The sequence below is a fragment of the Arachis hypogaea genome, chromosome 13, assembly GCF_003086295.3.
Source record: "Arachis hypogaea cultivar Tifrunner chromosome 13, arahy.Tifrunner.gnm2.J5K5, whole genome shotgun sequence".
NCBI classification, from domain to species: domain Eukaryota; kingdom Viridiplantae; phylum Streptophyta; class Magnoliopsida; order Fabales; family Fabaceae; genus Arachis; species Arachis hypogaea.
The window spans coordinates 46,979,578-47,030,464 of record NC_092048.1 but is presented as its reverse complement, the minus strand read 5'-3'; the positions used below and the strand labels follow the sequence as shown (position 1 = coordinate 47,030,464).

The 50,887-nt window shown below is 32.1% G+C and overlaps 1 protein-coding gene across 1 annotated transcript; it reads right to left on the bottom strand.

Annotated features, from left to right (window-relative positions):
• Positions 1 to 28,926: 28,926 nt before the first annotated feature.
• On the bottom strand, positions 28,927 to 40,534 carry LOC112735909 (uncharacterized). Its single transcript, XM_025785340.3, has 13 exons — positions 40,161 to 40,534; positions 37,290 to 37,464; positions 37,037 to 37,120; positions 36,547 to 36,788; positions 36,203 to 36,446; positions 35,994 to 36,073; positions 32,816 to 32,900; positions 31,360 to 31,491; positions 31,154 to 31,267; positions 30,099 to 30,152; positions 29,742 to 29,826; positions 29,281 to 29,334; positions 28,927 to 29,174 (listed from the first exon to the last, which is right to left on the bottom strand). Exons 1-13 carry the CDS (start codon positions 40,391 to 40,393, stop codon positions 29,146 to 29,148), a joined length of 1,611 nt encoding a protein of 536 aa, XP_025641125.1. The 5' UTR covers positions 40,394 to 40,534; the 3' UTR covers positions 28,927 to 29,145.
• Between the last annotated feature and the right edge of the window lie 10,353 nt (positions 40,535 to 50,887).

The following is a 50,887-nucleotide window of genomic DNA, read 5'->3' as shown; positions in this document are numbered from 1 at the left end:
ATAACATTTCTTCTTTTTCATCATTCTTCAAGAGCCAACAATTTTAACATTCATAAACAACAATTTCAAAAGACACATGCACTGTTCAAGCATTCATTCAGAAAACAAAAAGTATTGTCACCACATCAAAATAATTAAACTAGTTTCAAGGATGAATTTGAAACCCTGTACTTCTTGTTCTTTTTGTTTTTAGAACATTTTTCATTTAAGAGAGGTGATGGATTCATAGGACATTTATAACTTTAAGGCATAGACACTTAAATACTAATGATCATGTAATCAGACACAAACATAAACATAAAGCATAGTAAATGAAAAACAGGAAAATAAGAACAAGGAGATTAAGGAACGGGTCCACCTTAGTGAGGGTGGCATCTTCCTCTTCTTGAAGAACCAATGGTGCTCTTGAGCTCCTCTATGTCTCTTCCTTGTCTTTGTTGCTCCTTCCTCATAGCTCTTTGATCTTCTCTAATTTCATGGAGAATGATGGCGTGCTCTTGGTGTTCCACCCTTAGTTGTCCCATGTTGGAGCTTAATTATCCTAGGAAAGTGTTGATTTGCTCCCAATAGTTTTGTGGCACGCCAGTTCAACATGCATCATGGGCGTCCCACTTGAGAGATGGGCATGGCACGCCAAGCCAAGCTGATGAGCTGGGCGTGGCGCGCCAGTCACACGCCGCGCACACGCCACTCACATGCCTCAATTTAATGATTTTTCTCTTTAGTTTTCAATTGTACTTTTCTTTTCCTTGTGTAATTTTCATTTCCAATAATAGGAGTAGTATAAATATCCTTTGAAGAGTACTGAAAAGGGGTTGGTTGTTAGCTTGGGATTTTTACTTCACTTATTTTATCTTCTTCCATCTCTTGTACTTTTCTCTAAGCTATGAGTAGCTAAACTCCCTCTCATTGGGGGAGGGAGCTTTGTTGTACTTGATGAATTAAATGATAGTAAATTTCTTCTTCTCTTCATCTCTCTTTGATTTGCTAGAAGGAATTTCATTCTTCATGCTTAGTGTTCAATCATCTTGGAAAAGAGGTTGAATGCAATTTGGGTTTCACGGGAGCCTTGAAAAAGGAAACATGAAACCATGCTTGAAATCCCTTCTCACATTGAGTAGATCTGGGTCTTGGGATTGGATATGGTGACAAGAAATCTACCCAAATACTTGGATCTATGAGGATGTGTAGTAAAATCAGGGACCAAGCTTATCTCTCTTTATGAGCAACTAGACCAAGGAATTGGCTGATTATCAAGATTTAAGAGATTGAATCACCAAGGAATTGAGGTTCAATCAATCATGATTGCCAAGAGGTCAATGAGTTGCATGATTGAAGAAGAGATGATCTGAATCTAATCCAAAGAGAGCAACATCTCACAACTCCAATGAATCTTCCCTATTCTTTATAGCTTTCTTTAATTTCTACTATCAATCCATTCCCCATTTTCAATCCAGTCATTTATATTTCTGCAATTTACTGTTATGTTCTTTATGATTCTGCACTTTATTGCTTCCCTTTATCTTTAAGTCATTTACAATTCTGCCATTTAGAATTTTGAACTTAACAACTATTCTTAATTAGCTTGACTAAATCACCTAGTAACTAAAGTCATTCAATCAATCAATCTCTATGGGATTCGACCTCACTCCTTGTGAGTTATTACTTGACGATAATTGGTATACTTGCCAAGAGGAGTTTATTGTAGTAATGCAGTAAATCTTAGTTAACAAGTTTATGGCGCCGTTGCCGGGGATTGAATTTGAATTGACAATGATTAAGTTGATGGGTACTTAGATTAAGCATTTTCTTTACTTTGTTAATTCCTTTAATTTCAGTTCCTTATTTTCGTTATTTTTTTTAGCACTTGCATCCTCAATTATTCATTGTATATATATCCATTCTAACAAGAAGCACACTAACTATTTGATGCTTTGCATCAACCAAACTTGACTTACCCACTCTTGTTCCAAGAGGGTGTTCATCTTTGTTTTAGATTGTGTTTTATGTTGTGTATGACAGAGAAGAAAGGAGCTGTAACCTCCTATGATTCTGAACCTAAAAGGACGTTTCTAAGATTGAAAAGAGAGGTAGTGGCAAGAGGCAAAATGGTAGATGGTGAAGAAGAAGAAGAAGAGAATCCAACCCAAAATATGGAGTGTGAAGCATACAATCATCAAGATGAAGTAGTAGGCAACCATGCTCCTCCACAAGAAAGGAGAGCAATAGGCTCCTTCATCAATTCCAACCCTGGGAATTGTGGGAGCAGCATCTTGAAACCCACCATACATGCCAACAACTTTGAGCTCAAACCATAGCTAATCACTCTTGTTCAGAACAGCTGCTCATTCGGAGGAAATGCTCAAGAAGATCCAAATCAACATCTAACCACTTTTTTGAGAATCTGTGACACAGTGAAGGCTAATGGTGTTCACCCAGACACCTATAGACTGCTTTTGTTCCCCTTTTTTCTTAGGGACAAAGCATCTAAGTGGCTGAAATCTTTTCCAAAGGAGAGTTTGACAACTTGGGAAGAGGTGGTGAATAAGTTCTTGGCAAAATTCTACCCTCCCCAAAGAGTTATCAAGTTGAGAAGTGAGGTACAAACATTCATACAACAAGATGGAGAGACTCTCTACGAAGCTTGGGAGAGATATAAAGAGCTAACAAGAAAATGCCCTCCGAACATGTTCAATGAGTGGATGCAGCTGCACATTTTCTATGAAGGATTGTCTCAAGAGGCAAAGAAGGCTTTAGATCACTCTTCAGGAGGCTCCCTCAATACCAAGAAGACAATTGAAGAGGCCATAGATATCATAGAAACTGTGGCTAACAATGAGTATTTCTATGCCTCTGACCCAAGGAGGGGAGTAATGGAGCTAAACTAGATGGATGCTCTACTGGCTCAAAACAAGGTGATCACAGCTCAATTGGCAGCTCTAACCAAGCAAATGGAGAAGAATCAAGTCTCAGCAATCAACACTCAAGCATTAGTGCAAGAAGGAGCTAGTTCGAAAGCTGAATATGAATGAAAGCAGGCCAACTATGTGAATAATCCACCCAGACAACCATATGATCCCAATGCCAAAACCTACAACCCAGGTTGGAAGAACCACCCAAATTTTGGGTGGGAAAACCAACAAAACCAATCCCATGATCACAAGCCATACCACTCTAACCAATATAACAACCCCAGCCATCAATTACACAATCATAGACCCTACCACAACTCACAGAATGCCCCCTTCCAATCCAATCAACAAACACACAGCAACTATTCTCACAATGTATCATCTTTAACCCCACAACCATGTGAGGACAGTGACAAATTTGCAAGATTGGAAGCTATGATGGCACAGATGGCAGGAGATATTGCTACTGCTGCAGAGAGACAAGCACACACTGACAAAAAGATAGATGCATACCAAGAAGAGGTCAGATCCTATATAAAGAACCAAGGGGCAGTAATCACAAAATCGGAAGCACAATTCGGATACATATCCAAGCAGATGCCCATGTCTACAAATGCATTCCCAAGTGATGCCATGACTAACCCAAGAGGGGAATGCAAGGCCATCACATTAAGAAGTGGGAAGGTGGTAAATGAGGCATCTTCAAGCCACAACTTGCAAGAAGAAGAAGCTGCCAATGACTCAGAAATCAAGGAGGAAGAAGAGATACATACCCCAGCCCCACCAAAGCAAGTCTTGAAGCCCTATGTACCAAAGGCACCCTACCCACAAAGGCTGAAAAAAGATGGGAAGGACAGCCAGTTTTCTAAGTTCTTGGAGGTCTTTAAGAAGCTTCAAATTAATATATCTTTTGCTGAAACACTAGAGCAAATGCCACTCTATGCCAAGTTTCTAAAAGAGCTCATGACTAAGAAAAGAAACTGGGGAGAAAAGAAAACTGTAGTGCTCACGAAGGAATATAGTGCCATCATACAAAAGAAGCTTCCTCAGCTCAAAAGATGAAGGATCCTGGGAGCTTCCAAATCCCATGCATTATAGGGGATATTAGCATTGAGAAAGCATTGTGTGACCTAGGAGCTAGCATCAACCTTATGCCCTTGGCCATGATGAAAAGAATGAGAATTGAAGAAGCCAAACCAACAAGGATGGCACATCAACTAGCTGACAGGACATTCAAGTTTTCCCATGGAGTAGTAGAAAAAATCCACTCAATTAAGTATAAAATGTACCACAAAATAGTGGTGCATCAGTTATACTGTCGTTCTACCCAAATTCATAAGATGAAGAACGAAAGCAATCCTTGAAACTAAATCAATACATTAATTAAAATAAAAAAAATAATAATCTCAATCTATAGAAATAAACAGAGCTCCTAACCTTAACTAAGGAGGTTTATTGGCTCATGACTTACAGAGAAAACAAGGGTTTCGAAAAGTGAAACGTGCGGAAGTCAGAAGATCCCCCTGAAGGGTGCATCTTTTTCCTTCTATATCTAACCTAATTTGATTTAAAAATAAAATAAAATATTAAATTCTAAACCTAAAAAATTTTGTTTGTAAATAAAAATTACAAAAATAAAAGATAAGATAATAACTAAGAGTTAAATCCACTAAAGATGCTCCTTTGATGAGGTTTAAATTCGGATCCTTGGCACTAAACGCCAGGTGTGGCGTTTAGCGCCTTCAAGGGCAAAAGCTCCATTTCACATTCTGAGTTGCTGGCGCTAAATGCCAGCTGGGCATTTAGCGCCCATGATGGACAGCTCAAATTTTTCTCTTTCTTGCACAAAACTCTGCCAAACTGACCCGAATTTCACCTGAAATAATTAAAATACTAAAACAATTCAAAGTGGCATCCAAAGAGGATTTTTACACCAAAATACAATTAAACTTAATAAATTCTAACTTAAAATAAGCGAAAAATAGGTATAAGATGCTCATGCATCAAGCAACAATGACTCCGATCAAGTGTATGTAGGTAATGGGTCAGGTATTTCTATTTAAAAATTTAGTTCTTCAATTTCGCATGATCCATACGCTAATATTACTTTTCAATTACAAAATTTACTCCATGTACCCCAAATTTTTCAAAATCCGCTTAGCGTTGCCAGGTTTGCAGCTGATAATGGTATCTTTTTTTAAGTCTAGCCTGATTTTTGCTTTATTCGTGATCAGGCTACCAGGGAGTTTCTCCTACATGGCATAGCTAGGAATGGGAAAAATTCCTTTCACAATCTCAGAGTTCCTAGGCATGCTTTTGAGAAATCTGCTTTGTCTTACAACTCTACCTATTCTCATAAACTTTTTAGTAATAATCATCCTTCTATTTCAATACAATGTAATTCAGATAGGATTAGAAATCAAGAAATCATTCCCCCTAATTTTTATGTTTTTAACAGTTCCTGTAATCAGAATAGTAATAATACAATCTTGTGGCATAAAAGACTTGGCCACTATGCAATGAAAATAGTTCATATAGTAATGAATTAGTGTTCTATTCCTATCTCTAATTCTGGATCATCTTTACAATATATGTGTGAAATTTTTCCATTGGCTAAAATGCATAGACTTCACTTTAATGAAACTCAAACTACATATCATCAACCATTAGAATGTGTTTTTGCCAATCTTTGGGGACCTGTCCCGGTTAATTCCAAAAATGGATTTAGATACTATGCTTGCTTTGTTGATAGTTTTTCTAAATTTACAGTTATCTTCTTGCTTGAAAATAAATCTCAATCTTTACTAGCTTTTCAAAACTATAAAAAGCTTATGGAAAAACAGACAGGACACCAGATTAAGGCTTTACAAACTGATAAAGGAGGTGGATTTATATCTACAACATTTGTTGATTTTCTTAACACTCAGGGCATTCACCATAGACAGTCGTGTCCCTACACACATCACCAACAAGGAAGTGTGGAAAGAAAACACAGACATATCACAGAAATGGGACTGTCCTTTCTTGTTTTTGCATTTGTTCCCTTCCAAATTTGGGAAGATGCATTTGTTACCTTTGTCTATATCATAAATATATTGCCTACACAAGTTTTAGACAATAAAAGTCCTTATGAAATTCTATTCCATCATAAACCAGACTTTGCCTTCTTTAAAGTTTTTGGATGTGCTTGCTTTCCTTATTTAAGACCCTATAATAGACATAAATTTGATTATAAGTCTAATTTATGCCTCTTTATTGGATATAATTCTACCCTCAAAGGCTAAAAATGTATGAATAAGAATGGTAAGATATATCTTGCAAGACATGTAACTTTTATTGAGAATTTGTTTTCTTATCAATCTATGTTTTGTGATTCCTCAGATGATATTATGGACTCTCTTTCTCTTGAAGTTCTGATTAATCCTTGAACACAACTTTTTCTTTTCTTTTCTTTGGTACTTTGCACCTTGAGCCTAACCGCGACTCTTAGTGTTTTGTCCTCAAGCTTAACTTGGCACAGAAAACACCACAAGCACTTAACTAGGGAACTATTTGATTTTCTCTTTGGTTCAAGGCATTAGAAGATACCTTGTTCCAATTTATTTTAGAAATACAAAATCAGACATTTCATTGTTCATTAAACATAATCAGTCTCATGTAATCTATTTATTAGTATATGTGGATGACATTATTGTAACGGAAAATAATTCAAAGGAAATTGAACTATTGATATCTTAATTGAACAGAGTTTTTCCGCTGAAAGATCTTGGCAGGTTTAACTACTTCTTAGGCTTAGAGGCAACTTATCTCCCTCATGGTGACATGATGCTATCTCAGGTCAGATACATAAGGGAGTTGCTTCTAAAGGATGGAGTGCATAATTCTAAACCATTACCTACACCAATAGCTACAGATGTCAAACTCTTCTCCAATAATTCAGAACTGTTTGAAAATCCAACACAATATCGGTCTATAGTGGGTGCACTGCAGTATCTAACTATGATAAAACTTGATATCACATTTGCTATTAATCGTATATCCCAATTTGTGCACGGTCCAACTTTGCTTCATTGAAAAAGTGTAAAAAGGATCCTCAGATACTTGCAAAGTACGTTGGATCATGGGATTGTGTTCACAAAAGCTGCTGATTTTTGAATTCTCTCTTTTGCAGATGCAGATTGGGGAGGGGATTTGGAGGATAGAAAGTCTATCTTTGGATTTTGTGTATATCTTGGGAACAACCTCATATCTTGGAAGAGCAACAAACAAACTAAAGTGAATAGAAGTAGCACGGAGGCAGAATACAGGGCTATGTGTGCAGCTCAAACAGAAATTATGTCCTTACAGCAGCTTCTACAAGAACTTCGGATACCTCAAATTGTGGTGCCTACTATCTACTGTGATAATCAGAGTGACTGTCTTCTTGCGGCAAATTCTATACTTCTTAGCAAATGTAAGCATTTGGAGCTGGATCTGCATTTTCTAAGGAACCTGGTTAACCAAAAAGCTCTTTATATTATGCATATTCCCTCTTCTGATCAAATTACAGATTGCTTAACAAAATCAATGTCACAACACCTATTTGATAGGTATAAGCACAAACTGAGAGTATTTCAGAACCCATACCTCAGTTGAGGGGGAGGGGTATTAAGGATAGAGAGTAATAGTGTACAATAGCAGTGTGCAAAACTGCATTGCTGTCTTTCTTGATAAGTCTTGAGCTTTAATATATATATATATATATATATATATATATATATATATAGCAAACTTGGCTTAGTAAAGATGTGTAATTCTAAAATGAAATGATGCTTGATTACTCTCATTACAAGTCTTTGTCTCTATTTTAATTTTTCCTTTCTATTCAAACCTATCACTGCTCTTTCTCATAGAGCTTAGCTTAATGTACTTTCTTACCTTCTCTAAATATTTTACATACAACTTCAACCTTGAAGAGTTGTCTCTATCATACCAAAACTAAATGAGTTCGCATAGAATTTTTTTTTACTGTTAAGATGTGTGGTAATGAAAAATATGTTCAGAGTAAAATTCAATTTGTTTATAATGCTATAGCAACTTGATGAGTGGATATTTTATACATTTTTTGGCATCATTTTCATATAGTTTTTAGTAGTTTTTATTTAGTTTTATTAAGTTTTTATAGGTTTTAGTGTTAAATTCACATTTTTGGATTCTACTATGAGTTTTTGTGCTTTTGGACAATTTCAGGTATTTTCTGGATGAAATTGAGGAGCTGGAGCACAAGTTTGATTCAGAGACAGAGAAAGCACTGCAGATGCTGTCCGCACTCGAAAGAGCTTTTCTGGAGCAACAGAAGTCTAAATGGAGAGCTCTTAACGGCTATGGAAAGGTGACTTCCAGAGCTTTTCAGAAATATATAATAGTTTATACTTTTCTTCGGATTAGAAGGCCCAAAACTGGTGTCCAACGCTAGCTACCTGCCCCCTTCCAGGCGACCAGCGCCCAAAGAGCAGAGACCAATGTCCAAACACCCAGAGAGGATCCCCTAGCTGGCGTTCCACACCCAAGAGACCTCATAGCACATGGATCTCATCAAAGCTCAGCCCAAATACTCACCAAGTGGGCCCCAAAAGTAGATTTTAGCACTAAATAGACTGTTTTACCCTTACTAGTCATCTGTATAGTATTTAAAGTATATTTTACATAATCATTCGAAGAACACACTAGAGAGGACGCATACCTGACAACCCTATTTTCATTTTACATTGTATTTTACCTTCAGTATGAGTTTCTAAACCTCCTAAGTTGAGGGGAGGAGCCCTGCTGAGTCCTATGAATTAATAAAAGTATTACTGTTTCTCTTCGTTCTGTGTTTGATTAATTCTAAGATGTATACTCGATCTTCATCGTGGTGAATAGGATGATCAGACAATCAGCTCTGTTCATCACATTAAGACGAACGTGCCTGACAAACACCCGCGTCTACTTGGGCTCAGAGTGCGTCTTTCATCGGACAATGATGAGCCAACAGCTATGTTTATACATCTCTCAGACGGCTAATCCATGACTTCGTTGGAGACTTCTCGAGACATCAGTTCAGCCGATTTCTGGGGAGATTAGGATCTCTGTGGTAGAGGCTAGAACCCAAGGTGCAGCATTTTCTGATCCGAAAGATCCGACATTGTTTGTGGCGTTTTGAGTAGGATCATTAAGAAGAATGAACTAAATGAGATTCACCCTCAATCAGAATGGATCCGCACTAAACCTGGGGTTCAGATCTGGAGGAGTATTGGCAGCTACTCAAACCAGTGTCAATCACATACAGCCTGCCATTGAAGAAATCACTCACAAGCAAAGAGAGCAGTAATACCGGAGTTAATTCAGAAAGGCAAAGCAACTCTAATCCTCAACTCTATCCCTATCACTGATTTCCATTTAATTTACAAAGTATCTTTATTAGTTATATGTCTTCAAAGTTTCATAATCCTAACACAACTCCGTATCCAACAACCTTCTGATCTGCCTGACTAAGACCTGCAAGATAACCATAGCTTGCTTCAAACTACAATCCTCGTGGGATCGACCTTGACTCGCTCAGGTATTACTTGGACGACCCAGTGCACTTGCTGGTACTGCTGTACGAAAGTGTGGGGATTGTATGCACCAAGCTTTTGGCGCCGTTGCCGAGGATTGTTCGAGTTTGGACAAACTGACGGATTGTCTTGTTCCCTAGATCAGATAATTTTTATTTTATTGAGTCTTTTATTTTTATTTTTTCCTCTTCAATTTTCGAAAATTATTAAAAACTTTTTCAAAAATATTTTTCTTTTCTTTGTTTAATTTTTGTTCTTGGTATCGAGTTATGCATGTTCTTGTTTTCTGTTTTTCAGTTACAAAACTTTTAAAATCTTTTTCATACAGTTTATTTTCAAGCATCCTTAACTTTCAGTTTGAGAGTCCTTGTTTGTGTTCTTGATTAAATCTTTTATTTTTTTCTTCTCTATTATTTTTTTCAAAAAAAAAATCAAAAAGCTTTTCAAAAATATTTTTTATTTACTTTGTTTAATCTTTGTTCTTTGTTTGAGTCTTATGTTCTTGTTCTTGTTGAGTTTTTCGTTTTCTTCAAGCCTTTCTTTCAAAAAATTTTCAAAAATAGTTTCTTTGTTTAAATCTTGTGTCAAGTCCTTAAGTTTGGTGTTTTCTTGTTATTTTTCTTTCAATTTTCGAAAATATATGTTTGGTTTTCTAAAAATTTTAAGTTTGGTGTTCTTTCTATGTTGTTGTGTTCTTTGAGTCTTTGAGTTTTTTTCTTTGTGTTCTTGTGAGTCTTCAAAGTGTTCTTGAGTCTTTTTTGTGTTTTGATCTTAAAATTTTTTAAGTTTGGTGTTCCTTTGTATTTCCCTCCAAATTTTTGAAAATAAGCAGCATTAGATCTAAAAATTTTAAGTTTTGTGTCTTTTGTGTGTTTTTCTCTTTCATCATTAAATCAAAAATAAAAAATATCTTTTCTAACTTAATTTTTAACATAATTTTCGAAATTTTTAATTAAAAATTCATATTTCAATTTCAAATTTTTATCTTATCATATCTTAGTTGTCAAGTTTTCAAAAATAAAATATTTTCAAAAATAAAAATCTTATCTTTTTCAAAAATCTTATCTTATCTTTTTCAAATTTCAATTTTCAAAATTAAATCTTTTTCAAAATTAAATTTCTTATCTTATCTTTTTCTAATTTTAAATTTTAATTTCAAAACTTTTCTTATCTTATCTCTTATTTTATTTTAAATTAAAATCTTTTCTTAATTAATATCTTATCTTCTCTCTCTTATATTTCAAAACTACCTAACTAACTCTCATCTCTTCTTAATTTTCGAAAACTTCTCTCCTTCTCTCTCATCTATTTCAAAACTACCTAACTAACTCTTATCTATTCTTAATTTTTGAAAATTCCACTTCTCTTCTCTCTCTTCTTTTTTTTTTCAAAACTACCTAACTAACTCTTCTCTCACTTAATTTTCAAAAACTTCTCCTTCTTCTCTCTCTTCTATTTTCAAAAATTCAACATTTAAATTTTAAATTCTTTTTAAATTAATTAACTTAATTTTTGAAAACTAATTAATAAATAAATAAAATAAAAACAAAAATATTTTAATTCTTATTTACTTTTTCTATTTATACTTCTTCTCTTCTCATCTCTACTCATATCATTCTTCTTTTTCTCCCTCTGTATTCTTCCTTCTCTCTTTTATTTCTCTCTTCTTTCTTCACATCTCACTGGAAGCTCTTTCGTCCAAGTGGTACAAAAAGCTTTCTTCTTTTCTTTCTTCTCCTTTCTTGTTTATGACCGGGAATAGGGATAAAGAACCCCTCTTGACTCCTGATCCTGAACCTGAGAAGACTCTGAGAAGGCGTTTACAATAAGCTAAAGCACAACACTCCGGAAGAGACCTTTCAGAAAGTTTTGAACGAGAAACATAGGATATGGCCGAACCTCAAGAGGAGCCTAGAAAGGTCCTTGGTGACTTTACCATGCCTACCTCTGAATTTTATGGCAGAAGTATCTCTGTACCTGCCATTGGAGCTAACAATTTTGAGCTTAAGCCTCAGTTAGTATCTCTTCTACAGCAGAACTGTAAATTCCATGGACTTCCATTGGAAGATTCACATCAGTTCTTAGCTGAATTCTTATAGATCTGTGATACTGTAAAGACTAATGAAGTAGATCCTAAAGTCTATAAGCTTATGCTCTTTCCCTTTTCTGTAAGAGACAAAGCTAAGATATGGTTGGATGCCCAACCAAGGGAGAGTCTTGACTCTTGGAAAAAGCTGATTAATGCTTTTTTGGCTAAGTTCTTTTCCCCTCAAAGGATGAACAAGATTAGAGTGGAAGTTCAAACTTTCAGACAAAGAGAAGGTGAATCCCTCTATGAAGCTTGGAAAAGATATAAGCAACTGATCAGGAGATGCCCTCCTGACATGCTCTCAGAATGGTCCATCATAGGCGTGTTCTATGATGGCTTGTCTGAGATGTCCAAAATCTCATTGGACAGCTTTGTAGGTGGATCACTCCACTTGAAGAAAATACCTGCAGAAGTAAAAGAACTCATTGAAATGGTTGCAAGCAACCAATTCATGTATACTTCTGAAAGAAATCCTATAAACCATGGGACCTTTCAGAAGAAAGGAGTTCATGAAGTTGATACTCTGAATGCTATATTGGCTCAGAACAGGATCTTGACCCAATAGGTCAACCTGATTTCCCAGCATCTGACTGGAATACAAACTGCAGCTAGCAGTGCTCAGGAAGTTTCTCCTGACATAGAAGCTTATGATCCTGATCAACCAACCATGGAGGAGGTAAATTACATGGGAGAACCCTATGGAAATACCTACAACCCTTTAGAGAGGAACCATCCAAATCTTTCATGGAAAGATCAACAGAAACCTCAGCAAGGTTTCAATAACAATCAAGGTGGTAGGAACCAGAATAGGTTCAATAACAGACCACCATTTCCATCTTCTCAAGGGAACATGAAAACCTCTAAGCAGAGCCTTTCTGACTTAGTTACTCTGGTTTCCAGCCTCTCTAAGACCACTCATAGTTTCATTAATGAAACAAGGTCCTCCATCAGAAACTTGGAGGTGCAAGTTGGTCAACTGAGCAGGAGGATCCCTGAGATTCCTCATAAAACTCTTTCCAGTAATACTGAGGTAAATTCTAGAGAAGAGTACAAGGCCATAACCATGGAGGTGAAGGCCAAATTGGAGGAGAATGGGAAGGCATTGAACGCCAGTGAAGAAGCCGTCACTGGCCGTTCAATGCCCATCCTGGCAGTAGAGCTGGCGGTGAACGCAAGCTAGGGAGCACTGGCTGGGCGTTCAATGCCCAAACACCCAGGCTTTCTGGCGTTGAACACTAGTGAGGAACCCCTCACTGGGCGTTCAACGCCCAACCAAGTAGGCTTCCTGGCGTTAAACGCCAATGAGGAACCCCTCAATGGGCGTTCAATGCCCAGAATGCTAGAGGGACTGGCGTTTAACGCTAGTCAGGGTGGATACCAAGGGCGTTCAGCGCCCAAAGAGCTCACAGAGCTGGTGTTGAACGCCAGTCAAAGCACACCCTTTGAGTGCTAAAATCCCACTCAAGAACCCTCTAGCCGAGAACCAAAGGAAATCATAAAGACCATAAAGGTTCCTTTGCATACACTTCTGTAGTGCATGAGTTCTGATGACTACTCGTCCTTGGATGAGGATGAAGACACTAGGGAAGAGCAAGTTGCTCGGTACCTAGGAGCTTTTATGAAGCTGAATGCAAAGTTATTTGGTATAAGGCCATTGGAGGAAGAACCTCAACTGCTTACCAAAGAACTCCATGCTTTGGATCAGCAGAGCCTACCTTAGAAGCTTCCAGATCCTAAACGCTTTATGATTCCTTGCACCATAGGCACCATGACCTTTGAAAAGGCTCTGTGGTGACCTAAGGTCAAGCATTAACCTCATGCCACTCTCCTAGGTATCTTTGAAAAGAGTAGTAATACCGGAGTTAATTCAGAAAGGCAAAGCAACTCCAATCCTCAACTTTATCCCTATCACTGATTTCTATTTAATTTACAGAGTATCTTTATTAGTTATATGTCTCATAGTTTCATAATCCTAACACAACTCCGTATCCAAGAACCTTCTGATCTACCTGACAAAGACCTACAAGATAACCATAGCTTGCTTCAAACCACAATCCTTGTGGGATCGACCCTGACTCGCTCAGGTATTACTTGGACGACCAAGTGCACTTGCTGGTACTGCTGTAGGAAAGTGTGGGGATTGTACGCACCACAACTCCAAACTCAACTTCCAAAAACAAATTAAAAAATGCTAAAATTTTCTAAAGTCTTCAAAAGCATAAATTAGGAATACACTATAAGAAAAATATTGAGTACCGTCGGAATTATTGTTGGACTAATGAAAATAATCTGGCGGTAATAATATTACCAGTAGATATACCGTCGCACAAAATCTGACGATATAATCCTCATTGCGAATCATTTATCGTCGAATTTTCCAATTCGTCAATAATGACCATCGAATTCTGCGATGAATTCTTTGCCTGAAAACTATTTGATTACCGGTGAGAATATTGGCGCCACACTATTTTGTTTCTGGCTTAATTACCGTCGTATTTTTTTGGTAAATCTGATGCTAGCTTTAATTTTTGTTTTTTTTAAAACATAATTAGTAGTCAAATTATATTTTTTATTTTTTCAAATTTATTTTTTACCCAATTAGTGGTCGAATTCTCAATAATAGAAACCAAATAACGATTTTATTAAATGTCAAGTGTATGAATCAAATCAAAAGTCAAATAAGTAAAATACAATCAAATAGTCTAGAATAAAATTCTAATCACTATGGATCCTAAAAGTCGTCATTGTCATCCCCTGGTCTTGCTGAGGCGGCAAACTAGCACGCATTTGCTTCTGGTCCACCGCCATCTGTTGCTCAATCCGCTGAAGTCGCCCCAACTCCTACCTAAGCTCCATCTAGAGAGAATCTGTGTCTGATATGCGTGCGAGGATCTCGTTATATCTCTCCTTAGACTGCTACAGTTACTGAGCCTGTTGGTGAAGGCTCTTGGTGAGATTCAGCACCTGTTTCCTCAAATCGAGGACACTGTCCTCGGGATCAACAACATGGCTAGTGGCAGAGGTAGATGAAGCCCTCAGTGTAGAGGTGTGAAGGTTCTCGGTGAAGAACGATCCTAGCTCGTAGGCACAATTCTTGTACGGCTCAGATGCAGTCTCGCGCCAAACCGTGTCAAGATCGACAACTGCATCAGCAGTGTTGCTGGCGTTTCTCTAGTAGCCTAGGATTGCTGGGTTGCAGCTTCAGTCTCTGCGTGTAGGACTCCTACGTAACACATGATAGAAGGCGGATGACAGTTAATTGAAAACTTTACGTCAAATGATGCTTACTCACATAATGATCCGCAGACCGCTAATCAGCAAATCTTTCTTTGTTCTCCTTAGAAGTGTGAGTATAATTGAAGGTCTTCGCCATCGTTGCATCATGATCTAACGACTTAGAATACACATGTTGAAATAATATGTTAAATCTGGTAATAATGACATTAAATGTCAAAGAAAAATGAACTTAATAACAACATGAAACAAGTTACATACCAGCACGGCCTTTGTCTTCATGAAAGTCGCTGAACTCCCGGTATACTTCAATGACCACCCTATTATCCCTGTTTGTAAGATGGCGATGCCTGAACCCTATCATCAAATACATAATTAAATAAAATAGAAGATATAAACTAACTAAGGTTTGAATATGTTGAGTTTTTACCGCCTACTTCTGACACTACCGCTCTCTGGTCTCAGCATGGATCTTTTTTAGCTCAACCATTGGTGATCGTACATCAGCTTGATGATATTGATATACTCCTGTATACATGCATTGTTATTTGGAGCAAACCTATCAATGGAAAACTTAAAATTATTAGTTTACTAAAAATTATTTGAAGTAATCTACAAACTTCAATTATATTTAGATATTTTAAAATTTTGGCATAGTTTCATCTATAACTAAAAGACACCAAAAACTTTATCCATCAACAGTTCACTTAAATAATTCATAAACAAACTAATATGGCATTATATGACTTAAGCAGCAACATCCATCAACAATTAGAAATTCTCAAACACTGTTCAAACCTACTAACCTAAAACGACCATATCTTAACAACATAAATCCACTAAAATTAGAAAATTAAATGTAACTCAATTAAACTAACCAACTAAAATGAAAAACTTAAGATTAGTAACCACATATATTGAGTAAGAATGTCAAAATACTTTGCATATAAAAGACTTAAAATAGTACTCATGTCATCAAACCATCAGGCTAAATCATCATTCATACAATGGGAGGTGGTGGAGGAGCATCTAGTTGGGATCTGTGAGAGGATTCTGGCATTGCGGTATCTATTGCTGGAGGAGGCATCATCGTCGAAATAGTGGGATGCTGAGCGGATGGAGATAGTGGAGGAGTCGACTCTGGTGAAGTAGCCAGACGACTTCCTGATGGCGGGAGTGACGCAACAGAAAGAGCCACATAGTTGGAAATAAAGACCATAATGAATGGCTGATCCTATGCACCCATTGCCTGTAACATCCTAGGAGGGGTAGTTGCAGTACAGGGTGATATCGATGACTGAGAAGTCTTGGGAGTACCAGTAGACACTCTCCCTCTACCATGACTACAAGGTCGATTTGTGACACCTCTATCTGTCGTCATGTCTGCAAAGAACATACTAGTAAACACATATATTACAACAATATAATATCAAAAATATATCACAGCCTACAACTCAGATCAAAAACACCTAAAAAGTGACTAGTTAACAAATTTTAGACTAAGTCATGCTTTTAAATAAATCAAGCTCAAATATGAGCAAAAAATGTCTAACAAATCACAACACTACAAGAAAAAATAATATTTGTAACTAAAAAAATTGTTACAAAAAATCTAAATTTTGAAACGAAAGGTATTTGTAACAAAAAAAAGGATGTTGCAGTATGTCCCATTACAAAAAGTTTTTGTAACAAAAAAAATAAAACTGTTACAATACAAAGTAATATTTTGTAACAATTTTTTTTAATACAAAAACTAAAATTTGTTACAATAGTGATAACACTATTTGACCTTTAAAATGTTTTTCGTAACAAGTTAAATTTTTGTGTCATAATATTTTGTTACAAAATACTACTTACTTTTGTAACATTTTTTACTCTTAGTTACAAAAATAAAAAGTTCATTTTAAAATATTTAATTAAATAATTGATATATCAATTAATTTTCTAAACACGCTAACTTAACATTTATATAATATATAATCATATAGATAATTAGAATATCTTACATATCATTAAGATTCTTTTACAATAAAATAAGTTCTACAAATTCAACTAAACATAACTTTTTCCTAACATAAAATTGTATCATATCGGATTTATAATTCTTGACTCTTCTAGCATATTTCAGTCAAGTTGGTATCAATTTTGTACCCCTGCAAATATGAACAATGAAAACCAAAATTAAAAAATAACACATAACACTATCTTCATCATATTAAAAATTAAGTTAGAACTTACGAGGTAAAATTAACTAATTCTTTAAGAATCTATTCTTAAAGTTTAAACCTAGCCAATCAAGAATGTAATTTTCAAGAATTAACAATCCAATATATAAACTCGGGCTAATTAATCATAATTCAATTCATTAAATTTACATAAGTATCAATTGTCAAACAATCACTATAAAACACAATTTTCACCAAAATCCTCATAACAAATATACTTGATTTTTTTTTTATACTTTTACACTCATAAAGTTCCATAATGAGGTATATGTCAAAATACAATATAAGAACATTACAATAATTATCCTAATGAAAATCCAAACCTGAAAAGAGAAAGTTCTAAAGCAGCGCACCATCTAAATTTAACAAAGCAGTAAAGCACCCGTATAAGTTTATGTTATTGCAGAAGCAATAGTGATGCGAAGAGTTTGGAAATAGAGAAGTATAGCAAGAATGGAAAAATAAAACTGAATTAACCAAAATTGACAATGAGTAAAAAATCTAACTGATTACAATGAGTATTAGGCTTATATAGAAAGAATCTGTTGATAATAAAGCTAAAGGCTCCCTAACCAACTTATAACAAACTGAATAATAACTTGACAGCTAAGCCACACTATCTTAAACTTTTTTGAACTCTAATTGCTCCTTCTTTTCATTACTAACAGCACCATCAACAAAATTATTCCAGAATTATTAAAATCAAACCATCGACATTTATTCCAGAATTATAAAGATTATAGAAACAAAAAATTTAACAACAGAAACTGCAACAACGTTATTCTGCCCGAGTTCAGAAGAAAAAAAATCAGCACTATAACCCCATCAATAACTCAGAATCAGAAAAATCAGCAACCAACAACTCACAAATCAGAATCAATAAAATTAACAAAACTCAGCAATGCAGTGAAATACTGTAGCACCATCAACAACGCAGAATTAGAAAAATCAGTAACCAACAAACAGGAGAGAGGTGAGGCTCAGTGATGTTTTTCAGCAACACAAAACTTTACCTCAAAATATGATTTACAACAAGAAAAAAAATTAGCTCAGTCATAATTTCAGCAACAAATTCAATTTTCATAATAAAACTAAAGGCATAGTGATGATTTACAGCAATGAAATTGAAAAAATAAAGAATATGGCCAAAGGAAGCTCACCTCCAGGGACCAACTAGATGCTGGTTCCGTCTCCCGGTGATGGCAGAAACTAACTCCTTCTCCTCATCGCGTTCTGGTCCTCTCTAACGGCAGTGACAGATCTGGCAACGACGGGAGTCACATGATGAGCGAAAATTTGTTGTTGGTCTAGATTTTCTTCTTAAAGTAAGGAATCACTTCGTCGTGAGCATAGCTCCAAACCAACAAACAATCTTTGCAATCAAATTAAGATATGGTTTTGTCACAAGTAACAAACCCCTAAATTTATAAACCAAAGTATTTGGACTCCGGGTCGTCTCCCTAGGACACAATGTAATGCTTAATTATTGGCTATGAAGGGGTAAGGGGGTTTTGGTTCATAAGAGGGCAAGACAGTAAATTAAGCAAGTAGTTAAAGGAAACAAGATAAAAAACTCTTGGCTAAAACTTAGGTGATTGAGATCACTATCCTTGTCAACAAACCAAATATTGATAATTATGAGAGGCCAACCCATTAAGTCTATTTCCCAAAAGCTTTAAGTACGTAACATTTACTCCTAAGCTTGAAGTACGTCAAATAGGTTTGATCACATCAACCCTTAAGTCCTAACCTACCTACTAATTAACTTAGTAGTGGGTTAGCGTCAATGGGTATCAAATTGATCACCATGGGTTCTCAAATCACCAACTCTATCATACCCAATAACTCAAGTTTACCCAATTCCTTTGGCTTAGACCAAGAGTTGACAAAACTACTCAAAAACTAAGGAGAACATTTCATCAAACACATAGAGTGCAATAAAAGTAAACATCATAAATTGCAAGAATAATAAAATCTAACAACTACTAAGTGCAAGAAAAGTAAGAACACAATTCAATTCATCAATAAAAAGAACATCAACATCAAAATTGCATTAAATGTAAACCGAATCTAACATGAGTTCTTCATCATAAAAGAGAGCAAATTGAGAAATTAACATCACAAATAAGAGGATCAAGATGTAGAAATGAGAAATTATAAAAGAAACAAGATGAGATCAAGTAATTAAACATGAATCTAAGATAATCTAACATAATCCTAACCTAATTCTAGAGAGAAGAGGGAGCTTCTCTCTCTAGAAAACTAACTAAAGGCTCATGTTGGCTAAACTAATTATTCCCCCTTTGCTTGGACTTCAATTCTGCATGAAATACACTCAGAAACAAGTTGGATTTGGGCCTGGGTAGCTCAGAAATCGCCCCCAGCGTTTTGCCTTTAAGTGGGCCATGTGAGAGTATTGGCACGTGCGCGCCATGTGCGCGTGCGCGTCGATTGACAAATTCTTTACCCGCACGGACGCGGAATGTATGCGTGCGCGTCTATAGGTGAGACCACTTTTGCGCGTGCGTACCTTGTGTGCGTGCACGTCCTTTGATGCATTCCCAATATTTGTTTCTTCATGCATTCTCCCCTTTGTATGCTTTTCTACTTATTTCTTCCATCCAATACTTGCCTTATAAACCTGAAATCACTCAACACACACATCAAGGCATCGAATAGAATTAAAGTGAATCAAAATTACCAATTTAAGGCCTAAAAAAATGTTTTTACACTTAAGTAAAATTCAAGGGAGAATTACAAAACTATGCTATTTCATTGAATAAATGTGAGAAAAGGTGGTAAAATCCCCTAAAATAAGCACAAGATAAATCACGAAATCAGGGTTTATCATCACAGCACGCAAAATCGAGGAACGAACGGTAGCGATGGTGGCTGGAACGAACGGCGACGGTGACGCACCTTCAGTGGCGGCGACGGCGCATGCAATGGCAGCTCGAGGTGACGATGGTGACGTGAACCTCCACAATGACGACGGAACAGGGCGCAATGGCAGCACCCTCCTCCTCGTGCTTGCTCTCTCTCTCTCTCTCTCTCTCTCTCTTCAACGGCCATGCTGGGACGACAGCAGGCGTTCGGCAGCGGTGAGACAAAGACGCGTGGCTTCACGGATGGTGAGGTGCGACGCCGGCGCGGGACAGCTCTCTCTCCTATTCTCTTCTTCCTTCCGTCGCAGCCCACTCTCTTCCCTCTTCTTTCTTCCCTTTGTTTCTTTCTTATTTCGTGTATGTGCTCGGCTAGGGAGAAGAGATGTCTGAACTAGGGTTAAATACAATTAGGATTAAGATTAAAGTTAAAAAAATAGAGAAAAGTAGTATAAAAATTTAAATATTCAAAATGTTTAATTATTTTAAAGGGTAAAGTATACTTTTTGTCCCTGAAATTTGTCAAAAATTTTTAAAATACCCTTAAGTTTTATTTTGTTTCAATTTCGTCCCAGAAGTTTTCGATTTGTATCAAATATACCCTTGACGGCTAAATTTTCAAAAAATTTAAGACCAATCTAACAATAATGCATGAAAATTATGCTTAATTTATTTGTGTTGAGGATTGTTCTTATGAAATTGTTGTTGAATTGATCTTAAATTTGTTGAAAAATTAGCCGTTAGGAGTATATTTGATGCAGATCGAAAACTTTTGGGATAAAATTGAAACAAAATAAAAATTAGGGACATTTTTAAAACTTTTGTCAAACTTCAGGGACAAAAAAGATACTTTACCCTATTTTAAAAATTATAGAAGGATTTTAATTAATTTAAATTTAAATTATTAAAATTTTATTTAATTGTCTTAATAAAATAATTGTTGAAACCTCAAATTTTGATCAAATAAAATAAGAATAATTTTAAAATTTTAGTAAAAATTTTAAGACACTTAAATTTAAATTTAATTTTATCCTCCAATTATTTAAATTTTAAAATTTAAATTATACACAATACTTTCTTATTATTAAAAGAATTATTTTTGAACCGTTATTAGTTAAATTCAATTTGATATAAATGAAATTTTAATTTTTTATTGCGATTGATTTTAGAAAATAATAATCCTTAAATTTATAAAATTAATTTTTTATAATTAAATTTTTAAAAGGTCGGAGATTTATAATGCATGTAATAAGGCAGGTTATAGTATTTTACAATTTTTAACTTTTTAATATTTTATTATTAAATATTTTTTATTTGAGAAATTAATTTCCAATGAGAATTCAGAGTTGATCCCTTATATATATATATATATATATATATATATATATATATAATATTTTTTTTAAAAATTGATTATTAATAAAGATTAGATATATTAATTTATTAAAAAAATATTTTATAAATTTTTAATATTAATAATTTAATTTTTAATATTTTATAAAAAATACTTAATTATCAAAACCAATATTTTAGAAAAACTAAAGTTTTGAAAAAAAAATTACCATGCAAAAAAATTATATAAATAATTTTTTTTCACACTAAAAGTTTTAACATCTTGAAACAAAATTTTTTTTAGTTACAAAAAATTTTAAATTTTGTGGCAAAATCTTTTTTAGTTACAAAAAATCTTTTACTATTGAATTTTGAGACATTAATTTTTTATTACAAAATATTTTGAATTTTTGCGATAACTTAATTTTTTGCTATAAAGTATTATAAATTTTTGCAACAAAATACCATTTCGTTACAAAAATCAACGTAATTTATAACAAAAAAATCATGTTGTTATAAAATATTAAGACGTTTTGTAACAAATTGTTATGTTGTTACAAAACATTCTTATTTTGTAACGATAACTAATTTTTGTTAAAAAAATAACAATTTGTAACAATTTGAAAATTAATACAAAATTTTTATTACAAATGCTTCATTTTCTTGTAATGAAAGTAAACTCAGGTCATATAACTATAATACAAATATGACTTTTTATCGATAAAATATGTGACTGTACAAATTAATAGAAAATCTTTAATTTATTGAATCTCAAGCAATCCACCATCACGACTATTCAATATGCCTAACAAGAATAATGTGGAAGTAAGAATTGAGTTTTGAAAATCCAATCAAAATTTTAGAAAGAGCTTTTTGAGGCATTTTTATAAATATTTGGCGTGCAAAATAATGAAACACATCAAATAACATAACCAAACATTTTCTTAACATCAATTAACAAGTACAGTACACTAGCAATAGCATTTTGAAATATTTCCAGCAACATATCCAAATAAACAGTTTTAATCAATCAAGCAATTCACAATTTTAAATATTTTTTAACAACTTAAAATCTAACCTATCTTAATAACCTAAATCACAAAAATCAGAAAACTAAATTGAAAAAACCATAAAACTGATTCAAAATTTAAAACTGAAACTCTAATCAAACCTAGGATAAATTAAACTAAAATTAATGGATTTAAAACGAAATTTTGTTCAAGAACTAGCAATAGAGAATACAGGAATAGGGAAAAGATGCAGTGGCGACGACAATGGAATGAGGCAGCAGCGATGGCATCGATGGTTCAAGAATCTAAGGCAACGACGGTGATGGAACAAGGCAGCAGCGACGGCGATGGAATCCCTGGCAGCAATGACGATGTTACAAAGGAGAGGAGAGGGAGAACCAAGGTGAGAGAGAAGGAGAGAGGATAAGGCAAAGTGATGGGGAAGGGTTTCTGAATTCGAATTTTATTCAATTTTACCATCGGATTTACTGGCGGATAAAGCCACGTTTCACTAATTCATATTATCGTAAAAAGTTTCAGACAGTAAATTCAACGGTAAGATTGGCACCTATAAAACAAATTTTTGTGCCTTTTTTTACCGTCAGAATTTGGAACAGATTATAGAATCCGACGGTAGGTTTTTTCTGGGACGAATTTTCACTTACAACTGTCGAAAATTCGATGCTAAATCTGTTGGTAACGTCTGTCACTAAATCCAACAATATTCAGTGGTGCAGATTTTCGAATGTCCACAACTGAACCGGCAAGTACAACGGGTCGTCCAAGTAATATCTCAAATGAGTGAGGGTCGATCCCATGAGGATTGATAGACTGAACAACAATGGTCGAATGATTGGCTTAGTTAGACAAGTAGAAAAGGTTGTTTTGGTGATTTTCAAAAGCATTAAACAATAAAATGAGAGTAAAGAAAGCAAATAATGAGTTTGGTATGAAAACAGTGAGAGAAAACAGTTAAGGTATCGAAAATGTTTACTTTTTCGGATTAAAATTTTTTACCAACTATTTTAATCATGCAAGATTCATTTCATGGCAAACTGTAATTGACTAAACCCTAATCTCTTAGCGATTTAGCCTCATCTAACCTTCATGAACTGCCAATCTCTTGGTCATTTGATTCCGATTAGAGGGTTAAGTACAAATCTAGTTCATGGCCACAAAAATCCTAATTACCCAAAGCTAAACTGATTATATGTCACGTATCCAGATTAGTTCAAGTAATTAGCAATTTAGGAGGAATTTACTTTCAAGGTGTTGTTCATGTGAGAGACCTCTCTCAAGGATCACATAAACGCATATAGAATAAGGGTCATACTCTCGTTCCACCTTAATTCATTAAATTAAGAACGAACGTAATCCTTGAAATTGAATCAATGCATTAATTAAATTAGAAAAGTAATAGTTTCAATCCGTAGAAATACACAGAGCTCCTAACCTTAATAATGGAGGTTTAGTTGCTCATGGGAAAAATAAACCCTAACAGAGAAAAGTATGAATGTGCGGAAGAGGAGAGAATCCCCTCCTGGAGAAGTTGTTCCCTAAGGTAACGTTTGTTTTCGGAGACAGGACACAAAGACATGGACAGTACATGTTTAAAATGTGTTTGGAAGCAGAGACATGGACACGGAACACATTGTCTCCGAGACAGTTTTTTATATTTTTGTGTCCACTCTTTTATGAAGGACAATGATGGACACGGAATTTGAAAGAGTGGACACGGACTTTTTTATAAATTTTGTTTTCCTTTTTGTCCATAGATATTTTTTATTATTCCACTATTATCCCTTCTTATTTTTCCTATAATTAGTCTTAAAACTTTTTTTTTCATGTAAAAACGAATTCTTTTTTAAAATTGATTTTTTATTTAAAATTAATCTGGCTTATTAACCTAAACAAAATTTTTTATTAACCAAACTCAGATCTATTTTTTATTAATCTTAACCATATGTATTCCTACATATTAATAATAAATTTAAAAATAAAATAAATATATTTATAATTTTTATTTTAATATAAATACTATTATATATTTTTTTATTAAAATTTTTGGTCTCTTCAAACATTTTTTCAAGTTTCGTCTGTACTCCTACGTACTCTCATTCTCTATTAAATTAGTTTGTACTTGACGTAGAAAATTTAGAATCATATGGTTATTTTAGTCATTTCATATAATATTTTAGTCTTGTCTATGTATATCCAAACATAATACTGGACATTACATTAGTGTCTTGTACATCGTATCCAAACACAATACACAAACAATAATTTTTAGTGTCTCCGTCCTATTGTCTCTGTCTCTGTGTCATGTTCTGTCCTGTCTCTGAAAACAAACCCAGTCTAAGGGTTGAATCATTTCCCTTTTATAACTAATCCTAATTTGATTTGAAACTAAAATAAAATATTAAATTTTAAATCTAAAAGATTTTGTTTGTAAATAAAAATAACTAAAATAAGATAAAAGATAACAATTAAAAGCTAAATCCCACTAAAGATGCTTCTTTGAGTGAGGTTGACCCGTACTATTGGCATTTAGTGCGAGAATTGGCGTTCAGCGCTAGGAATGGTAGTGGCTTGGGCGCTGGTTCTCCCTTCTTGGGATCGGCGTATAGCGCCAGAATTGATAGTGATTCTTGAAAAAAAGTATGAACTATTATATGTCGTTAGAAATCTCTGAAAGTTGGCTTTTCAAAGCCATTGAAATTGCATCAATTGGATCTCTGTAACTCAAGTTATGCTCGTTGGAATGTAAGGAGGTCAGGATTGACAGAATCCACTTTCTTCCTTTGTTTTATACGTTTGAATCTATACTTGATGTGAAGTTCCAGGATTGCTTTAGGTATCCCAGAACCTTATATTTTACATTACTGGGAACTGTTACCATATTGATAACCTCCGGTTATCATACCATATATTGTTGTTTTTCATATGCAGGTCGTAACCCACCTCAGTGAGTTGCAAGATGGTGACGGAATGGAGGATCTTTTATCACCCTTTTGTATTTTGGATTACTTTGTCATAGATATACTCTCACTTTTGTATTTTTGTTGCCTTAGAGGCTTGATTTGAGAGATAAGTTGTATATGCTGTTTTAACTCAAAAACTCTGTATTGTCCGTATGTAACTAGTCGGCCTAAACTCCGCAGGCTATGGCTAGAGTTCTTTTGACTATCATACTTACATATATCTATCTTGATTACTATTGTATTATGCTGTATCTTGTGCCTCTATGATTGTAGTTATCGTGTGAACGCTTCGCGCTTTTCTGTGTCTGTTTTGAGCTATAATTTTTCATCGAGTTTCTAGTATTATTAATTCTTTTTATATGCAATATTTTATGAGCTTTACACATGTCGTGGCGCTTTGTTATCCTTTGCTTTACGGCATGAAATAAACCTCGGGGTAATTAATGCGTGAGCATCTTCTCTATCTTTTTCTAGTAAATTTGCATTCAAATTATTGAGTTTAATCAAGATTTAAATATCTTTTAGCCACTATGGATGCTACTTTGAGTTGTGTGCATTTCTGTTTATTTTAGGTAGCATTCGAATGGATTTGACGGAGTTTTGTAGCAGAAAGGGGAGAAAGCGAATGATGCTGTCAACCCCGACCTCCTTGCACTCAACCAGGAATAACTTGAGTTACAGAGGTCCAATTGACGTGGTTTTAGCGGCATTGGAAAGCTAACTTATAGGGCTTTCCAACAATATATAATAGTGTACACTCCTTCTCTAGAGAACTCTGCCCACTCCACGTTGAACTTGGCCCCTGCCAAGTTCAACGTGAACTTGAAAGCTTCCGGGGAAAACCACACGTTACATCCCACACTGAACTTGGGAAAAGCCAAGTTCAGCGTGGACTCAAACCTATGCGCACAAGACTCCACTGTATCATCCACACTGAACTTGATAAAAGCCAAGTTCAGCGTGGACCTCAACATGTCCAGTGGTCCCCATTCACTCCAACAAAGGCTACACAAGAATTTAATTTATTTTTTATTAAACTTTTATTATTTTTATAATTAGAAAAATATATTATTTAATTTTTAGGAAATATATTTTACATTAATTAGGATTAGATATAAAAGAGAAAGAAATCAGCCCTTCGGGCTCTCTTCTCTTCTACCTCATTCCAGAATTTACAGTTTTTCAGAATCCTTATTTTCTCTCTGAACCATGAGCAACTAAACCTCCACTGTTAAAGTTAGGAGCTCTGTCTATTGTATGGATTGATACTATTATTTTTCTATTTTAATTCATGTACTGATTTATATTTCAAGAATTGTTTTCGTTCTTTATCTTATGAATTTGGGTGGAACGGAAGTATGACACTCTTTCTAATTGAGTTCTTGTATAACTTGGAAAAGCTCTTTACTTGAACAACAGCTTGAAAACATATTCTCCTAAATTTTTAATTATCTGGACTTAACGGGATACGTGACATATAATCCTCTTATATTTGGGTAATTAGGATTTTTGTGGCATATAAACTAGAATTGAACTTCACCCTCTAATTGGAATTAAGTAACCAAGGAATTGGCGGTTGATGAAAGTTAGAGTAGACTAAGAAGGTCTAAGGAATTAGGGCTTAGTCATATATAGTTTGCCATGAATTGAATCTTGCATGAATAAAATAGTTAGTAAGAAAATTCAATCCGAAAAATAGATATCTTTGAAGCCTTAACTATTTCTTCATATATCATTCACCACTTGTTTACTGTTTGCTTTCTGAATTACTGAATTTACTAATTAATGCAATTGAATTCTCAAACACTATTTTCTGTTTGCCTAACTAAGTAAATCACTTGACCATTGTTGCTTAGTCCATCAATCCTCGTGGGATCGACCCTCATTCACTTGAGGTACTACTTGGTACAACCCGGTGCACTTGCCGGTTAGTTTGTAGTTGTAAATTCCGCACCAAGTTTTTGGCGCCGTTGTCGGAGATTGATAGTGATTAACAACTACTAGTTGTTTGATTGCTTAGATTGGGCACTTTAGTTTTTATTTCCATAATTGTTGCTTTATTATTTTCGAAAACAAAAAATGTATATATGCAATTAAATTAGTACTAATATTTTCCTCATTTTTTTTCGTTAGCTTCCCCCCTCCCCTGCTTCGTTTTCTTTTTCTTTTCCTTTATTATTTAGTTAATATATATAAGTAAATTAGTACTAATATTTTTCTTAATTTCTGAAATTAAGTTTGGTGTTCTCAAGTTATTTTTATTTCAATTTTTCCTGTTTATTTTTCTTGTTAATTTCGAATTTTTCTGTCCTAATTCTACCTATAATTTTCGAAATTTACTTATTTATTTTATTTAGTATTTTTATTTTATTTGTTTACACAGGTTACCTCACTGGGAATTCTCTATACTCTGACGTAGAGAGTTCCATCTTTTCTTGTCTTCTGTCTGTTTATGAGCAGGAACAGGGACAAGGAACCTCTATTAGACTTTGATCATGAACTTGAAAGGACTTTGAGACGACGTTTGCAACAAGCAAGACTTTACAAGGCTGCAGAGTCCACTATGGATCATAATAATAATGCTGTCAATGCCAATGTGGCAAATCCAGTTGGGAATGAGCAACCTAGAAGAGTGCTTGGCTCTTACACTGCTCCCAATGCAGATCTTTATGGAAAAAACATTGTGGTGCCTCCTATAGCTGCAAACAATTTTGAACTAAAGCCTCAGCTTGTCACTCTTGTACAACAAAATTGTCAGTATCATGGACTTCCTCATGAAGACCCAAATCAATTTATCTCTGATTTTCTGCAGATTTGTGATACTGTAAAGATCAATGGAGTGAATCCTGAGGTGTACAAACTCATGCTCTTCCCATTTGCTGTGAGGGATAGAGCAAAGCTGTGGTTAGATTCTCAACCCAAGAAGAGTCTGGATACTTGGGACAAGGTTGTCACTAGCTTTTTGACTAAATTTTTTCCACCTCAAAAGCTGACTAAGCTAAGGGTGGAGGTTCAGACTTTCAGACAGAAAGAGGGTGAGACCCTTTATGAAGCTTGGAAGAGATTCAAGCTACTTACTAGGCAGTGCCCTCCAAACATGTTCTCTAGATGGATTATACCTAATTTAAATGTAGTAGACTTTTTAAAATTTGGATTTTACCTAATTTAATTTGATTATATTATTACTTAAGGAAATGGCTTTCAGTATATCACATATTTGAGTAAACGTTAAAATTCAATTTGAGATGCCTTGGAGGTAGCAAATAATACTGATTGCACACCAAGTAAATATAAACAAGAATGCACAAGAATTCACAAGTGATGGTATAATGTTTCATTGCCAACTTAGGCACTAGCGGTCATGTCTCATGCCCTAGCTAGTTAATTAGGATCAAATGACAATTGGGTCAACTTAAATAATTATGCCACATAAGATATACATTTTATCGATCAAACCATTAAATTATAATATATCATGAAAATCATTTATACCAAAATTGAACATCAATAATCATATAATTGAATAACACTTTGTTTTTGCATATTTTGAACAAATATAATGTTGATTTTCAAGTATATAAAAAGTGTAACAAATAATTTTGGATTAGCAGATGCTCTATAACATATAAGTTTCTAATCCAAGATTAATTTTTTTATAAAATTACATGAACAAAAAATTCCTCGTATACTAAAGTACATTATATTAATGCCGTTGGTAATGAAACAGTGGTAAACCCGGTTGACAAATAAAACATGCTAACCATGCATCATCATCGAAGAAGATTAATCTATTTGTTATACAAAAAAAAGCATATATACATGGAAGAAAGACGTTCACATATTCATGCTGAAGGGCACTCATTTTCCAGAGTGCAAAAAAAGTCAACTACGGAATCTCTTGGCTATCATGTGGAATAGTCAATTGCAGTATCACCTTCAACAAAAATGGGTATGTTAGGAACTATTTAAAAAAATGAATAGAAAATTCACCCTGACTTTTACCCTCCCTAAAGTGTAATAATCAAATTTAGGTTCATTACTTTGTGTAGAGTCAATGGATGATGTGCGCTGTGGGGTTGACAAAGACAACATATCTGTTACGGTTCGATAAAAGAAGTACAATATCCATTAGTTTTATGCCAAGGAAGGAAAATAATTGAAGATAAAACATAAAACAAAGGGGATACTTTAACAAAGATCAAATATTTTTACATAAAAACATATAATATTGTGAAACATTAGATGGTTCAGTTAAATATATTTAGTCAAATATATCAAACTATCTAACGATTCACAATATTATTTTCATATAAAAATATCATTGTAATAGTATCCACCACAAATATTCATTAGTGGATCAAAAGTAGTTATATCATATTAACTTTTTGAGGGATGTTGTGTGTACAGTCATCTGATCCCAAGAGGATGCACTATAATTACCTTTATTAATTATTGTAAATTGGTATAAGGGAAGATAATTACTTTAGAAGGAAAAATATACCAATAGAATGGCGTGTTCCCTTAACAGCAGCAAAATTCTTATATGTATAGCCAACAAAACTGAGATCTTGAGGAGTTAACAACTTCTGTAGCGAAAGAGATCAATACAACAATATATCATCATAAAGGATTCTAAAATGAATCATCCACCATAAATTAACGCGTATATTTAGCATGCAACACATTTTAATAGGGATTGACTAAAATATTTTTTGCAATAATAAAACCTTTCTATATTAAAATATTGAAGAATAATATGTTGACAAATTCTAAAGGATATGGAATTGTCACTCCTTGTTAACTACTTGGCTATTGAAAAATAAAGATTGCTACTTCTTCAAGTAAATAAAGTACATACTTTTCTGATCGGTCCTGATGCACTTCTAGTTGGTTTTGGTTGTTCTGCTTCAACCTATACATTAACATAACTATAACCATGTCATAATTGTAGCTAATAATACATAATCATACATGGAGAAAACAAACAATACAAAAGTTCAACAAAATATAAATAAGAAAACCTAAATAAGAAGACAACATACAAACAATAATTATCATGCCTTGTCATTTCGAAGATAGAATTATTAAAGAATCAAATATTAAAAATATTTGAATTTAAACCAATAACTAGATATCATAAATATTCACTTACCATTGTACAAATATAAAAAAAATTTCTAAGAATAAGCCAACTCAAGTCCACTTCCTTTTATTTTTAATTTTAAAATTTGAAAAATTAGGAAAATAAAAGTTATTTATTTTTTTATTTGTAACAGATCTATTTTTTAATTAATAAGCTCCAGTTGGCTGTACCCTAATTATCTAACATTACCGAAAAAAAAATGGAAATACACTATCTCACAAGCATACAATTCTGGAAACACATGCTATGTTCGTTGCTTTCACACTCTGCAGGTTCTCTGTCTGTGTTTCGCCACTGTGAATGCATAAATTGTTTTTTATTTCTTTTTTAATTTCATATTTAGAGTAATAAATATAAGGGTAATTTTATCCAAAATATAATAAGAAAAGTTTTTCTAATTTGCGCCTTAAGAACAACATACTATAAAAAATGTTTTATAAAAGTTATTGTAAAATTTAATACTTTTATATTTTTAATGTATTAGATACATTAAAAATATTAAAAAAAAATTATTATTATTATTATTATTATTATTATTATACTTTTAAAATATTTCCTTAAAACACAAGTTAACTAAATTTATAAAAAAATTAAAACTTAATAAAACTTTAAAGACAATTTTAATTTTACTCAAAATTTTTATACCAAAATAGTTCTTATCCCTAACTTAATCTATTAGTAAACTCAATGCAAAATGTTGCTACGGTATAGGTGAAAGAGGACAAACCAATTAGAAAAGAAGAATTCTTAATTAAATAAAAATACTTGACCTCATTAAATTTCATAAAATTTTGAGTGTCAAGCTCTCCATCGACCTGTGGTATAAATGCTGCCTCCATTTCATAAAGCCTATCCCATTCAACATTTTTGAACCAAGGATGAGTCTGGTCAATTCAGAACCACAATATTGTTAGGGAATATTGTAATTTTGTAGTAGAGAGTAGGGGAGAGGAAAAAAAAAATACATTTTACACACTTTAATTTCATATGCTCCATTAGTACCAAGCCTTTGTGGAGCATCAACAAGTAACCTACATATTAGATCTCTTGCTTCTGGACTCAACCTTATCTCAACTGGAAATTTTAAGTGATTTTTCCAATGCACAATCTGAAAACACTCAACACCGAAGCCAAAAAAAAAAAAAAAAAGCATTAATTTATATTATTACCATTAGTACTAGTGAAAATAACTGGGTAATAAATAAATACTAATAAATACTTTAGCATCACAATGAATAAATTAAAATAGATTACATGCATGCCCATGAATAATGAATGTTTATTTCTTAGTTTATTGAAATATTTAATAAATAAAGCACACAAGAAAAAAGAATATAAAATTTTTTTTTTACGATATTTTTTAACTCGATAGGCTAATGACTAATTTGCTGCGAATTTGAGTTCTTTTTAAAAGTTTATCGCTGACCAATAAATAGCTACATGCACAAGCTACCCACTAAACCAAGCCAGCTTAATTATAAAAGTTTTAGTATATTATTGTCCTTAATGTTTATTAAAAATTTTAAAATTATTTCTCTTATTTAATTTGTATTAATTTTGTGCCTAATATTTTTTAAGGTAATCAATTTTATTCTTCTATCCAAATTAATATAACATGGTGAAGATTGGAAAATGATGATATAATGATGGGTATCATGAGAATAAAAATTATTAATTTTAGTAGAGGGTAAAATTAATTTACTTTTTAAAAATTAGCTGTAAAATTGATACAAAATAAATGTTAAGGATAATTTTAAAATTTTTGACAAATAGTAAACACAAAAATTATATTTGATCTAGAGAAAATATTCTCGTTATATTGTTCAACATAATTTAATTTAATATTATTTATTATTTAACAGAGTTTAATTTAATATTATGCCATTAAGTCATGCACCTCTTTTTCTTTTTACACATCATGCACCTTTGATATACAAAACTCATTTGAAAAACATTTATTAGCCAATTTATTTTGTGCAGAATATGACTATCTTCATATATTAGCAAAGGATCCTGCTAAGAAGACAATAGATAAATATTCAATTGGCTCCCCGTACTTTTTTATTAGAAAATATCACAAACTGGATAAATGCTGTAAGCATTTATGATGGTGATTCAAATCAAATCTCCAAATAACTCACTCCCATGTTGTTGGGTTGCTAATAGTGAGTTCTTTAACTTTCTCACGAGGAAAGCAATAATGAACTAGATGTTTTGTGGTTGCCGTTTACTTTTAGAGAATTATGTTTGTTTCATTACTTATTAAACCAATTATTACTCTAAATTATAATCAAAATAATTTTTTTTTGTAATAGAAATGTTATTTCTTTGTCGTATAGTGTGAGAGTTTACATCTATATATAACTCATATTGTGACAACAAAAATATAGTTGAAAAGAAAAGAAAGAACAACTGGAAAAAAAATATAAAACCTTTCTACATGTTGTTATAGGATCATCAGAATAAAATGGAGGATAACCAATAAGCATCTCATACAATATAGCACCAAGAGACCACCTGTATCAAAGAAAAAATCACTTTATTTAGAAAAAAATATTACTATTATAATGAAGACATTTATTTACAAGGAATACATGACACCTTTCAAGGTAGAAGCTAATACAAAAGTGAATACCATATGATTCCCTTCACGAAATCATTTAAAAAAAGGAAAATAAGCATGGAATAATGAAAATGAAACATTTTTATCCATACTTTGTGTTAGCAAATAATTTTGTATACTGAAATGGATATACTACTTATCCAATTCATAATGATTCAGTTCTTTCTTAGCTTTAATGATCCATGTGGATTGTATGTATATTATATAAAAAAAGAAAACTTATTAAAATTGGATAGAAAGACTTTCATTAGCGTGTGTGTTTTCTTCCATTATCAAAGATGACTTTTAATTAGTATATGCCCGTAAAACTTAAGCACACAAACATGACAAGGTCAAGATATTTTTATTGCTTGCATGAATTCACGATCTTTTTTCTTTTTTTTTTTTCTTTTTTTTTTTTATCTACAGAACTTAGTTTAACGATATAGTGTGACTAATTGATAGAACCCAATTTTATGAGATCAATTGAAATTTTAAGAAATTCTGATATCTTTAATTTCTCTATACCTTTTGTATTTAATTGCCTTTATTTGTGATTCTTGTTTTCTATTGTGATTGGTGACAAATTTCATGAATTCTTGCCACAATTTGAATATATTTGAATCTTTTATTATTTATATGGCATTTTGATGTGTTTGTTATTATTTTAGGATAAATTAAGATCAAGTGTTACTACGTACGCGGCAGTAAAATTGCCTGGTACGTTAGTGAAGCACGTGAGCTCGCGTTTGGACCCAAAAAGGATATAAGAAGTGGAAATCAAAGGGGCATAGTAAAAGGAGTTGTATTAATTAGGTTTTAGGTTATGTTTTCAGTTTGGGATAAACCACCAAAACCACTCCCAATTTTTGAATATGCTATCAAATATATTTTCCACTTTTGATAATAACAAAAATATCTTTAAAATATTATAAAATACGATAAAAAAACTAAAAAAATATTATTTTTTTATTTAAATAACTATTTAGAATAAATATAAAAAATCCAAATAAAAATTCAATCTTTAGATTTTTTTTTTCATTTTTTCTTGGTCATGAATAAAAATAAATCGCAAAAAAAATCTACTAAGCTGAAAGTTACCAAATTTTTAAAATTAAAAAGTCTCATTTTTTTAATTATACTTGCAAAAAATTACATTAAAATTCAATTTTTAAAGTATTTTTTAAAATATATATTTAACACAGAGTACTTTTGTCACGTTTTAAAATGTTTTGAAGACATTTTTTTCATTAATAAAAGTAAGGGATAGTTTTATCAAAAAATCAAAAACGAATTTGATAGTTTACTATTTAGTTTGTATTTCTAGAGAGAAGCTTCTTCTACTCTCTAAAAAAGTTTATATAGCCTTAGATTAGATTTTATTTCAATTTGCGTTCAAGACTTCAAGATTCAATCATTTCCTCAATTTTCATTTGGTTTGCACTCTTGTTGTTTTTCCCTACCTTATGTAATGAATGGTTTATGTTTGAATCTTAATTTAGAATTAATGAATAATGAATGATTTTTCTTTGGGTATTGTAAATTTATGTTTGTTGGAGTTGCTTTTATGTTTATTGCAAATTTGATTATCTTAGATTTAGATTTTATTTATTTGCAAGTTATGTTTTGATTCTACATATTAAGTGTTTGTTAAAATACTTCTAGTTGTTATGGAGTAGATTTATATTGCATTATGAATTGAGGTGATTTTGAGTCCCGATTAATTTTCATTGGTGATAAATAAAAGGGATGAATTTATATTGGTCTTCATAACACTAACCCACCTACCGAATTCCCTTGGTTAAATGGTTAGGACTACGTGAACTAGGATAATTAATTGTAGTTAAAGGTTAACCAATATGGACAACTCTCTTATTTATCATATTTACTTTAGCTTAGTGACAAGGATAAACAATTTTAAGGATTAAATCTAGCTAAGTGTCATAGTAAATTTTATAATGTTATATTTAATGATATTTATATAATATTTTAGAGTGTCCTAAAAAGTCTTAGAAAATTCTAAAAAATGTCAAAAAATTCTAAAAAAATGATAGAATATTCTAGAAGAACGTAAATAGGTATAGAAGTATAAAGATTAGTTTAGAAGAATCTAGAAGTATTTAGATAAATGTAGTATGTAGGATATTTGTAATGAAAATTCTAGATAATCGATATGGACTGTCGATTAGATTTAATCATAACTATCTGTTTAAGAGATAGATGACTATAAATAAGAATTGAGAGTTCTGTGATGAGTATGTAAGTTCTCTAAAAAATACTTGTGTAGAAATTGTATTTTAAGTTTTTTTTGCTAAATATTGAGGATTAGTCTAAATTGGTCTTAACTTAAAAAGTCGACTAAGTTTAAGTACCGGCGCAGTAAAATTGGAGTGTATCCAAAAACGTGACACAATGCTCTTTTAGTAATTGAATTTGATAATTTTCTTTTTCTAGATATTTTATGTTGCTTTTAATATAATTGTCATCTTTGGTCTTCCTAATTGCTAGGTTACTTTATTGCTTGATTTAGTTTTAGTTGCTTACAATTAACTGCCCAATTCTCATAGACTCATGGTCAATTAGGATTGCGCATTCTTGGAAGATGATCCGGAGCTAAAACTCCCAATTTGGCTTTGAATTTGTGATAATTTTCCAATTTGATTGGAAATCTGGATTTGGAATATTACTATAACGAGATAAAGAGTTTTTTAATTTCTCAAGCAGATTTTCACCTTTTTAAATTTGATCGTGGAAGTTGAGTTTGGAGTTGCTACAACAATATAACCAATTTAATTTGAATCCAAACAAAAATTTTCACTATCACCAATCAAAGACAATGCTGTTGCATTGGGGACTTGACTTATTGTGTAAATATTATAAGCAACATTTGGCTAGAAGCTAACTTAAAAAGGCATTGCAAACTTATGATTTATTCACATCAAAATAAAAGGTTACTGGGTCAAAAAATGGATAGATGTAGCTGAAAAGAAAGGCAAATAAAAACAAACCAGTCACATTCTGCACCATAGCCTTTTTTTAGAAGCACCTCGGGAGAAATATAGTCCGGAGTACCAACCATGGAAAATGCCTGCCATGAGCATATAGAACAAGATATGGTCAAAAGGATTATAAAAAAACAATATTCCATGCACTAACATGTGGCTATTGTCATTAACAAGGTATAAGAAATTTGTTTAATGTAGAGAGAAGGAAATACCAACTTCCTCCGATTCATTTGCCAATGTTGAAGTTGTTCAAGGGGACTTTTCCAGCGCCTTCCATTTCTTTTATTTGGGTTGGATCCATCAATGTCCATGGTATCATTCAAGTTCTCATCATCTAGAACTTCATTTTCATTTATAGATGATAAATTAGAACAGTCAAGTGGCTTGCAAAGACCAAAATCAGAGAGCTTCATATGACCATTTTTGTCCAATAGAAGGTTGTCAGGTTTTATGTCTCTATGGAAAACAAAAAGAAGATGTATGTATATTTACAAATTAAGCTTTTAAGGATAGAATAATCATAATGCAGTTGAAAATATAAGAATACAAACCGTACCGATGAATGTAATTGTGTTTATGAATAGACTCTATTGCCAAAACAGTTTGCGCAATGTAAAATCTCGCCATAGTTTCGGTCAAAATTTCCTCTCTCATAAGCAAAGTCATTATATCACCACCAGGTAAATACTCCATTATTAGATATAAGTATTCATCATCTTGAAAAGAGTAATACAGCTTCACAATGCACTCACTTGCAACTTCTGCAAGTACATTCCTTTCCGCTCTAACATGCTCAACCTAATTAAGATGGAAATGTACATACTACGGATAATTATTCTAAAACAAATTCAAAAATCAAAACATGAAATTTTCATACTACTACAGATACCGGTACACTGTTATTACAGTCATTTTTAACTTTTGATCTTATTAATTATAAAGAACATATATAATATATATAATTAAGATCAACAGTTAAAAATTACTGAAATATCGGTGTATCGGTATACTTGAAAACTTTTTCTACGGATAATATGAAACTTTACCTGTCCCCTACGAAGCATTTCAGACTTCTTCAACTTTTTCATGGCGTATATGTGACCTGATTTCTTTTCCCGACAGAGTCTTACCTACACAAACAAGTTGTACATGCAAACAACTAATGGTAAAGAGGTAGGAATACAACAATAGTAAAATCAATAGCATAAACTAATATATTAGTCATGAATTTCATAAAAGAGAATAAACAGATGACACTATTATTATATAAAGTGGTTGTGTATTAGTGTATATATCTACCTCGCCAAAGGCTCCTCTGCCAATAATTGTTAGAAGGTCAAAATCATCAACACATATTTTGTTTCTTTTTAATCGTATATACTCAGTCTCCTTTCGCTCTAAATCTTTTAATAGATTGATTTGTTCCTCTTCTGGTACATGAGAAGATGCTAGCTTCTTTTCTAGTACTAAACGCCTGCATATTATAAAATTAGAAAAATTAGAAGACCAAGATTCTATTTGCTATTTATTTTCATTTTCAATGCTATCTATTTCAATATTTTATAAATAAAAATGTGAAAAGTGAGAACATAAAAGAAGACTTCGGTACAAACCAATCGAATACTAACATTGAAAATAGATCTTCTCAAATTTTTTTTCACAATTGATCATGTAGTATGATCTCACAAAGTTTCTCTCACATAAATTTTATTGGTCTCAATTAATTTTCGTACCATCTAAAATCGCATTTTACAAGATTAATTGTGAGAAAAAAATTCAGAAGATCTATATCTTGGATGTAAGCTTTTTTTTTTCCTGTATATAAAATAACTTAGGATAGTCGATAAGCTATAACAATAAATCTCTACATCCAAGTCATAACCCTAACCAAGTCCAATAAAGTATTTTAAATTCACGCGTGCACGTTCACTGCTGTCACTTCTTCTTCTTTTAAATTTGCGCACGCAGGTTATTCTTCTTCTTTTTTCCTAATGCTGCGTCTTCTTCTTCTTCTTCTTTTCCTTTTTCATTATCTTTCGCTTTCGTTATCGTCATCACCAACAATACCAATATTTAACTTCTTTATTAGTTCTGATTTTCTCTGATGCCATTATTAAATAATTTCGGTTCATTTCTTAGTTTATTTGATATTTTTTTGGATCCAAAATATAAATTCAATGTGTTTTTGTTGATGATTGAGTTTTTTTATTACTTGTTCAAATATGAACTAATTTCAGTTCATTTGTGAATTAACTGAGGTTCACTTGATGCTGCTGTTAAATATTAACCAAATTTTTTATTCCTTAAAAGGTTTCGGTTCATTTTTTAGTTTAATTTAGGTTCATTTGGTTTCATCTCGCTTGAAGTTGCTAAACTTGTTCATAGGTGGTTGTTTAGTTAGTTTTTATTCAAATCTGAACTAATTTCGATTTATTTGTGAATTAACTAAGGTTCACTTGATACTGTTGTTTAGTATTGGCCAAATTTTTTATTCTTTAAGAAATTTTGGTTCATTTCTTAGTTTAATTTAGGTTCATTTGGTTTCGTTTCATTTGAATTTGCTGAACTTGTTCGTGTGTGATTATTTAGTTAGTTTTTGTTCAAATCTGAACTAATTTCGGTTTATTTGTGAATTAATTGAAGTTCACTTGATGCTGCTGTTAAGTATTGACCGAATTTTTTATTCCTTAAGAAAATTTGATTCATTTCTTAGTTTAATTTTGGTTCATTTGGTTTCGTTTCGCTTGAATTTGCTGAACTTGTTCATGTGTAGTTGTTTAGTAAGTTTTTGTTCAAATCTGAACTAATTTCGATTTATTTGTAAATTAACTGAGGTTCACTTGATATTGTTGTTAAGTATTGACCAAATTTTTCATTTCTTAAAAAATTTCGGTTCGTTTCTTAGTTTAATTTAGGTTCATTTAGTTTCGTTTCACTTGAATTTCTCCTCCTCATCTTCCACTTTGTCTTTTTCTTTTTTATCTTTTTTTCTTCATATTCTCCTTCTTATTTCATTTTCTCAGGAGGAACACAAAGAAGTAAGAAGAGGAATGCAAAGGAAGAGGAGAAGAAACACAAAGAAGTAGAAGAAGGAGGAGGAAAAGGAGAGAAACGCGAAATATTTTCGTATTTAGAACATGTATTCACGTTTCACTAATGAAACTGATTTTTATTAGGTTTGGACTAACTTGATTGGATTTAGTTGCCAAAAAGATTTGGATGTGTATTAACTCTCAAGCTATAATAACTTTGTGCTTGCGTGAGTGCATGCGCAAGAATTGTATCTAGGTATCTCAAATAAAACTCTCTGAAAGGCTACAAAGATGATGTATAGGCTTATTAGGATATGAGATATTGGAATCCATAATTTTGAAATCAAAGTTTCACTTCTGCTCACTAAATATATAAAATAATATTTCATCTTTGATATGTGTTTGTGTGCAAAGTGCATGCGCCTTTCTGAACTAGGACCTCTTGTAAGGCCACAATATTCATAATTAAACAGGCATGCACACATGCATTGTGAGTACTCTTGATGATGTACAATACTCTGACACACTAAAAGACTTAAGTTTTATATGAACAATTTGGGGTGTAAAACAATAGTAGCACAACCAGAATGCCTTAAATGTTATTTGGAATCTAAATTAAAGTGCTTGGCTTAAATAAAACCTTAGAAAATATTTAAATGTTACTCCAGTTATTGATACATCATAGCCAAGAACAAAAGTTAAATAAACAAGATTTTTTTTCAGCCAAAATTTTATCAACAAAATAATTTAGAGAATTCAATGTCATCAATTGATTCATACAACAAAATCTGCTTAATGGCAGAAGGATTTTGAATTGAAGTATATTTTATGATGTTATTAAACACATAGCGATAATGCCTGAAAATATGTACAAATCCAACAACACATACGTATTAAGATAAATAAATTAACGTTTACATTAAAAACTTCAAATGACCATAGGTATCAGAAAAAAAAAGGAAAAAATTAAAAAGCCTTAAACAAAATGAAGATCGAGATAAAACAGAAATAGACATGTAATAATCACTAACATAATAGTGCACATATAGGGACAATAACTAATTAAACAACAAAAAACTAAAAACTTGAAAAATAATTTTTGTAAATAAGATTAAACAATCTTACATTTTTTATTTACCTTTCTTTGCGATCTTGGATATGTTTCATATGAGCCTTGTAATGGTTTTCAATGAATTCCTTAGCTACAGCAACCCTCTCCATGGTCAAACTCGAACCTGTGGTTCCTTCTTCCTCTTCCTCTTCCTCTTCTTCTTTCTCGTCGTCATCTTCTTTTTCTTCGTCGTCGTCAACTGCCATGGCTTCTTTCACCTTCCCTTCCCTTTCATCTTCTCGATGATCATTTATCTCCATGTCCCAAAAAGGAAAAAATAAATAAAAAACAAAAGCACTCTTCTCTTTCTCTTTGAAAATTGATAGGACAAGGAAGATAAACAGAAATAGAGATCTTGCTAAGAAAAACGCAACACAATTTTACATTACATGCATTAGAGGCTAGAGCGATGGATGTTTGCATTATTCACAAATACGAATCCTTCTAAAGGTAGCTATGTGTGTTTCTTTCTCTCTTGCTTTTCTATATGACAAGTGTTAAGCTATGATTGGTAGGTATAGGTGGGGACTAAGTAGGGAAGAACTTTTTGAAATAAATTAAAATAATTTTCTTTTTCTGGGTTGGGACGTAAATCGTTCAAGCCTTAGACAAATTACATACAGATCACTCAAGCTTTAGACAAATTGTATATAGATTTCTGTCCTAACCAAAAATAAAAAAAAAAACTAAAGTAGATTTATGTGTACATATTTATGTAAAGAGGAAGTACAGAGAGTCAATTGAGTATCTGTACAATATGTACAATCGGAGTTTAGGGATGTTCGATTCAGTAGGATATCAGATGTTTACTATCTCTCGTACTATGAGTGTATTGTGTTTGAGAAATTGGTAGTATTTTACCCTGAATATTCATTTTTTAACTTATATTAGGCCAAATAAATAATCTATTATACACATTGTACAAATACTCCATTAGCTCTCTAGCAGAATTCGTATGTAAAAAATTTATGATACCAACGAGTAAATGCTAAAATTGGTCCTTTAAATTTTACTCCAAATCAAGTTGATATTTCACATTTTTATTGACATCGATTTGATTGCATTTTTTGTAGAACTTATTAATACACATCAATATGAATCTATATGGTGTTAAGACAGATAATGAGTTATATAATAAAATGATGAAGGTTAGTTAATTTAGGATGGAATTAATTTAACTCATGCTTAAAATTTAAAAAAACTAATTTAAACATTTACTCTAAATCTCGTAAATAAAATTAAAATATTTAAACATTTAACTCCATTTACTATTTGAACATTATCCAGCATTACCTCCATGTAACTCTTCAAATGGCTTTCCATTTAACTATATTGATAATATTTAAAATGAGCTATCAAGACACTTACAATTATTTTCAGAACATTTGACAATTTTCTAATGTGTATATCATATTTTTTGTTAGGTTGGGTAGCCTTATTTCTTTTTTGTATTATATATTTAATATTAATATTATTTCTCTTTAGATGTAAACAAATAGTAAAATTTTTCATGTCAATAAATTATATCTCAAATGACATAGTCTTTTCATACTCATTTAAGAGATCGCGAGTTCAAATCTCTCTATCTTTGGTAAAAAAAATAAAATAATAAAATTTTTCATTCTCTTCTATTATTCACTTTTACACAAAATTTTAAAAACCGAACTAATCATTAAATCATTCTAGTATAATAAATAATATATAAAATTATAAAAAAATATTTAAAAATATATAAATTAATAAAATATAACATCATCCAAATTAAAAGTTTATAATCTCATCTAAATATAACACAAAAATCAAATAACAAAAATATTCAAATTTAAATATAAAAAAGTCAATATTAAGATTTGTCATCAATATTTAAATCAGTTAGGGACAAAAAATATAATACTAATATAACAATTTAATTTTAAGTGATAATAAATAGGTAAATCAAACTAATAAATCAAGTGATGATATCAAAATAAAAATAAATTAAAATAAAAATATTTAATCAAACATAATGACACATTACAATGTAGATTCTTTTAATTAAAGGACAAATTAAAATAAAAAGATTCAATAGAATATAATGACACATTATGGAGCAGAGATTTAATCAAATATAATAAAAATAATTGTCAAAAGAATAATATTTATAAATTTAATGATATTTTAATATTTTTTTAGAAAAATATATTATTTAATAAAAAAATAAATATATATTAAAAATACGAATCTTATATCTTATCATAAAAAAAAACTAAAAATATTATATAAATATATAAAAAAAAATAGAAAACATTGATGGGCCGGGCTTAAAATTTTTACCCGAGAACCCACAACTTTGTATGAGGAATGAGGACTTTCCTCAGCCCTCTCTCCTTTTCCCATACACTCTTCTCTCTTGTAAGGCTGCATATAAATAGGATAATATTCATATATTAACGATAATTATTCGTATTTGATCCAAATTTTGTAAATATTATCTGATCTATAGAATTATCACATCAAATTATATCTGATTTGTCTTATGATAAGATTAGATTGTGGATTTAGCAATGATATTTATAGACTTAATCTGCAAATCTACATATCCGCACGTCTCATATAAATAACATAGTTTAAAAAAATAAATTTTAATGTGATATGAATTTTATTGTGTTGTTTTATAAATTTTATGATATCTTATTTTTAATTTTTTATGTTGTACTTCAACTTAAAATAATTAAACTTAGATTTTATGCTATTTTTCTTTTTTTGTTATTCAAAAGAATTTTATTGATAATATTTTAGAAATAAATAGATTTAAACAAGTGAAAAAATATTTTTTTTCTAATAATTTTTTGTAAAAACAGTCAAACAAAATCTTAAACTAGTTTTTTTTAATTATGCGGATATACCGATATCGGATCCGATCCAATTCGCAAAAAATGTCAATACCATCATATCCAATATAATTCAATGAGTACAATAAGAATTAGATAAAATTATAGACTATATCTGATCCTCCGATAAAACCTTCCATAATTTATTCTCTCTCATAAGTCCATTCCCAGGTTTTTTATCTCACATTTTTTAAAACATCTCTGATCCCATAACCCTATCTTCATCCCTTAATTAAATATATGTTTAAACTTTTGTGTTTTTTTTTTCAAATTTAGAACACCAAACGTATCCATCCTTTCCATTTTACCTTTTTTTATTTTCTTTATACCTCCATTTCTTCTCTTTTTTCTACCTACACTGAAGAAGATGATGAAACTGTTGACGAAGAAGAACACCCAGTATCGTGACTGAATAGGAATTTTGAGGGTTTTTTTTTTATTTATGGTTTTTTTTTTTTTTTGAGGATTTATTTAAAACTAAATGGTAGGGGTGTGTATGGCCCGGCCCGGCCCGAAAATCCGGTCCGGTCCCGAACACTTTAGGGGCTAATTTGATGTGATTTCATCGGGTCTAGGGCCGGGTATGGGTCTCAAAAGTAGATCCGGTCATTATTTCGGGTCGGGTCCGGGCCATAGCTCGGGTCACCCGAAATCGGCTCGGTGACCCGGTCATCATACACAATTAATATTTTGTGTTATTAGTGATGGATGATGGCTATTATTATGTGAAATTTAAGTATTGTAAACTTTAATATTTGTGTTATTAGTCATTATATATAAGACTATAAGTTAATGTTTTATGCTTAAAATGCATAAGACTTTAGACTAATGCATAATTTTATGTTATTTGTATTGATTTAAATATTTGGTGTTATTAGGCAATATTAGTATTGATTATGGTTATACTTTAATTTTAGAGAAGAGTTACTTCTTATTATATTTTTCTAAGTGAATTTTACCATGTCAAATAATGGTTGGAGTCTTGGAAATTTGGATATTTTTACATGCTAACTTACAAGAATATCAAGGTAATATAATGTTAACGGCCCGGTTTTCACCCGGTTTTTATCCGGTATAATCGTGGCCCGAAAGTGTATAGGTTTCATCGGGTCTAAGGTCGGGTTCGGGTCTAACAAATAGGTCCGGTATATATTTCGGGCCGGGTCTGGGTCACATCAAACCCGGTTTCACCCGGCCCATGCACACCCCTACTAAATGGGTCCCAAATCGATTTGACTAATAGATTTTTTTATTTCATACTAGTATTTTACTCTGACGATTCTTTGTGCAACTCAAAGTCTCAAACCAAACTTTTCATTGATTTTGGGTTTTACCAGTCGGATTGACTGGTTTGACTTAGTAACATTGCTTTTACTATTTATCTTTTTTATATGAAGACATATTTGCACTTATTTTTATCCCGTGTCTCTCACTCTTTTTCATATGCCATTTTTCTTCTCATATTATAGTATCAATTTAGTGTTTAAACATTCTAATGTAATTATAAGAATTCCAAAATACTCAACACCTTAGTTTGACACACTTCAGATTCACGAAAGATATAGTATCAATTTAAATCACAAATGGAGACATCTTAGCACAAATTGCCATACATACGACGGAAAATTTTTATAAGAGTCTCTCCAACTATAAAAGGTATTTTCGATCAACCTTTATTTTGCAAACCATGTTTTACAATACCTTATTGTGTACTTAAACCTGAATTGAACCTTGCAATTATAATCGTACTTTTAGAGGTGGCTCAGCTTCAATTAATGATCATATAGCCTTGACAATCATACTCGAATCCAATTTAAAATGGCCACTATATAATATTTTCAGGTTGAGGCAACATTTAAAAGTGCTGTTTAAAGATTGACAAAAGGTTGCATTTGATTTATGACAATACTTTTGGATATAAGACAACATTTTTGGGGCATTACAGATGTAGCTGTGAACGCTTTTGAGAGCAACACCTGATAAGTGTTGTCTTTGATTGGAAAACAACAATACTTTAAAAGTGTGTTTGAGACATCACTTTTGTAGTGTTGTCTTTTCTCTCATATTTTGGTCACTACTAAAAAGTGTTGCCTATTTGCCATAAAATGCAACCCTTTTATGCGTTGCTTATAAGTTTGAATTTGCAATCCTTTGAAGTATTGCCTATTAGTTTTGAATTTGTAACCTTTAAAAGCATTGCCTTTTCTCTTAGTTATGTAATCTATATAAGTGTTGTCTAATATTCAAAATATGCAACTAATAGAATGGTTGCCTTTTTGGCAAAAATAAAAGTTACTTTTGTAACAAAAAATACAAAAAAACAATAAAATTTACAATAAAATTTTTTGTTCATACATGTGTAATTATTTTAATTATAAATAAATTTGTGCACAATAAAAAAAATTTATAAAAGAGACAAAATAACTAATAATAAAATTCTAATTAAAATAGATTTTAAAAGGTTCAACTAGTATTTCAAATACATATTTATCAATAATTCTCAATAAAATAATACACAACAAAAAATAAGCAACTTATCATTAAAACTAAAAAATTATAATAATAGAAATTTTTTGATGATATTAAATACTATAGATATTGGCCTCTGCATATTTGGACAAAAATGCAACCAGTCATAAAAGCATCGTATCTGGCCTCATGCTTGGCTCCAGGATATGCATATAAATATATGTTCTGTTGATACGAAAAGTTACATCCAAAAATGCATAAAGCTTGGACAGCAAATGATATAAAAAGCAACAATATTTTCAAGTATTATTCCGTGTCGAACACTTAACACTATCAAATTTCTAAAAATTTCCTCAAGCTATACACGGATATAAAAGCAAGAACAACAGTATAATATTGTCAAAAGCAAAAGAGAACGGTAATTTAGAAATTGCTGGAGTCAGATATCAGAAAAGAAAGAAATCAAAAGGAGGACAAAAAGGAAAAAAAGTTGAGTCATTCATAGAAATTGCCAAAAATATATGACTACAATCACATGCAAACTAAAAGTGGTACATAAACTCCATTGTTTTTACTTTTTTTTCTTTTTCAATAAAACATAATCTCCACTATCAATAAAATGCAAACTAGAAATTATGCATAAACTCCATTTCATAATACGAGTTAGTGATTTGCTGCACCATTGAATACATATGGAGAATATTATAACAACACTTGAAAAGTGAAGTTTAAAATAAATTTAAAGATAACTTTTAAAAAAAAGTAATATATTATTTTTATAATAGTTATTTTTGTATATTTAATATAACAACACTTGATAAATGTCTTTTAATTTATCAAAGACATCACTTATAGTATGTTAATTACAAACTTGTTGTTATAATTCTATTTTCTTGCCACTAATATATATATTAGACAACATTTTTTAAGTGTTGTCTTGAATATATGTTGTAATAGCTAAAAAATATTGTAGTGGGCCTTAAAAAATTGTATCCATAATAAGGTATATTTATCATTATATTTTCTAATCTCTCAACAATCTTTTCTACGAATAATGCTTGCTCGAATAAAGAAAAATAACTTCTTCTATATTACGTGCTTTGGTACAGAACGCTATAGGCTCAGATTCATACAGATATAAATAAAAAATATTTTTAAAAGTAATTTTAATTATATCTTTTCAAAAGATTACTTCAAAACCAATCACTTCAATATAACATTCAAGTGCACATATCTAACCTAAATTGCTTCCTCCAACTAACAAAGGGTAACCTATAAAGAATGCAAATAAATGAAACAAGCAAGAAGAAAAAATTTGAACTTGCTACAAATATTTCTTGTTACTGAACTATTGTTATAATAAAAAATTTACGTTCACTTATCCGAGTTTATATACTTAAAAAATTTTAGTGCTACATAATAAGATTTAAAGTACACATGAAAAATAACACACAAAAGAGATGTTGGTTTGCTACTGAATTTACTACAATTTAAATATCTATGTTGTCTGTCGTCATTTCTTTCTAAGATTTCAGAGTTGGCAAAGAACTTCTCTTCACTATTACTATTATTTTCTTCACACTCTCTATCTTCTCCTTCATTCATGTTTGATTTTTCTGCTTCTTAATTAATACTATCAACTCAAACTTAATATATAATTCTGTGATTGACATGTAAACTTGATTCTGTCAATAAATCAAAAACATTTCTTACATACTAGCTACATCGATTACATTTTATTATTTTTAAATGTATTAACTCACATAATACCAACACTGATTATCTGTATAAAATACTTTTGTCTTTTCGTAAAATATGGTTTTATATGTTTTTATAGAGTTTGTCTTATAATTTTACAACAACATAATACAGAAAATAACAAAAGAAAGTAAATTCTCACACATAAATCTCACACTTTTATATGTATATGGTATAATCTTACTATTATAATACACTAATAAACTCATACTAGTTTTTATTTATCCTTCCAAAATTTTAGATGGGAGAGATTGAAGAAAGAAAACTTATATATATAGATTGAAATTAAATTAAACTTTTGGAAGATGTTCACGTATGGCGTTGTAGTTGTGCGGTACTTGATGTTCCGCGCTCTTCAATCATTTAGATATAATTTAAAATAGTGGAATGGTGAGAACTGGGGGCATGTGGCCTTTGGTGGATGAGACTCTGTAGTATTCATGGTGGAGCCTCAATCGGTTGGAAAGTTATCCATTCAATAAGCCAGTGGTTCGTGTGTATGCCCAAAGGTGAAATGACTCTTGGAAGCTATATAGTGGCGTGATTTGACAAAGTTGAGCGAAGTCGATTTGGCTTTGGGCTGTAATTTTGGTTTGTTCCTTTTTCACTGCGGTTGGGCCATGTTCCATGGTTTGGGTTAGTTCAATTTCATGAAGCAGAAATATTGTGTTGCACGGTTGTGAACCAGTGCTTCCCAAAAAAATGTTTTCATTGTTGCTGCTGTTCAGGAAAAGTGTATAGGAAAAAGGTTTAGCTAGTAAGTATTTTTATGCTATTATTTTTTTCTGATTAAAGTTTATTGTCTTCTAATTAGTGCTTAAATAATTAAGAATATTTAGAGTAGTAGAGAGTGATTAGTACACAGGTGTTCATACCTTGGCCCAAAACACAAAAGACATGCCCAATAAAGATGAAGGGCCCACCTAAGAGGGTGGCTTCTACTGCATACCCGACCTCTTTAACGAGGTTGGACACAATGAAAAGGAGCAACTTATGCTTATCTAAGTAAGTAACTGTCTCTCTGAATCTCTCTAACTATCTCTATGTTCCCTGAAAGATAGATCCTAACAAACTCACAAGATAAAGAAAACAGTTATCCATCAATAAATATGGAACTACTCCAACAAAGGTGGTTATCTACTTTATTATAAATACACTGATACCCCTCAGGTATATTCACGTTCTGATATACTAAAAACCTGCCTAAAGTCTTTGCTAACTTAAGTATCAGAGTCTCTTACAGGTATCACCCCCTACCTCCTCACGAGAAACTCGAATAGGTGGCACCTCGGCATCAACAAGTCGGACACTGCCATGCAAAGGGATATGGATCTTATGTTTAGCCCCAAATCAACGTTTTAGGTAACCCTCGGAACAACAGTGATAAGTTATTTCATTGAGTTACTACCAAATTTTGAAAGAGATGAGTGGTAAATATGAGGTATAATGAATAGCATGAATCCATGATAAAATTTGTTAGTAAATTTATCTTAAAGCAAATTTTTTGTAATATAGTTGTATTATGGTAAAATTTGTTAGTGACTTATGTATCTAAGATTCTTATAGGCATATTAAAAATTTGATTAAAATTATGCGAGATTAATTTTTCTGAGAAAAATAATTTTTTAAGAATTGTAGAAAATAAAAATTTCAAAGCCCAAGTTCTGATTGTAAATTTTGTTGATGATTAATTTGGATGATTTTTCATAAATTTACCTCTTTATACCCCCATGAAAGAAAACACCAATGTTACTCCTTACTGCATTCAATTTGAACCTTGGAACATGTTAGATGTGTTGGATCTGCAGATAGATAAGAAAAACTTTTAGGCCTGTGGGTTGTAATTTTTGAGCCAAGCGCACTCTTAGAATATCAATAAACTATGGGCCAAGGTATTGAAACTACAATAGACTTTGGAGAAGTATTACTGTACAAACGGACACGAGGGAACTAGTGAAGGTGATGATAGGAAAAGGGCAATCAGGCAACAAGAACCACATGTAAGAAACAGTAAGTAGGAAATGGTGAGTAAGAGGAGAAAGGCTTCAACGTTTGGGATCTTATTTTAAGCGTCGTGCGGAGATGCAGTTGCAGTAGGCAATGTTGAAAAGAATCAGTCCATTTTGGGTGTGATGGATGAGGTGGATGCGTCCATTCTACGTTAGGTGATTGTGTCGAGATAAAAAACCTTTTCCTGTGGTTCGTCGGTAGAGTCTGAGTCTGTTATATTCATCTTTTCCTTTCGCAGGATGTTGCAATAGTCATTGGCGAGATTGGCATACTTGTCTATCAAAGTCTGGACAATATCATAGTTCTAGTCATAGACGACGACTTCTAGGGTGGCACAGAGTGCACGTAGGGTCATTCTCGCAGCGTCTTTGGTGCGGGCCAAATCGTCGAATTCTCTCAAGAATTAGAATTGGCGTTGCACGTAAAGTCCCAACCGACAAGGCGACCCAAGACCAAAGTTTAGAATAGAGATGTCACAATTCAAACCAATTTAACCGGGAGTAGAATCCCGGGTCGTCTTCCCAAGGAACTAGTGACCACAAGTGTACAAAGTTGGTTGCAAAATCGGGGGTTTTCAATAATGAAGCAAATAATTAAAGGAATTAAAGAACAATCAAAATTGTAATTAATGAACTAATCAACGAATTAAAGAACTATCTATATAGTATGAACAAGTAAAGCTTAAAATGATCGGGTTGCGGTTCAAAACATAAATGGAACCTTGGCTTGGGTTGAGTTAGGGAATTCCTTCCTTGTCATAACCACAACTATGATAATTATAATGGATTAATCTCACCTAGTCAACCTTTAACAATGAAGAGTAAGTCAAGTGAGCATAATTGTTCTTAATCCACAAATCCTAGCTAACTTACTAATTATCTTAGTAAAAAGCTAGCGTTAGTGGAAACAAGAACAATTAACAATCCAAGAATTATCACTAAATGTCAGACATTACGACTCTAGTATCCCATATACTCATGTTACCGAAGCCAAGGAGTGAAAATTTACCTCATAATCAAAATTGACATTTCCACAAACACTTGGTGGGCATAATAATAAAACATAGTCATATTGCAAAAATATTTGAAACTATGAACAACCAATGAGCAAAATCAACAATGGTAACTCAAACAAACATATAATAACAAAAAATCATCAAGTTCATCAACTATTAATCAAAATTGCAAAAGTATGTATATTAACATAGTGTCTTTAACTATAAGAAAATGTAGCACAAGTGTAGTAATTAAAGGAAAAATTAAGAAATACTTACAATGGAAGCAAGCTAGTATAAGATCAAAATGGAAATTGCAACTTGTAATATAAACTCTAATTAAAACCCTAAGAAAGTTGAGAGAAAAACCTAAGAAAAACTAAACTAAAAGCTTTTCTAAACTCTTTAATAATAATCCTAATGGTATGATATGGTTTCCTCTAGTTTGCCCCTTCCATATGAGTTCTAGGCCATCAGATTTGGGCCTCCAAACCTTTCAATTCGCAAGTCATGTGACTTTTTAATGAAGTCACGTGCTGCTACTTGTGCGTACGCACAGATGTGTGTATACGCACACTGGCTAATTCTCCTCATGTGCGTATGCACAAGTGACTCTGCGTACGCACACTCTGAAATGCTATCCTCCTTGGTTT

Coding starts and splice junctions, on each gene's coding strand:
- LOC112735909 (XM_025785340.3), bottom strand. CDS start 40,393: ATGGAGATAAATGATCATCGAGAAGATGAAAGGGAAGGGAAGGTGAAA. Junction 36,074..36,202: donor AAATGAATCGGAGGAAGTTG/GTATTTCCTTCT, acceptor TGCTCATGGCAG/GCATTTTCCATGGTTGGTAC. Junction 29,335..29,741: donor GGGAACACGCCATTCTATTG/GTATATTTTTCC, acceptor GAACCGTAACAG/ATATGTTGTCTTTGTCAACC.